This window comes from Tachysurus vachellii, chromosome 16 (assembly GCF_030014155.1).
Source record: "Tachysurus vachellii isolate PV-2020 chromosome 16, HZAU_Pvac_v1, whole genome shotgun sequence".
In the NCBI taxonomy this organism is placed as follows: Eukaryota; Metazoa; Chordata; class Actinopteri; order Siluriformes; family Bagridae; genus Tachysurus; species Tachysurus vachellii.
In genome coordinates, this window is record NC_083475.1 from 2,124,500 (window position 1) to 2,196,588 (window position 72,089).

General features: G+C 39.3%; 2 protein-coding genes, 3 long non-coding RNA genes and 2 pseudogenes across 10 annotated transcripts in view; 1 reads left to right on the plus strand and 6 right to left on the minus strand.

Annotated features, from left to right (window-relative positions):
- LOC132858888 (uncharacterized) overlaps nucleotides 1-1,104 on the minus strand; it is a 22,557-nt gene extending 21,453 nt beyond the window's left edge. Inside the window, exon 1 of one of the 4 annotated variants that reach the window (XR_009649657.1) lies at nucleotides 1-1,104. This exon is cut by the window's left edge and continues 2,451 nt beyond it. The gene's annotated coding sequence lies outside the window, so the exon portion shown is untranslated. The other 3 variants (XR_009649659.1, XR_009649658.1, XM_060889432.1) reach the window with 3 other exon arrangements.
- A 2,803-nt stretch (nucleotides 1,105-3,907) lies between these two features.
- LOC132858975 (uncharacterized) lies at nucleotides 3,908-8,824 on the minus strand. Of its 2 annotated transcripts, XR_009649686.1 has the most exons (5): nucleotides 5,102-8,824; nucleotides 4,658-5,005; nucleotides 4,442-4,529; nucleotides 4,119-4,305; nucleotides 3,908-3,941 (listed from the first exon to the last, which is right to left on the minus strand). It is a non-coding gene; the product is annotated as an uncharacterized LOC132858975 (long non-coding RNA). The 2 variants fall into 2 exon arrangements; XR_009649685.1 differs by having other exon boundaries at nucleotides 4,658-8,824.
- A 10,403-nt stretch (nucleotides 8,825-19,227) lies between these two features.
- Nucleotides 19,228-23,646, minus strand: LOC132858970 (uncharacterized). The gene is made up of 3 exons (XR_009649679.1): nucleotides 23,400-23,646; nucleotides 19,775-19,877; nucleotides 19,228-19,684 (listed from the first exon to the last, which is right to left on the minus strand). It is a non-coding gene; the product is annotated as an uncharacterized LOC132858970 (long non-coding RNA).
- LOC132858971 (uncharacterized) lies at nucleotides 22,468-31,327 on the plus strand. 2 transcript variants are annotated; one of them, XR_009649681.1, is made up of 5 exons: nucleotides 22,468-22,598; nucleotides 27,689-27,767; nucleotides 27,930-28,046; nucleotides 28,972-29,022; nucleotides 29,231-31,327. It is a non-coding gene; the product is annotated as an uncharacterized LOC132858971 (long non-coding RNA). The 2 variants fall into 2 exon arrangements; XR_009649680.1 differs by having other exon boundaries at nucleotides 27,930-29,022.
- A 4,946-nt stretch (nucleotides 31,328-36,273) lies between these two features.
- LOC132859431 (outer dynein arm-docking complex subunit 3-like) lies at nucleotides 36,274-43,956 on the minus strand (annotated as a pseudogene).
- An 8,113-nt stretch (nucleotides 43,957-52,069) lies between these two features.
- On the minus strand, nucleotides 52,070-53,213 carry LOC132859432 (uncharacterized). The gene is made up of 2 exons (XM_060890181.1): nucleotides 52,998-53,213; nucleotides 52,070-52,569 (listed from the first exon to the last, which is right to left on the minus strand). Exons 1-2 carry the CDS (start codon nucleotides 52,999-53,001, stop codon nucleotides 52,070-52,072), a joined length of 504 nt encoding a protein of 167 aa, XP_060746164.1. The 5' UTR covers nucleotides 53,002-53,213.
- Nucleotides 53,214-64,813: 11,600 nt separating this feature from the next.
- Nucleotides 64,814-67,468, minus strand: LOC132859434 (uncharacterized; annotated as a pseudogene).
- Between the last annotated feature and the right edge of the window lie 4,621 nt (nucleotides 67,469-72,089).

The window sequence follows — 72,089 nt, forward strand, 5'->3', positions numbered from 1 at the left end:
TATGTATTTATCCCCACTGAACAAGTCTGAGGTGACTCAGGCAGCAGTGGCAAGGAAAAACTCCCTTAGATGGTAAAGGAAGAAACCTTGAGAGGAACCAGACTCAAAGGGGAACCCATCCTCATATGGGTGACACTGGATGGTGTGATTATAAATATACAGTCTGACAAATGTTGTATTGATGCAAAATATCACATGTAGTTCACATCTCCTCTATAGTATTGCAGAGTCCAACTGGAGCTGGTAGATCTCTATCTCTAGAATAGACGATCTCTATTCATGTTTTTTAGTTAATAAATTCCGTTTATTTTACGCTATACTACATGTGGGTCTGTTCTTATCCCCGCATAGCTGACCGTATTTAGTATAACAGCACCGATCCATTATTTAAGCAAAGGACAAAGTGATGTACTGTTTTTGATTTGTGAGTGAGTCTCCTAAGGGCTTCCTTAGATGAACTCCTCAGATGCTAATACTATTCTGTGCAAATTCCACCAATGTCTTGTTCTTGTCTATTTTTTTTTCTCTTATTCTGACTGCTTTTCCAAAAAAGCCTCAGGTTTTTATGTGACTGATGTCCCAGGAATTTTATCCAGGGATCAAAGGTCATTATAGTCTCAGTGTAGAATTGTTTGTAGTCTGATTCACTGTGCACTATGAACACACACTTCTCATGTTTGAGTTTTTTAAATGTGTTAGAACTAAATAAGTAATTTGTTTATATAACCCTGTTCTATATTCCCCACTATGGCAATGCAGGAACACCAAAGTTTTCATTATACACACAGATATTCATTTGAGCCTGAACATAAGAGAAAAACGTGTGAATGAATCACCACAAACTTTGGTACATACAGTATACTTGCATGTATTCATCTCTGTACAAACTAATAATAGTGAGGTTGGACATTTATTATGAGGTCATTATTCATTTCAGTTTCTGTACTCTGTAATTTTCACCATCCTTAAGAGCAGAGAGCAGCTTCTTTACTGTGACTACCAGTTCATTAAAGGACAGATCCAGGTGACTGAGGTGTGAGGGGTTTGATCTCAGAACTAAACTCAGAGCAGCACAGCCTTCATCTGAGATACCACAGCACTGCAACCTGCAGAGAGACACAATGACACACTTCACTATTTGTAGACAGGGTGTTTCTAGAGTTTAATGATTACTGGATCACAGCTCCCTCAAGAATTTTAGAAAAGTTCCTAATTTATTTATTCGCTTGCTCGTTTGCTTGTTTTTTTAATCATATAATGTAACAAACATTAATGTAAGGATGATATTTTTTACCCACCACTTTTACAGACAGAAAAAAACATCGACAGGCTGCAAAGATGGTGGCATTTAAGCCCCACCCCAGGGGACAACAACGTGAAATCCTGACCTGCTTTGGTAAATCACCTGACAAATGCTTATGGAGAGTTTGATTGCTGGACTGAATGTCTTTGCCAACCAGAGAGACTGTCAGAGCCCGAGGTTGTCAATTGGACCGCTTCCTTAGGGTCCTGCCACCACAAGACCTGTTGGGCTAAGAGGAACAACCAACCCCTATGGGATGCTAGAAGCCCTGAAACACATCCTTGCAACGTTGGAGATCAGAAGGGGTGTGAGAAAGGTGGCCTATTCAGGGCTACTGAACCAGGTACCGGGAAGGGCCCTCCACTGTATGTAGTCCTGAGCCTGTCCCTCCCAGAACCAGAACTTGTCGGAGTTAGTGGACAAGAATGCAGACATTCTTTCAACCCAAGACTAACACACCTTGTCTAGCGCAAGATCAGAACCCCTCTGTGTGGGGTGGTCAAGCAGTGACTCTACCAGGTCCCAGAGGCCCCATAGAAAGCTACTGAGGAGAAAGTGGTCAAAATGCTCTGTGACAGCATCATTGAGGAATCCATCAGCCTCTGGACCTGTCTATCTGTCTGTCTAACTATCTACATTTGGGCAAAAAAGTATTTAGCCAGCCACCAATTGTGCAAGTTCTCCCACTTAAAAAGATGAGAGAGGCCTGTAATTTTCATCATAGGTACACTTCAACTATGAGAGACAGAATGGGGAAAGAATCCAGGATTTTTAATGAATTAATTGGTAAATTCCTCAGTAAAATAAGTATTTGGTCACCTACAAAAAAGCAAGATTTCTGGCTCTCACAGACCTGTAACAACTTCTTTAAGAGGCTCCTCTGTCCTTCACTCGTTTCCTGTATTAATGTCACTTGTTTGAACTCGTCATCAGTATAAAAGACACCTGTCCACAACCTCAAACAGCCAGACTCCAAACTCCACTATGGCCAAGACCAAAGAGCTCTCAAAGGACACCAGAAACAAAATTGTAGACCTGCACCAGGCTGGGATGGCTGAATCTGCAATAGCTAAGCAGCTTGGTGTGAAGAAATCAACTGTGGGAGCAATTATTATAAAATGGAAGACATACAAGACCAGTGAATCTCCCTCGATCCGGGGCTCCACGCAAGATTTCACCCCTTGGGGTCAAAATGATCACAAGAATGGTGAGCAAAAATCCCAGAACCACACGGGGGCACCAAGTGAATGACCTGCAGAGAGCTGGGACCAAAGTAACAAAGGCTACCATCAGTAACACACTATGCCGCCAGGGCCTCAAATCCTGCAGTGCCAGACGTGTCCCCCTGCTTAAGCCAGTACATGTCCGGGCCCATCTGAGGTTTGCTAGAGAGCATTTGGATGATCCAGAAGAGGATTGGGAGAATGTCATATGGTCAGATGAAAACAAAATAAAACTTTTTGGTAAAAGCTCAACTTGTCGTGTTTGGAGGAAAAAGAATGCTGAGTTGCATCCAAAGAACACCATACCTACTGTGAAGCATGGGGGTGGACACCTCATGCTTTGGGTCTGTTTTTTCTGAAAGGGACCAGGATGACTGATCCGTGTAAAGGAAAGAATGAATGGGGCCATGTAGCGTGAGAATTTGAGTGAAAACCTCCTTCCATCAGCAAGGGCATTGAAGATGAAACATGGCTGGGGCTCTCTGCCCTCTTTTGCCTTGACTGCACTTTAACCATCTTCCCTGCCCAATTTGTTGATGATGCCAGCTCATTGGTCAGTGCACAGGAAAGCATGGGACGGACCCTCATTTCCAGTGAGATTCCTCCAATTATGCTAAAGTGTCTCACCTGCCATACAAAATGTGTACACAAAGCAGAGAGAACATGCCAAATGTCCCAAAAATGGTTTAATAACAAAATGGTCTACATAGAAGCACTAACCATCATTTGCCTTGCTTCACTGGATTGTAAAATCTCCTCTGCTCTTCAGTATTGTGCAGATGGACTGAGACAGGCAATGGTAGCAAAGGTTGCTTTGAAGGCAAGGACTGTCTGAAGAATTCCTAACATTCCTCCCGGAGTTCCTTGACTTCTTTTACAAGTTCTGTGACAGTTCCAGTCAACCTTTGTAAAGCAACATCTTCATTCATTCATTCATTCATTTTCTACCGCTTATCCGAACTCGGGTCACGGGGAGCCTGTGCCTATCTCAGGCATCATCGGGCATCAAGGCAGGATACACCCTGGATGTAGTGTCAACCCATTGCAGAGCATACACACACTCTCATTCACTCACGCAATCACACTACGGACAATTTTCCAGAGATGCCAATCAACCTACCATGCATGTCTTTGGACCAGGGGAGGAAACTGGAGTACCCGGAGGAAACCCCAGAGGCACAGGGAAAACATGCAAACTCCACACACACAAGGCGGAGGCAAGAATCGACCCCCCAACCCTGGAGGTGTGAGGCGAACATGCTAACCACTAAGCCACTGTGCCCCCCCAAGCAACATCTTGTGGAGAATAAAAACATTATAGTTCAAAACATATTTAACATGCATACTGTATAAGGAAAGTAGAAAAACCTCTCTGCACTTGCCTTTCATTAACTGTCTTACAGAATCACTTGCATCTGCAACAAGAAAAAAGTGCTATTGAACAGACTCGCACATTAGCATACAAAAAATATTTTAAGATAAACAATATTGTAAATCGTTGTAAACTGCTTGGAATTTGGAAGCTGGAAATTACAGTCAAAGCAATTATTGGTCTGATTGCAAAACTGCCAAAGCACTTCTGGAATTTATACCCTCTTGATCCTTGGAAGATGGTTCCTGGCTGGGGTCCATGGCAAACAGGGCTGATGAGTCGCTTGACTCAGTCAAGTATAGAGAAGTGATGCACATCTGGTCAGAGGACTCCAAAGGATAGTTAGGCAGAATTTTGATAGAAGGCTGGACAGAGGACTTGACTCTGGAAGCTGATTGAACAGGAGCCTGCATTTTATTGGAAACAGATTTTACATGTATACCATTTGCAAAATTACATTTTGGGATGTCCACGTAAATGGAACAATTGAATACACTGTATCTTTGACACTCAGACTTGTTTACATAAACATCACTGTTATACCTGGAAATAGAAGTCTAGGAGCTGGGCAGAGCTTTCTTTTTTAACTTTGTCTTCTTTATCAGATGTTTTGTTGTAAACAGGATTGGGTCTAATAGAAAAAGAAAACTTCAGATACGTCTAGCAATTTTATTTTATTTTTGTGATTATTCTTTCCCCATGCCATTTATTAATTTTTCCCCCTTCTGAAAATAAACGCAAAGAAATTTCAGGTGTTACCTGGCCTGGTGTCAGGCCCCCGGATATGGAAGGAAGGAGACAGACCCGTACGCAGGATCTAAAGGTGGATTCATTCTGTCAGGCCCCCGGATACGGAGAACTAACGTAAACTAAACTAATGAATCCGCCCTGCCATCGACAACGCGGCTCACATATATATACACACACAAGTCAATCACATGATGGGGAACATTTGAGGAGACAGGGAGGAGCAGACGAAGGCGGGGCAGACACGTGACAATAACAAAAACATTAGCATGTGTCCAAAAGTCCGCGCTGATCCCTGACACCTGGTCACCTTGGCCTGTAGGTATCTTTTCAAACTCTTCTCAGCTTCTTCATATGTGGCTGCAAGTTAAATTTTGTGAGTGTAATAACTGTAAAGTACCCAATTTAATTCCACCTTATACTTAATTGATGCTTAATTTGAATTTATACACTTACCTCGACTTACAAGGTGTCTAACAGGTTCATAGGACAACTACTCCTCAGCAGGCAGCTCATATTTTTCAACTGCAGCCCGTACCTTGGCTGTGTCTTTGGGTGGATATGGTGGGCATAGAAGATTCTTTCCATTCAGCCAGCTGTGTGGCACAATTTCTGTGCCACCATTTTGAAACTGAATTATGCACCACTGCTTCATTTTTTTTTTTAACAAAATAACTTCCCTACAATACAAGAATGCAAATTTAAACTTTCCCTTGGAGAGATAGAAAAAAAAATTAAAAATTAGGAACTAATTATGTTATGTACAAGCTTCTCTTACAACAGCAAAAGCATGTTGTAATCTACAAACAATTCATTATGTTATATGAATGAGTGGCATGGCAATGAAGACATTTTTGTCAGGACAGAGGAAATATTTCAGCTTAATATCTTGGAGTCTGGCCACATCAAGATTGTCATGCACCTCCCACACTTTATAACAACCTATGCTGGTTGACTCAAACGGGTAGGAGAAGAATGATTCTTGATGAATAAACTTTTGAAATAGGACAAAAATCCCTACCCCATCTACATTAATGATATTTCTTAAAATAGCAATGTGGCCAACTATTTGCACACAATTATCTCCTTGCACTATAGAGTGTACATTTCTGTGACCACTTTTCTGAACTGTTTGCCAAGACTTAGGCTATGGAGCACTGGACCATCAAAATGTGGTTGACTTAAGTTGCACTTGTGAGGCTTTGGTGACTCTGGATTTTGCATTTCAGATAACCTTTTCACAACTTACTGTAAGGGTAAGTGAGGCTTGTGCAAATGATGTTTTATTTGTCCTAAATAACACTCAAAAGGAAATGCTGACACATTATCCAAAGGTCCAAAGAGACGATACTCTTCAGCCAGATGAGTCAGTTGGTGTATATTGTAGACTATTTCATGTCTACCATATATAGTTGTCCAAAGTGGCATACAAAAGAGACAAGAAATTCATGAGTACAATCAATCATCGCCTCTGGGGTTCCAGAGGATAAAAGCAAATGCATAGCAATAGAAACAACATAAAGTTCTCATACATCTGCATTTGAATGCAATTCTGAAGCACAACAGGTCAGTCGTTATCCAGCGGTCAATTTCTGATAACCCTCTTGGTTTCTGGCTAAACTCAACAGGCGTGTAGGGACTCTGCAGCTTTAACTTTTCAGAACTTTCAGCTACAGTTTGAGTGGACCACCTAGTGATATGTGCTTTACCTCTGATCCAAACGTTTCCTAGTGACTCCTAGACAGCATAAATGCATATAATCTAATGGAAACATGATAACCATTTTTACCAAGCCAGCTAAAGGAGAAAGTTTTTGGTTCAAGTGGTGGTCTTCATCAATCATATCATTAAAATCAGAATCAGTCCTCAACTTTGCATCACTTTCTGGGTATGTCATTTTATTTTGCCACTCAACCACTTGAACACATTTGTCACAGTCCAGGTAGCCATTGTGAGATATTTTATATTTTTAACAAAAGCTCTGGCAGGGGCATCACACACAAAAGAGCATACTTGTACTAATACGTTTTGACCATTGTAAACAATACCATGCAGAAGAACATCAGCTAAATCGTCAATAAATTGCTTTAAGAACTCAAATATGCACTTGGGCTTTTTCATACCACAGTAAAGGAAAATGAAGAAGGGATGTTTGGTATAGTCACAATTGACAATGGCAAGAATTGGCCAGAACTGAAGTGTACAGCTTTTGAAAAGTGGAAGCCAATTTAACTGTTTGCAATTGTTCAGGCAGGATCAAGTTTTTCAAACGTGACACTGTCCCCTTTGCCAAGCCAAAATGATAATACTCCCCACCTTCCATCTTTTTGGTAGATACATGAGTTTGGGTCTTAAGAACTGTCCTGGCATCTGTGAGCAATACTGGATGAAACATTCGCAGAATACTTAAAAGGGCACCGAGTGCAGCAAGTGAGACTGAGGATGTAGAGGCCCAATACCACAAACTCCTTAAAAGAAACTCACTCATTGGAGCTTCTGATTCAGTATCAGAGTCAAAATCTGATGAGTTGACTGTATCATTATTAACATCATGTATATTGGTTGGATGCAACAGAACCTCATCAGATACCCCACCAGGGAATTCTCTGTGACTGAATCATTACAATCTGAAAGAGCTGACTCTATAACCACTTTAGGGTACTCTGCATATTTTTTTCCTGCTCCAACATGGTTTTCTTGTGACAGAATTTTGTGAACTGGTTTCATTAAATTGTTGTAGTATTTCTTACTTTCTGAAATCGTTGATTTCAATTTACGCCTCTTTGACCACCGTTAAGTCATTATTGCTACCAGTGGTGCAACAGTTCAAGTTTTTAAAAACTGGCTTATTGTATGTCAGATTGTGCCTCTTTTCTTTTGGGTTCTCTGAAGAAGCAAGCACGATATTGCTTAAAAGCAAGTCAATTAAATTCTCATACATAACTGTACATACATACAGTCACATACCATTTACACACATACCATTCACACACATACCAACATAAACATAACATTTCCTTTTTACAATTTATGAAAACAGTTATTTAGAACAGGATTTTAGTATCATTGATTTTTTTTAATCTTTTAGTGCTTCAATATCTTTTATATTTTGTGCAATAAACGTTTGTAAATGGAAGCTCTATAATATGCAGGACTTCAGTATGTTGACAGCTTGTAAATTATATGGCAACTAATTTACCAAGAATTGGTAAGTAATTTACCAAGTAATTTACCAAGAAACTACAAGTCTTCTGTGTTTAGCTTATAAGAACAGCTTAATTATTTTCAATTAAAGCAATTTCATTAAAGCTGCAGATTTATCTAATGCAAACCAATTAATCTCTTTGAAGATCACATGAAAATTTATTTGATTTTGAGTTTTACCATGAAGTTACATACAGCAAATTTTACACTCTTTGAGGAATATGAATGTTTACCTGATAAAGCTGCAAGCAGGAGATAGAAGATAAAACCAAATCTTATGTCAAGCAGTTGCTGTGGACTGCAACTCAATGTATGATCAATGTCACCATCATTAATGGTGTGCTTCTCATTTCTCTAATTATCCAACCTCATCAGCCTTAACTCCTCCTACTGAAGGCCTTGGAGTAAATGCAAAGAGTAACAGAAACATAGGCTATGTAAAGTTTAATATTCATGCTCATGGGCTTCTAGAGATCAGCTAAATATTGTTGGAATTTTATTAATCAAGGCTAAAGACAAACTTGAGATGCACTTTTTAATCACCCACATCATCACCCATATTTTGGCTCTTGGTTTTCATCAAAATTTCAATGTTGGATGCACCTGTGCTTTCTTTCTAATGAAGAAGCATCAATTAAACAACTGAGAAGTGCACATGCAAAACCAAAATGGGTGTTTTCCAATCAGTGGCCAATTTCAAACTACAATAGATATTTTTTTTTTTAACCATTTTTCAACAGACTTACTAAAACCATGAAGGCCCACCCTTAAACCAAGCCCGCAGTGGATTAGAAAAGTGGGTAAAGTGGTGAAAATGCCCATTATGAACTGACACGCCCCACTGATGGGAGACACCCAGTAGTGTTCTGCACAGATATACACCATGATCTTCTGATCATCAACTACAAATCACTGTTAGTTCAATGTCACTGTCAGTTCAATGACACCCATGTGTGCTGTCCACTTTGATCACAATTTCAATGCTGAATATATATTTATTCAACTATTATAACTAATTAATTTAATCACAATTATTAAAGTAATAATAATTATATATATATATATATATATATATATATATATATATATATATATATATATATATATATATATTTTCATATATTTTTCAATTCAACTATTATTACTATGTAATTTAATCACAATTATTATATTATACCTACAATAATAATTATATAAATAATATCATTATAGAGCTTTTCACTTATAACAAAGGTTATAACAAAAAATGTTTGAATAAAACATTGCTAGAAAAAATAAAAAGTGTTTGAAGTTAAATAAATGTTCTTTGATTTAATTACAAAGAGTCTTTCCACTGTTCAATGGCCTTCCCAGATGCTGGGCAGTACCATTTACTTTTAATTTGAGTATGGCCAGTAAGTTTGTTCTTTGACTGCCAAATAATTTAAACTGGTAGTGGTAGCCTTCTTTTGACAGACACTTTTTTGGTGACTCCCTTCTTGCCACAAGCTCTGCCTTTTGCAGTCTCCATGTGTGTTGTCAGTTCTGAGACTATGGGTCTGGAGCTGTTGGCTGGGGACCTGGCAAAATGATAAAGAACCCTGAGTCAAAGGTGCTGGCACTGATGGGTGATGACCAGGCAGAAAGGCTGTATAACCCAGAGATATACATGTCTGTCACTGATGGGTGATGACCCTGCCGATTTGAAAATCCAGGCCAGTTAAACCACACAGGATCATGCTTGACACTAAGCCAGAAAGAAGATTCACATTCCACATGAGTCAGGCTGGTGCCAGGTGCAGCTACATCTGCATGTGATTTACATTTACATTTACAGAATTTGGCAGACTCCCTTATCCAGAGCGACGTACATAAGTGTTTAATGCCGGTTGACTAAGTTAGATACTTAAGATACCATGAGTTTGAAACATTGTTCAAAGTTACAATTAAAAAGTGTCAAAGTTTTTTTTTTTTTTTTTTTCTCTCTTTTAAATAAATGCAAAGGATAGGGAAAGAAGTGCTAGTTGAAGTAGGTCTTCAACCGCCGTTTGAAAATAGCCAGTGACTCAGCTGTCCATACCCCTAGGGGAAGTTCATTCCACCACCTTGGTGCCAGAACAGAGAAGAGTCTTGTAGTATACTTACCTCTTACCCTGAGAGATGGTGGGACCAGTCGAGCAGTGCTGGTAGATCGGAGGGTGTGGGGTGCAGTGCGAGGAGTGATGAGGGCTTTGAGGTAAGCGGGAGCTGGTCCGTTTTTGGCTTTGTAGGCCAGCATCAGTGTTTTGAATCTGATGCGTACAGCTACCGGAAGCCAGTGGAGGGATTGCAGCAGCGGGGTGGTATGCGAGAACTTTAGCAGGTTGAACACAAGCTGTGCAGCTGCATTTTGGATCATTTGCAGAGAAAGAATTGCGTTCAAAAAAAAAAGTCAATAAATATATGATAAACATATCTTTTAAATATATATGATTTTTTCAGTACAATACACTTGTAGTTCAGTACACACACTAATTATATATACATATATATATATATATATATATATATATATATATATATATATATATATATATATATATATATATATATATATACACACACATATAAAAATGTGTGTATCTTTTAATACACATATATTTACAATAAAGTGCCCAATACATTTATATTACATATTTATTTATTATAATTATTGAAGTGAATGTGGGGAACAGAAGCCCAATTCACCAAGAAGAGACTTTAATGCTTTTTATTGTTAATAAACCATCTTGATTTTGTCCAGCAGTTCTCTGTAGTCTTCAAACAGCTGATTGATGTGACTGTGTCATCACAACTGACATTGAGTCATAAACAGTCTGTGGATAAACAGATGCATTGTTTGTATAATGAATGATCAGTAGTTCAGTAGTTTCAATAACAGCATCAACAAAACTATTCTGAATATTAATTACACTACCCTTTCACACCAATTCACACTACCTTTTTTATTTATGTTTTCACAAACATACAATGTTTGTCAATTCTTAAATAAAAATAAGTTATATAGTTATAATAAAATTATATAAAGGTGTAATTACAGTTACAATCTGTAATAATAATATACTTACACTTATACACCGTCTCCTATGGAGCCTCCCAAAATTAAATGAAATCACAAATCCCTCTGCATTAGCATTTTTGTACAAGGACAAAACTGTCACATAAACATGTTGTTGTTGTTTTTTCATTTACAACCAATTGTTCGCGCCAGGCCAATTGACTGTTTTGTTTCAGTAAATTTCATGTTTATCCTAAAAGTAAAATGAACTTCCTTTAATTAAAGAAATCCTGTGTTTATAATATTAAATTATCCTTGTAAACACACACATACACACAAAAGACAGTGTTAACAAAGTATCTCTAGTACCTTGTTCAATAACACATGCAAGTAGATATCATTAAAGCATTATAGTAGATATATAGCATTGTCTCACATCAGAATCAGAATCAGATTTATTGGCCAAGTGTGTTGACACACTCAAGGAATTTGGTTCCAGCTGTTTGTGACTCAAAAGTACAGACATAAATAACACTATACTATACAAACTATACAAGACAATGCAGATGATGAGATATAATATAGACAGAATGAGTATTAAATATGAATATAGAATATGAACGATCAGTTGTGTACATAAAGTGTGGGAGTGCAAATAATATTATGCAATATTATGCTTTTTGTACAATATACAGCAGCAGTAGTGTGTGTAATATATACAGATGATTTGATGACTGATTATGCAATACTTATGATAAATAGCAGGGAATATAATTATGGTGAGTTGTTGATCAGGGTGATTGCCTGGGGAAAGAAACTGTTCCTGTGTCTGGCAGTTTTAGTAAGCAGAGTTCTGTAGCGCCTGCCAGAAGGGAGGAGCTGAAAGAGGTTGTGTCCAGGGTGCGAGGGGTCGGTGGTGATTTTTACTGCACGGTTTCTGGTTCTTGTGTCGTACAAGTCCTGGAGAGTGGGCAAGGAGGCACCAATTATTTTTTCTGCTGTTTTTACTGTGTGTTGCAGTCTGTTTCTTTCCTGTTTTGTAGCTGCACCAAACCAGATAATGATGGATGTGCACAGGACAGATTCAATGACTTCAGTATAGAACAGCATCAACAGCTCCTGTGGCAGACCAAACTTCCTTAGATGGCGTAGAAAGTACATCCTCTGCTGGGCCTTTTTGATGATGGCGTTTATGTTGCACATGAATCATGAAGGTCTCCACAGATGACACCGGGCTGTTGGATATTGTGAGGGGGAGTAGTCTTGAGGGATCTTTCCTAAAGTCCACTATCATCTCTACAGTTTTGAGGGTGTTTAGCTGCAGACTGTTCTGACTGCACCACAGCACCAGCCACTTCACCTCCTGCCGGTATGCAGACTCATCACCATCTTGGATGAGACTGATGAGCGTAGTATCATCTGCAAATTTCAGGGGTTTAACGGTTTTGTCACTTGACGTGCAGTTGTTAGTGTAGAGGGAGAATAGCAGTGTGGAGAGGACACATCCCTGTGGAGCGCCAGTGCTGATTGTCCGACACTGACAGATGGAAGGGGGTATAGTGAGCCTTAGGAGTTTGGAGTGGAGCATTTCCGGAATTATAGTATTAAAAGCCGAACTGAAGTCAACAAACAAAATCCGGGTGTATGTCCCTGGGCAATCCAGGTGTTGCAGAATGTAGTGCAGTCCAATGTTGACTGCGTCGTCCACTGATCTGTTTGCACGGTAGGCAACTGTAGGGGATCCAGCATCTGTTCTGTGACAGTCTTTAGGTGGGCCAATACCAGCTGTTCAAAGGTCTTCATGACAACAGATGTCAGAGTGACAGGCCTGTAGTCATTTAGTCCAGTGATGGAGGGTTTCTTGGGGACCGGGATGATTGTGGAGAGTTTAAAGCAGGAGGGGACTTCACACTTGGCAATAAAGACCTTTCTGATTCTGATTCTGATTCTGAGACTTTGCCTTACGAGGCAGCACAAAATTGGGTTTTTGGACTGTTGGTGGCGCTAGAGGGCTTTTTTTAAAAAGGGCTGTTTTTAGTGATTTTTCCGTTATAGCGCCACCAAGTGGCCAATCGCCGCGGTTTTTGAACTCTGACCTCAGTTTGACCTCTTTCACATGTGTCCCAAGTTTGGTGTTGATAGCTCATTTAGTTCTTGAGTTATTGACATTTTAGTAAAACTAAGAGAGTTACCTTTACTCGGCTTTGCAGCCGCATCTTAGCCGCGAGTCTTCAAAACAAGAGCAGCAGACAGGTAACGTGGAAAATGGACATTTATCCTACCATAATGTTGTTGTAAACTTAGCGAATGCGGTAGCACGGGACTTCTGATTAATTATAATATAAGTATTACTGGATTGCTGCCACGTTTTCAATATCAACAAAACTAAACATGAATTCAACATGATTAACTTATTGATTCTCACTGTCAATATCATCTCCTTATTTTTGCTTGATGTGTGCATTCTATGTCTATCAACAAATTTAATAGAATGCCAAGGAAAGAAAGGATCAAAAGAAAAAAACACAAGGAACTCTCTGATGCAGCTAACGGTAGCATCCCTCTCACAAGTTGGCCGAGGAGAGAGAATAAACATGACGGTACTGTTTGTTTGTTTTTATGTTTGTTTTTTAAGCTAGTAAGCTATTACTTATATTACAGTCTAAACAATACTTTAGACATTTTTGTTAAATGAATAAATCACCCAAATTGATTATTCTCTCATTTAATCATCTATATGTTTCAATTCTGTATGACTTTCTTCTGTTGAATATTTACAAGATTTGTTTTGTCCATATATTGAAAGCCAGTGGGGACCAAAATGGAGTCCCCATTAATTCCATTCATTATATGGCCATTTGTGTTTCATAGAGAGCTGCAGTTCAGATAAGGAAAGTATTGAAGAGATTCAAGGGAAAGCAGTTGAGACAAGTGAGAAAGATGAAGGAGATGTTAGAGCCAATGAGGAAGAAAGTGAGGAAATACAAGGAGACATTAGGCTCAGTGAGGAAGAGGAAGAGATGGAAAGGGAGGTACAAGAAGAGATGAGTCAAGAAAAGGATAGAGAGATAACAGAGGAAAGAGCTGCAGGAGCAGATATTGAATACCAGATTCAGGGTACAAGTGAACAAGACATTAACCAATCCTTGTTGGCCTTACAGTTTCCAACAGACCCAGCTCATGTTGATCAGCTTAAAATACAGGTTAATAGCGACTACATACAGTTCTTCTGCTCTCTTGGGCCATGTCAGCCAGTAGCTGGCTTTCCAAAAAATCCACAACGAATCCTAAAGTGCCTAAAAGACAATGAGATTGAGTCTGTTTTCCCCTCTCTTTCTGAACTCCTAAAAATTTATGCAACATTGCCTGTCTCCACTTCTACAGTTGAGAGGTCATTTTCTAAGTTAAAACTTGTGAAATCCAGTCTTCGATGTCTGTGTAATGAAGAGAGGCTTTCTGACCTACTGCTGCTCTCCATTGAGCAAGACATTCCAATTAATCGTGAAGTCATTCAAATATTTAAAAAGACAGCAGATAGACGAATACTGATTTAAATACAGGTAATTTCATAAATAAGTTAAAATCTGTACAAAAATACATTTGGTTATGTTTTTTGAAGTAATATTTTTGTCTTTTTTTTTTTTAGTGCCCTTTTTGGTCCTTCTGCCCCTGCCCCACTGCAGGTCTGTGCACGCCACTGCTACCATCTGACCAAGTTTGAGCTCTCTAGGCCTTACGGTTTGGGCAGTTTATCGTTTCTAGGGCGGAATAATAATAATAATAATAATAATAATAATAATAATAATAATCCTAACGAAAACAATAGGTTTCCAGCGCTTCGCGCTTGAACCCTAATAATAATAATAAATAAAAATCAGAACGAATGCAATAGTGTTCCAGCGCTTCGCGCTTGAACCCTAATAATAATAATAATAAAAATCCTAACGAATACAGGAGTGTCATGGTGCTACTGGCAGTAAGTACAGGTATGTAAAAGCCATGCCCCTAAATTTGCATGCGGCTAAATTAACCATTACATTCAGCTGATTTAACAACAGTTTCCAAGTCCGCAGTTGAGCGAAATAAATTCACATTATGTTTGTTCTAGATACAACTATATTCCCCAAACATCCTGAATGTTTTCCTCTTGAGAATCGAAAGAGCGACAACTGAAAGACCTGTTTTACAGGTAAGGTTGTACCTGTACCTCTAATGCCTAATGCTAATTTCCTACAGCTGAATTTCACAAGAGATTTATTTACAATATATCCACATTGTTCTTATAAATCCCTTTATGATAATGATCTCACTCACCTTTAGACAGCAATCCTTGTTTGTGACGTTAATATCACAGCTCTCACTTTAAATATATAAATAAAAAAGTGGAAATACAGACAGGAATCAAAACAATGGTGTGTCGTTGGAGAATGAGTCGACACTTCGAATCAGCTCTTTTGGTGAATGTTGAGAGATGACTCATATAACTCCTGTAATCTATCCTTTTGCAGAAAATTCCTGAGAATTATGATTTCATATTTTTTACGCATATAATCACATAATGTGCTATATCCACTAAGTAATTCATAATTTGTAATGTGCTTACATAGGAAAGAGATTGCGGTAAAGTTAGTTTTACATTCACAAATTCAAGCTTGCTGTGTTCAGTATCTTTACAGTAGAGTGGCATCAGAAAGGTTAAAACATAAATTATTGTAAGTCACAACCCAAAGGATCAGCTTAAACGTATGGGAAAGCAGGGCACAACCAAACACTTTTTGTTTCTTTTCGTTTGTGGTTCAAAGCATCTGTTTTTTTTTTACATTAATTGTATAGATTTCTGGTACGAATATTTGGAATTTGTGGTAAATCCTATATCATTATAATGCATACACATTTATGCTGCTGATCTTATCAGCCGTCACTGATGCAACGTCAGACAAACTTTTTGTATTTTATGATTTAGCTAAGGAACAACGTGGTTACACACAAACTAGCCATGATATCTAGTTGAGCTAGTTAATATCCATTGAAAGTAGGTGTACAAATTAGGAACAAGTGTTTTAAAAAGTGTTGCTAACTTTAACACATCTAATAACCAAAGATAAACTTTGTATGTTAATGAATATAACTCCAGTAACTGTAATTATTTTGAAGTAAATATAGTTTAGTGTGTAGTGTTTTTGTAAAGCAGTCAACTCAAGAAAAGCACACAGACACTCGATACAGATTTCTCATATCAACTCTCCTTTTACTCTTCTTATTTTTCTCTTTCTTATTCAACTACTGTATCTCTAAACAGAGCTGAGTGCTCAGCAGCAGGGAAACCATATTAAAGCTGTATTACAAAGCTGACAGAAATAATGAATACCTGCTGAATTGTTTGTAGATTAATTTATGCTAAACTTAAGGTATGTGGTAGCCTAGTGGTTAAAGGTGTTGAACTTATATGCAAAATTTTATATATATATATACACATATATATATATATATATATATATATATATATATATATATATATATATATATATATATATATATATATATATATATATGATACAATACCCCATGCCAGTGTAACTGGTGAGCACACTGTTCCGCCGGCGGGACACTACCGCTAGGGGACGAGGCTGCATCAACTTCATTGTAACTTTTAAGCATTAAATCTTCTAAATACACGGTTAAATTTTATATTGTTTGAAAGCTTAGACTCTCAGGATTTTATTAAGCCCACACACAAAGCATAATATGATTTATAGCCGTCATACAATTGTAATCAAGTTGATCGTCACCTGAACTAGGCGGCGCTAGTCCAGTTGTCTTCTTACCTTTAAACGCTTCCCTTTCTTCACTGGGGTAATATTTTCCAAACCAAAACATTTCTAATAAATCCCCAAGAGTCCAAGGAATCGGAATATGTAAGCCTTTTAATCCAAATCGCTTTGGTCACTTCGCAATAATTACTTTTCTGACCGAAAACCGTAAGCGGTAGTTCACTTCCGTCCATTGTTTCGGCTCTCACTTCTCATTGGAAGCTTAGAAAACTACAATTGTCAGATGACAATTCACCAATTGTTAGGTGTCAGATTTGTAGTCCAGACTCTTAGGAATCAAACAAGCCCTCACATGAGCCAATCGGTGCTCGTAGAGCAGAGATAGACAGCTTAGAAGCCAATGATGGCTCTCCATTCCGGTCCTCCATTTGTTTGGCATTTGTTCCAGCCAGTAGCAATTTCATGATCCGGGACCCTGATATCTCTTTAGCCAATAAAGAGACGATTCCAACGAGGTGCGACAAGACCCATCAGGAAGGTGGGGGCTGCCAGCCAGAGAGCTGTGAATGCAGGAATGACGCAATTCACAGGCTGAATTGCCCAATCCTGGCGCACAGACAGAGAAGGCCTGTGTTTTTTGAGCAGATTCTACTGCCTAGTGGTTCAGTTTAAAGGGGTTAAAAGGTTATAGGCCTTTCAAACTCTTGTAAACAAGTGTAAACAAGGTTTATTTGGGAGCAAAAAATGGGCAAAAAACAAAAACGCACAGACCTATCTGTAGAAAAACATTAATATAAAAGCCATTTTTGGGTCTTTTGACTTCAAATTTCTTTTGGTGAAAGCTAAGACATGTGGCTATGACCTTTAGTTGTCCATTAGCTCCTTGCCTGTGTTTACAGTAGTGTTTTTTAATAATTTTACAGTAAATTTTTCCAGGCGGAAATGAAATCCTCCATTCTAGCCTCTGTAACTTTGTGCCAGTAAGGTCTAGAATCACTCTGACACTTGTATCTGAACCCTGTGTGTCAAAGTATGTGGGAACTGTACCACTTTTTAGGTGGGTATGTCATATAGGCGAAAATCATAAAAATCAGGGCGTTCTCTAACAGGATAAATAGTGCCTTGACTGGGTTTTTGTTTTGAGTTTTCCTTTTCTCTTATTTATATATTTCTGTATTGAAGTCTTTTTTTCTTTTCTCAAATTAATTTTTTATATTAATGTTACACTTTGTATATTCAAGGTGAAGCGATGTACTTCACAAAATTTTGTTTTTATCATTTTTGTTTAAATATCTAGAAATGTGGAGGAACTTTTTTTAGTACTTCTTTGGGGAGGAAGTGTCATCAGTGGGACACATCCGGGGTTTCTCATCGTGCGATATGGTGTAGATATCTATCGTGCAATATGCATGCATATGGAGAATTTGAACATGTATTAAAAAAATACTTTCTAGAGATAGCAGGGCTATCAAGTGTCACACATTGAGAGTGACAGTCACGCATTTTGATCTTTTCTCACGCTCTCCCACCACACATTGTATTTCTCACGCAGAAAAACCTTTTGACTATTTAGCATATATTTAATATGCCGCAGCGTCCAAAATGTGTCCGCACCGCTGTCTCTATGGAACCGCGCAGGAATCAAGTGCTTCTCCCCTGGAGTTCTTAGTCGAGCCTGACACTCATCAGCCAATCAAAAAAAGAGGCTACACAATAGCCAATCAGAAAATAGCACTATTTTATCTGGGTACGATTTAACGCAACAACCAAAAAAAAAAAAAAAAAACATTCATTACAGAGGGTATTTTTGACAGTCAGTTTGAACAAAACCTCAAACGCTGGGGAGGTGGAGATGTCACGCCTGTCTTCAAAACTTGAGAGCCCTGAGATAGTAATTATTACATTAATCTAATTAGACTTGTTTAAGATGTAATATGTAGTTAGCAATTAAGAACTATTTTAAGGTTAAATTTCAAACTGTTATAATATCAGAGGTGAAACTGGAAGAACAGTATTTTATTAAACCTATTAATTTATTTTCCATGTATAGGTGCAATCCTGCAGGCATTAAAAGAAAGTGGCAGCAGATTAAAATGAAATATAAAAACATAATTCAATCAGGTAAGCCTTAAGCATATCATAGGTGTAGGGTACATGGCTTTACAAACATTTGACGTATTAAATAACTAAATAGCATTCAGTGTCTAGCAGCACAGCAGCATTTTTATCATGGGTCTAAATGTTATATTATAAAGTGTTCTTTATGGAATGCGCATCTTTACAGGATAATGGGGATGAAGAAACCGTTTCTGCTGCCACAGATAGGCCTACAGAGGTAATGTTAATATTATGTGTCTACACATCAAACAATCTACACATTCACATTTCTTCACATTTTTATGTGGAGTAGCCAATAGAATCTGTTTGTCTATAAATGGTCATTCTTACCCCACACCCGAACCCACCCAAAGGCAGATCTAGAAATCGAGATTTTGAAACAAAAGCTAAAGGTGAGTGTATAGTCACAGGTGAATTCTAGGAAGTATTGAAACTATGTTGAAATCTTTTTTTTTTTTTTTTTTTGGTAGGAAATAAAGAACACCATATAAATTGCTGTGAATTTGTGTTTATTCATTTTCCTTTTTTTTTGTGGTGGTGGTGGTAGTGGTGGTAGATATTATGATTAATCTGAGATGGCACTGTGGCATATCATATCCCGGACTACCCTTCCATCCTGGAAATGTGCAGGGTTGATGGAGTCTTCCTCAGGATCTTGTAATTGTAGGGTAGGGTGTTGCGCCCCTCTAATTATGACAATATTATGGAGAACAACACATGCCACAATAATGTTGCAGGCCCTTTCTTTGGTTACATGAGGTGAAGTAGGAACTGAAAACGTGCTTTCAACAGGCCTATGGTCATGGGCTCTCGTCCTGCAGTGTGCCACATAGAAGCGCTGCTGGGGGCCTGGTTCAGGTTTTGGGTAAGGTGTAATAAGCTTTGGTCGGCATGGGTAACTATCTCCCAGCAGAAAGCCATCAATCTCTCCTGTAAGAAAGTTCACATTGCTTTAGAGCTGTGCTTTAGAGTGTGTAATGCATACATTGAAATATGTGTATAGGACATACATTTACTTACCCCTTTCCAGTCTGTTACTCAGTCTGTTGACTCCTGATACATTCTTGAGTCATGAACAGAGCCGGGCCACTTGACCTCCACATTTGTGAGCATCACATATGATCTGGACAGTGCAAAGACATGTACAGTATTGTGATGTAGTCTTTGACCATTAGAAACAGTAGGCTGTCAGTGTACCTGCACATTAATACTGTGGATAGACCTCCTGTTGACATAATCAGCTTCATTTTCAGAAGGTGCAATGATCGGAATATGTGTGCCATCAGTGCATCCAACCACATTCGAAAATCCTAAAGGGAATTCTAATTATTAGGTTACTTCCAGGGGTCGCCACAAGATATTCTTAACTGAATGTTATTTATCATGTTAGCCTCATTTAAACCAATTTATACACCACTGACCTGCAATCCTTTAAAACTCCTCTTTGATGACTCTCACTGGTTTGTGCCCAGGAAACAACACAAAAATTCTCAGAAATTGCTTAAGAGTGAGGCACCCTTTCCTGACCGCTCTGCAAACAGTAGCCTTACTAATATGTTCCGCGTTCCCAATGTTATACACAAAACTACCATTTGCAAAGAAACGTAAAGCAACGCAAAGCATCTGCTCGGATGTAAGAGCACAGCCGTGATGTTTCTTATGTAAGAATGGATGAGATTATGAATGCATATTATTGACTGTAAAGAAAAACGGTACCGCTCAAATAAAAATACATAGGGATATGACAAAAAAATCCACTCTGGGCCTCAAAATCCTCTCCCGATGTAAATGTAAGTCCCTACGAATTAATACAGCCTCTTCATCAACAGGATCGTCCATAACAGGACATTTTATTCCCTTTGCTGCTCTCTGTGTAACTGAAATGTGGACAATGAATGAGGTGTTTAAACGTCGCTTCCGCTTTAAAAAGGGGAGGAGACGACAGAAACTCTGGGTTTACCGAAGAAAACCTGCTCCCGACCAGGTCAGGTTCACAGAGTAAGTTACTATGGAAACTGACTCTGAGTATAAGTTACCTCTCTTTCAGAAACGGGCTTAACTTAACCTGCTTTCTCGGGATTAACATACATCCCATTCTGAAACGGAAAACCCAGAGTTTCCCTCATTTCAGGGTTAACATACTCAGAGTTTTCACATAACCTGCTTTCTGAAACAGGCCCCTGATGAGTTCTCCTTATTAACAGGTACGCTATCTGTAATGTTTTGTTTTATAAAAGAAAAGAGTTGGTTGATAGTTGATGAATGTTTTATGTAAAGTGTTATAAAAGGGTAAGAATTGTATTTGATTATTTGTGCTAAGTGTGATGCACATTGTGTGGCTTGCACATGACTATGTAAAATATACTGAGCACATTAGTTAATTTTGTATGTAATGTGTACATACACTGGGTTTAAGTATGGGTTGTAATTGTTTTGTTCATTTAAAGTAGGATGCATATTTGCGTATGATGCAAGTATAAAATGTTTAGATATATGGGATGTGGTAGCTCGGTGGTTAAGGCGTTCAACTACTGATCGGTAGGTCATTGGTTCAAATCCGAGGTCCACCAAGTTGCCATTGCAGGGCCCCTGAGCAAGGCCCTTAACCCTCAATTGCTCAGGTATATAAACTGAAAAATGTAAGTCACTCTGGATAAGAGTGTCTGCTAAATGCTGTAAATGTAAATGTTTATTTCGATGCAATATACACAATTGTAGTGCATTTTGGGAGCATATTGTTTAGTATAAAAAAACGAAAACAGGAAATCTCTATGCTGTAACAAATAATTTCTTTATTCACTTGTATTTTTTTTATTGTTTGCCTGAGTTTCACTGCACAAGGCTGGTGGATGCATGTGTTCTGGGGTCCTCCCTCAAAAATAACTCTGGGTGTATCAGAGTGGGAGGAGCTGCTAACCCGTTTGATCTGATGATTCCTCCATATTAACAGATTAAAAGTGCCAGATCTCATGTGTGGTTCTTGTGGGTGAAGGTGTCCGTTCGAGACATGTTACACCAGCATAGCTGTAACTCATGTCACGTGATGTTCCGTTACGCACAAGTAATATGTAAATGTTTTTATTTTATTTCATTTGTTCTTTTAAACGATTAACTAAATTATTAATAAAAACACAGTCTTTATATTATTGCTTTAAGAAGAAAAACATTTGTGGGTGCTATGGGGGAGCTTTGTTCTTACTTGGGGATGCTGAAGCACCTGTTAACCCTTCTCTGGTGCTGACTATGATGCAGAGTGAGGAGGCAGGTTAAAAGTTTAATGAAGATTTAATGAAGCTCATTGTCAAATTACTGTAAAAAATAAACTTTCAACACTCAGTAGTGAGATTTCTCAAGCACTGGAAAGCACCAAAACACAGTCTTGATATCTGTGTTCAAACAATTAGTCAAATCACAGGTATTCTTGTTACCCGTTTGCACACCTGTAAATATAATTCAGACAAGGAACAGTTTTCTGCTACTTATTTTTCTTGTATTAGATCCACTGAAAGTTGTTCATGTTGTGGATTGGTCAGTTTACCATCAACACAAAAAGAGCATATCATAAATTATATTTAAAAATGTATTTATGGCCCTAATATTGTAGCTTTGTAACATTTTCCTAGTCTCTTTCTTAGAGAGACTTGCCAGTCAGCTCATTCACCGAAAGAGCCGGTTCAAAGAGTCGACTCATTCCCAAACGACACATCACCTGTAATGACTCCTCCTTCCTAAAGTGAAAGAGTTTCTCTATCAGCCTCAACTCGATTTTGTGGAGCCTTTGGAAAAGTCAAAAGAAAAGATATTAATGTCACAGAACAAGGATAATTGACTGTGTCAGTTAGAGGTGAGTTAACTCTTTATTATAAACGACTTTATATAAGAGAAATGCGGATATATTGTAAATGAAGCTTGTGTAAAAGATGAGTGAGGCACAACTTTACCTGTTAAACAGGTTTTGAGAAAGACACAATTTTCTCTGCGTCAGTGTTTTCAGATCTTTTTTGGCAGATGTTACTGTTATACTGAAGTATAATTACAAGCATACGTGCCAAAGGCTTTAATTGACAACTACATTAAGTTTATTCAAAGAGTCAGCATTTGCAGTGTTGACTCTTCTTTTCTAAAACCTCTGCAATTCACCCTGGCTGTCTATCAACTCCTGAGCCAAATCCTGACTGATGGCAGCACATTCTTGTATAATCCTAAATTATGCTTGTTAGATGTCTGTCTGAATTTTGGTGGTTTTGTTTGTCCACCTCCCTCTTAATGACTGTCCACAAGTTCTCAATGGAATTAAGGTCTGGGGATTTTCCTGGCCATGGACCCAAAATTTCAATGTTTTGTCCCCGGAGCAGGAATTTAAATAATGTTCGGACTGCAGTTCAGCCATTTGAGCGTTTCTGATCACTGTGCCATACACAGCACACCTCCCCTCGGAAGTGAGGCTGCATAAACTTCATTGTAACTTTTAAGCATTAAATCTTCAAAATATACGGTCATGCAGCACATCGATTGAAAGCTTAGACTCTCAGAATTCCAGGATAAGCCCACACACAATAATAATATGATTTATAGCAGTCATAAAACTGTAATCTAGTTGTTAGTCACCTGAACTGGGCAGCACCAATTCAGTTTGTTTACTTACCACAAAATGCTTCCCTTTATCCACCTTGGTGAAATTGTCCAAAACAAATTGTTTTCATAAATCCCCAAGAGTCCAAGGAAATGGAATATAATCCAAAACGATTTGTTCGCCTCACATTCTTGACGTTTCTGACCGAATAACGATATAAAAACTGTTAACAATAGTTCACTACCGGACATTCTTTCGACTCTCACTTCTCATTGGAGACTTATAAAACTACATTTGGGTGCCATGTTTGTTGAGCAAAGTCTTACGAATCAAACAAGCCCTCTCATGAGCCAATAGGTTCCCGTAGAGCAGAGATAGACAGCTAAGGAACTAATGATGGCTCTCCATTCTATTTGGAACACCCTCCATTTGTTTGACAGTTGTTCCCGCCAGTAGCAATTTCATGGTCCGGGACCCTCATTCTTCTTTAGCCAATAAGGAGACGATTTCAACGATATATGATATGTGCCATCTGGTAAGGGAGGGGTGCCTGTTAGAGCCGTGCGCAAAACCTTTATTGCGCAATAGTTGAACGTGCGCATTCTGACGCCTTAGAGTGTCAGGTTTCAGGCTTTTTTTCAGATTAGGTTTCTAGGCAAAGGGGTTCAAAAGTTATAAACCTTTGAAACTCAGCAGTCTTTTTAGTCAAAGTTATTTTGGGATCCCCAAATGGCACAAAACAAAAACGCACAGACATATCTATAGAAAAAAAATCATATAAAATCCATTTTTGAGTCTTTTGACTTCAGACCTTTTTCTGTAGTAAGCTAAGACATGTGGCTATGACCTTGAGTTTGTCTTTAGATGTGTTTACAGCAGTGTATTTTAGTCAGTTTACAGATGAATGACTTGGATGGAAATAAAAACCCTCCATTCTAGCCTCTGTAACTCTGTGTCAGTAAGGTCTAGAATCACACTGAGACTTGTATCATATAGACTTGTTTCCTTTCCAATGATACCAGGCACACCCCTGAGTGTCAAAGTTTATGGGAGCTGTACCACTTTAAATTTGGGTATGTCATTTAGATAAAAAACATGAAATTTCAGCCATTTCATAAGAGGTTTTAAGAACAGTCCAAGCTCAAAGTATGCAGCTGTACAGGTTTTGTTTGTTTCTTTTTCTTTAGTGCACACACACACACACACACATTTAATTGCATAAAAAACTAATAAAATAATAATCAAAATTAAAGCTGCAAGCAGCATTTCCCGGGTTCAAGCATTTAAGGCCTTTAGGGAGTTTAAAGCCTTAAAGGATTTTCACTTACACAAAGTGACCCGCAAGTTACAGAGGGTGGCACCCGCTCCTAACCTAGTGTCTATAATACAGAAAAGCTTAGCAACGTGTTGCACAATATGTCATGTGAAGTACTCACCTGTCCAGTTTTCCCTAAAATAAACAAAGTCATATCCATAAAGCGAAGAAACACAAGCATCCATATGCAGAACGAGTGACCCGCAAGTCACATACACAAAGTGACCCGCAAGTCACATACACAAAGTGACCCTCAAGTCACATACACAAAATAACTAAGAAATTGGGATACATGAACAGTCTGACATACTAAAACCGAATGAACAACAATAGAGCCCTCTAATTGAAGCTGAATGTACTTGGAGGAGAGCACTAATTCTAGAACACTGAGAGCACTGATTCTAGAACTGTGTTCGGACTGTGATGTCACACAGGATAATGAAGATTGACAGGAAATGTCCAATGGTAGGGATCTGAAAAGATAGATAGTGGAGCAAAGAGAGAGAGAGAGAACAAGAACAAACAATCACAGCGGTTTTTGAACTGTGACCTCAGTTTGACCTCTTTCACATGTGTCTAGGGCGTTTCTAGGGCGGAATAATAATAATAATAATAATAATAATAATAATAATAATAATAAAATAATAATAATAAAAATCTGAGCAAATACAATAGGGTTCCAGCGCTTCGCGCTTGAACCCTAATAATTAAAGCTACAAGCAGCATTTCCCGGGTTCAAGCATTTAAGGCCTTTGGATTGACATGACGATATATGTCATGTCATGCTACATATGTCATGCTACAGAGGGTGCCACAACATATGTCATGTGAAGTACTCACCCGTCCAGTTTTCCCTAAAATAAACAAAGTCATATCCATTAGAGATGGGCCGGATACTTGGCTGAAACGAGTAAATGAGATGGGCCGGATACTTGGCTGAAAATCATCATTGGCTAGCTGATTGTGTCAGCGTTCTGTGATAGGCTAGTCACAGCGCCCCTCCCCTACAGTGATAGGCTAGTCACAGCGCCCCTCCCCTACAGTGATAGGCTAGTCACAGCGCCTCTCCCCTACAGTGATAGGCTAGTCACAGCGCCCCTCAACCAGTGATAGGCTAGTCACAGCGCCCCTCCGCTGCGTCTCTGCCTGTCGGAGATTTTATTTCTTTTTTAAACCTTCAACTGTCTCTAACCAGTAACCAGACACTGTGTGTCTGACACATTTTTGCTGTATTTTATAAAAACATAAAGGTAGTAAGCTAGTGTTATAAATAAATAAATTATTATTATTACAAATTAATTATTACCGGTTAAAGCCCCGCCCATTTCAAGACAAGCCCCGCCTACTCCGAGTCAGAACCAGAATCAGAATCTTTGCCTTACAAGTCAGCACAAAATTGGGTTTTTGGACTGTTGGTGGCGCTAGAGGGCTTTTTTTTTAAAATGGCTGTTTTTAGTGATTTTTCCGTTATAGCGCCACCAAGTGGCCAATCGCCATGGTTTTTGAACTGTGACCTCAGTTTGACCTCTTTCACAAGTTTGTTTCCCAAGCTTGGTGTTGATAGCTCATTTAGTTCTTGAGTTATTGACATTTTAGTAAAACTGGCTCCTCACAGTCCAAACGTTTTGGGGCCCCTTAAGGACCCTGAATCAAAATTTCGACTTTTTTTCTAAAATTATTGTCTTTGAGACTCCAGAGAATATTACTGCACTGGATTGGTCTCGATCAGGAGAAAAACCTAGGACTAGTTAGCAAAAGTAGGTTTCGGATAAAATGCGCCATAGCGAAAAAATTTAATGGCGGAAATGAAATTGGAGATATACATTTTTTAAGTCATGAGCCAAGGATTCCAATGAGCACTTGAGATTTGGACATACGGTTTAGGGGTTATGGGGACAAACAATGCGTGACCAGTACTACCATCTGACCATCTACCATCCTAACTGTGACCAGTACTACTATCTGACCAAGTTTGAGCTCTCTAGGCCTTACGGTTTGGGCTGCACGACCATTTCTAGGGTGGAATAATAATAATAATAATAATAATAATAATAATAATAATAATAATAAAAATCTGAGCAAATACAATAGTGTTCCAGCTCTTCGCGCTTGAACCCTAATAATAATAATAATAATAATAATAAAAATCCTAACAAAAACAATAGGTTTCCAGCGCTTCGCGCTTGAACCCTAGTAATAAAAATCCTAACAAAAACAATAGGTTTCCAGCGCTTCGCGCTTGAACCCTACTAATAATAATAATAATAATAATAATAATAAAAATCCTAACAAAAACAATAGGTTTCCAGCGCTTCGCGCTTGAACCCTAAAAATCCTAACAAAAACAATAGGTTTCCAGCACTTCGCGCTTGAACCCTAAAAATCAGAACGAATACAATAGTGTTCCAGCGCTTCGCGTTTGAACCCTAATAATAAAAATCCTAACAAAAACAATAGGTTTCCAGCGCTTCGCGCTTGAACCCTAATTATAGTATGACAATAAAAGATAATAGGGCCAAGTACAAAAGCACCAAGTTCAAAAAATATTGTGCAAACAAACTGAATTTAAATAAAACTGCACTTTAAAGAACAGAAAGACTAATGTTCAAAGACAATTTCCAAATTTCTGTTACTGCACTAGTATATGCCTAGATATAGTCAATTTGAACAGGAATAAATTCTACAATTCTGCAGTAAAAAAAATGAACTGATCTTACACTAAATACAATAAAAAAATCTAAATTTCAATATCAAGTCAATATTTAAAATAAATTTAAAGTTAATAACAATATTATATTGACAAATATAGGAACATACAGTAACATTTATTTATCTTTATTTTTGATTTATACATTTGTGTTATATATTATACATTTTATTGTCTATTTAAACCTAATATTTGCCTATTTTAAAATGTTTCAAGAGTATTAGACTTTACACTCATCAATACTGTGCTTTGTTGTGTATTCTAAGAATCCTAAAAGGATAAAGATGTGAAAATGAGTGCATGAAAGATTATTTGCACATTTTTTTGTGTGTTTTTTAGGAGTGTGATCTATTCTATCAGAAGAGATGGAGACTCCTGATCCGGACACAGATAATGTTTCCCCACCATCAAAAAAACAGTAAATTACAACATCCTCCTGTTCTATTAATGAAAAAAAAATCATATCTAAATCATTTACTGAGTACATATGAAAAGAATCATTTAACCAAAGGTTTTAGTATTATTAATAATCTATCAGAATTTATGTTATGTTATTGAAAGGACTGTGTATAATGTACAGTAAACTCCAGGGAAAGAGATCAGAATCACCAACACCCAGCTGTATCTCCATGAAGAGTGATCAGTCTATGGATCCTCCTCTGATGTTTAAAGATGGAGACTCAACACTTCTACACAGGTAACATTTCCTCACTGTTAATGTCACTGCTAAAGTCGTAACACTTAAAAGCAAATTTAACTAGATAAACAGGTAAAATCAGTACAAAAACATTATAACTCTGATCTTGATGAAACCACAATTAAGTGACTAAATGTCTTATTTAAGGTCTATTTTGGGGAAATGTTTATAAATGTGATTGTGGTATTGTTAAAATAAATACCATTTGTCCAAATATTTTTTTGGACTTTTGTATGTCCATTCTGTGCAGAGTAGAGCAACACCCAGCATCATTGAACCAGTGACAGGATACCAAGCCATAAGAAACTTCTAGAGTTAGTATTCAATGAATGTAAATTTAAAAATTAATATCTTAGACAAATGAAGGGTAGTTTTTGCTCTTAAACTCTACAGAGATCAACATTGGCTGGTGATGTATCCATAAAATGTGATGTAAAGAAAAAAAAAGTATGATCTAATATATGGACCTAGTCAATTATTTTTTTACCCTTAAGTCATGTATCTGACATTATAGCATAAACTTAATAATTTACTTACAATAATTTTAAGCACTGATTAAAAATTTCAGGAGAACTGTTTTACATGTACTCTGCTTGTCTATGTAGGATTCCTTCAGGTTCTCCAGTTTCCTCCCATGTCCCAAACACATGGCAGTAGGTGGATTGGTGAACATAAATTGATATTTATAACTCTCAAATTTTATAACTGTGAACTTTTCTGACAAGATTTCTTAAAATTATATCTGTATTTGTATCTGTTTAGAACATATTACCTGTTCATTCAAAGTGATGGTGACTGTTCAGTCACAGTCCTAACAGCCATACAGAAATAAACCTAGAATAACTAGAATTAAATTAGGGCCCAATTTTTTTCTCTAGGTTCATAATGTTGCTTATTCACATGGTACTTAATACATTATTCACAGTATTCTACAGGAAGCAGGAGATGGAATAGAAACAAAGATCAAAGATACAGGGTAAGATCAAAACCAACATGACTGTGACACTGAAACTCTGGTATTATAAAACTTCATTATTAATTAGATTATAGAAAACCTACTGGAAACGAAGGCAAACACATAGTGAGAACATCATAAAGAACTATCTGTGGAAACCAGTCAGAAAAAAGTATAAAGAATAGTAACCGAAATCCATGTCTCACATCATCTTCCTGCTTCACCACAGGCACGACTCAGAATCTGCTGCTGTAAATGAATTCCAGAAACAGTTCAAGTTAAATCTGATGAAAAAGTTTCAGTGACTGAATGAAGTGATAATAAACCTGGGAACCCGAACCCTCCTGAATGAGATCTACACAGAGCTCTACATCACAGAGGGAGACAGTGGAGAAGTCAATAATGAACATGAGGTGAGACAGATCGAGGCAGCATCCAGGAGAACAACAACAGAGGAAACACCAATCAAATGCAATGACATCTTTAAGCCTTTATCTGAACAAGACAAACCCATCAGAACTGTGCTGACAAAGGGAGTCGCTGGCATCAGATATAGATATAATTCAGACAAAGAACAGTTTTTTGATAGTTATTTTTCTTGTATTAGATCCACTGAAAGTTGTTCATGTTGTGGATTGGTCAGTTTACCATCAACACAAAAAGAGCATATCATAAATAACATTCAAAAATGTGTTTATGGCCCTAATATTTTAGCTTTGTTTGTTTGTTTGTTTGTTTTTTGTTTGTTTGCAGAGATTGAATGTGCTGTGTACAAGCTAGGGCCAGTTCCAGCCAAATAAATTAGGCTGGGATAGTAATAACAAAAAATAACAATCTTAAATAACATTTAATGTCTGTCAAATTTTGAGCATTATTTAACTGATGCACAGCAATCACAAAATGAGAAAATTAGGTAAACTTTAAAAAAATACTGTATATCTTAAAATGAATTAAAAGTCAATAACTTATAACGTATTATAACTTAGAACGTACTATTTAGATTTTAAACAGCATCAGTTTCTAGAAAGATTCTCATGAAGCTGATTGTTTTGTAATCTTTTTGAGCCTACTGTAATAAATATATTAAAGAGAGATATCCGAATATGTGAATATGAAACATTTTCCTAGTCTCTTTCTTAGAGAGACTTGCCACTCAGCTTGTTCACCGAAAGAGCCGGTTCAAAGAGTCAACTCATTCCCAAATGACACATCACCTGTAATGACTCCTCCTTCCTAAAGTGAAAGAATTCTCCATCATCCTAAACTGGATTTTGCTGAGCGTTTGGAAAAGTCAAAAGAAAAGATATTAATGTCACACAAGAAGGATCATTCATTGAGTTAGTTAAAGGTGACTTTTTATTAGAAACAACTTTATATAAGAAAAATGTGAATATATTGTAAATGGAGCTCATGTAAATTATGCTGTGTAAAGTCATGTGAAGCTCAACTTTACCTGTTAATATAAAAGGGTTACTCTTTCCCCTACCGCTCTGCTACATAATTGTAAAGTGTAAATGTAAAGACTTACACTGAATTATGTACGTCGCTCTGGATAAGGGCGTCTGCCAAATGCTGTAAATAAATAAATAAAATACGTTTCAGAAGGAGGATTCATTACGAGTCATGTGTCATTCCTGAATGAGTCGATTCCATGCTGGCTCTTTTCTTAGCATTCACACACAATTTAAACAATGTGTTGGAAGCAACATACTGAGATGAATTCAACAAATGTGTTAAAAAAATGTAACACAGTAGGTTGTTTTAGTAAACACGTCATCTCAAAACATAATTACAGTGGCCGAGAAGTGCAAAACAAAATAACAAACCCGAAAACAAAATAACAAATCCGAAAACACAACGACAAGTCAGACAACCCAGAAAAGGTAGGTATCGTTTGTGAATGGAAACTTACCGATCATCGGACAAGACACCTTTCATTCACCTGTATATCCTCACAAGCTGCATCTCAGTGTGGTGCAGCAGCTGCACAGCTTCAGACCGTAAAGCTCTTCAGAGGGTGGTGAAAACCGCCCAACAAATCATCGGAATTGAACTACCCACCTTGGAGAACATTTTCAAAAAACGCTGTTTGCAAAGGGCAAGGGGCATCATCAAAGATCCCTCTCACCCCAACCACGGACTGTTTACACTTCTCCCATAGGGCAGACGCTACCGTTGTCTCAGAGCCAGAACAAATAGACTGAAAAGTAGCTTCTTTCGCATGGCTGTTTCTGCACTGAACAGCTGATATGGTGTTAGCAATCACCACTGCACTGTCACTTTTCTTCTGTGTTTTGCACTATTTTGCACCACTTTAAATCATGCATCCTTGCACCACCCAAAAACTATCATTACACTTCTGTATGTCCATCCATATTTATTCTGTGTGTGTATATATATATATATATATATATATATATATATATATATATTCATAAGGACATTCCTTTTGTACAGCTATATCTGTCATACCAATTACCATACTAATTACACTGCCACTTGTAAATAAGCTATCTATGCACTTCTGGTTAGATGCTAACTGCATTTCATTGGCTCTGTACTGTACATGTACCTTGCACAATGACAATAAAGTTGACTCTAATCTAATCTAATCTATATCTTGAATGACAGGTGTCATCCAATGATCGGTAAGTTTCCAATCACAAACTATACCTGCCTTTTCCGGGTTGTCTGAATCGTTACACGAAACACATAACAAATCCAAAAACACAACGACATTTCAGACAACCCAGAAGAGGTAGGTATAGTTTGATTGGATCACTTACCGATCATTGGACAAGACACCTGCCACTCAAGATATACAGGAAGTACAACAGTCTGCCGCAGGGAAAAGTTGGAATTGGGAAAAGTTGGAAGTGTGTAAAAGTGCACAAAATGTATTGTCCTTTCTGTGGATCCAAATTCGGTGTTTTACCAAATTTCTGTAGTTCCTGTGGAAAAAATCTTCAGGTTTTACAAGAGACACAGCAGAAATCCATTCAGCCGAAGCCAACGGCTGTCACAGGTATTAGGTTCGCTCGAGATAGCAGGGCTAGAACTTATTTTTTATTTCCAGTAGCTGTGTGTATAATGAATATAAAGAGTTAGTTTGTGATCAGTGATGACTTTTAATCTTGCACATAGGTAAAGGCATGGACTCAACACCTGTGTCAACTTTAAGTCAGTTTTTGGAATATAGAAAACTGAAAGTTGGGGAAAGAACCAAGTTTCACATTTGTTGTAGTGATGTTGTTGGTACTTTTTTCTTAACAGGTTAATATCGGTATAATGTCACTACAGAATGGCTGCATAAAACTGCAACGAGGGAGAATGCTCCCATTATTCACGAATCCACTTGTAAATGCAAGTGAAACCCTCATTATGGCTGAAAAAAATGTAAAGACCTTAATAAAGACATGGAGGAAGGACCCTATGTACTTCTGTACCCAGATGGCTCATAGGTCATTAATGTTCCTGGGACCATGATGCCCTTTACACTGAAGAACTATAAAACAGAAATTGGAAAACCTTATTCAAGGACAAATTTGTTCCTTTGCAAAAGGAAGTACTTTGAAGGTTAGTTTGCCATATTTAAAGTATTGTTTATGTTTAGGGTAATAACATGGTTTCTTCTGTGTCTAGAACAGGAAGTCAGTTCAGAATCAGACACAAAATCCTGAGAGATCTTACCTGGCTGACACACTGGTAATATCAATAAATCCAATTGATTTTCAATTGTTGAAAAATGTCTGTATAAACTGATTATATATTTTTTCTTTTAGCCAATAATACCTTTGCATACAAGCACACCTGAAAAAAGTATGGATAATAAAATATAAGATGTTTTTAATCTTGTCATGGTTCATGCTCACTATAAAAGCAGAATAAATAAATACTTTCAAATCTTAAATGTCTGATTACATCTGCTTCTGTTTTTTGTCTGTAGTGATTGCGCTCGAGGAAGTGAAGTGCAGGTTGTTTTCACTTAATTTTCTGGAACAGCACAGCATGCAGAATAAATATATTTGTCATTGAGTGATAATGTTTTTCTCTATGCATTCCAAAATCTATACATGGACTTAATAATGATGCACAAAAAATAAAGAAAAAAAGAAAAATGTTCTACAAAACCTGACTCATTACTTAGTCAGCAATACCTTGGCAGCTTGAGTACACTTAATATCTATATTTCTAAAAAAAGTGTCGCAGTGGTGAGGTGACAGGGGACCTGGAACGACCCATTTGGAGGCCTGGCCCACCCATATAAGCATTATTAAATTCATTATTCATAAACCCCAGTTCTCACTTGCTAGGAGATGCATTGAGTGATGTTACTCAGTAACATTGCTGTGTGGTGTGTAGTTGTGTAATAGACTAGTTCCATAAAGAGTTTATCTTCTCTGAAAAGCAGACACACTGTGTCTTTTGAGATGAAATGTGTTTCAGTTTGTGTTAACACTGGAGAATGTTGTCAGTGGGGATTGGTCTTAACAAATCTGAGGTTTCTGGGTGAAATGTATGACTGAGATGTGGAAAAATATGTTACAATCCAAATAATATAATTACATACAGCATATACTCTATGTACAGTTACTGGGATATAAAACTACAAAGCCATAACTATACTGTCACTCTGTTAATGATTTTTACTGCAATAACTCTTACTCATTGTTTCAGTTACAGGTTATACACATTTTAGCCCTGTGCTACACAAACAGACCTGTACTTACATATTCACTTAATTCTACATTGAACTTTACACATATTTCATGTTTTTTACAGTATATAGAAGGTGTACACAATACAAAAGCAGGGTTTTGTATAAAGAAGCAGAATAGATAGACTCAAGGTGGTGATTGGTCTCATCTGAGAGCTGAAGATCAGAATTGCAGTTTAACAGTGCATGAGGCAACACCAACACAAAGTCATTTTAACTTGAATTAAATTGTTGGAGGGGGGCACGGTGACGCCTGAGATAGGCACAGGCTCCCCGTTACCCGAAGTAGTTCGGATAAGCGGTAGAAGATGAATGAATGAATGAATAAATTGTTGGACATAATGATGGCTGTGTCTGTACATGTGATCTTTAATCACAGGAATTAGAGTAGGCCTGCTTTCCTTTTTTCAATGAAAATGCTTTCACTCCAGTTTAATGCGTATATGGATTTATTTAATAAATATATGAGGGGCAGTGGTCCATTCTGACCATGAGCTGGAGACAAGTTGGCTCATAAATAACTCTAGGCAGACCTTGGTAAGGGTAAGGTTATCCTGATCAGGAGGTAATCAGGTGTTGTTTATCTAGCCAATGGTAGATAATGTTTTCCTTTCTTCAGATTCTGTGTTTGAATCATGTTTATAAAAACTCAGTGTAACATATTATCAGGACTTATTTTCTCTCATGCTACACGAGGAGCGTTGGATCCTGTTGTGCAGCAACACACAATAAATTGTGGACCGTTTTACTCTTGCCCGTGCCTACAAGTGTGCTATTTTCTTAAAACCTCCACAACAGGCTGGCATTGTCGGAAGGATTCTGCGCCTGAGGATCAGCTCTGGGAACTCCCGATGAGGGGTACTGCAGGTGCCTTGGAGGCTGTTAACTTAACCTCAACCACACGATTGGCTCAGAGAATGAGAAGATTCAGAGGTTCACAGTGAGCCACCTCAATCCCGGAATCGGAACCATTGGATGCGTGGAAGGAGAACGTTATTCGAATTAAGTTATTTTTTTAAAGAAATTGCAAAATAATTGTAAGGTTGTAAGTGTTTTCAGAAAACCATAGTTAAATTTAGAGTTGAATATGAAAATTATATAGTATGTTGTTTATATGTGCTTGAATTGTTTGTCGCGAGTTTTGTGCCGGTTGCATGTGTTTGCTTGGCTAAGTATTTTAATTCAGTTTTGAATTATCTTTGAGTTTATACTTTAACTCCTTAATTTTTACAAAGGGTGAACACACCAGCAATAGGAATAGCATCTTAAGAGTAAAATACTCGCTCAAAATACCTTTTGATATTGCTAACATTTTATTTGTTTTCCTGAGCATCCCTTCTGGCTGGTTAGCCCGCTAGCATCACTAGCCTGCTAGCCCGGTTACTGCTAGTTCTCTACACCTTCTCACACCAATTATCTCTGTTGTACTTGCCCTATAACACCATGCCTCTTGTGTGTCTGCCTTTGAGTGCAGGTGAAGACACGTTCGAGCTGCACTTGGTGGAACTGGAGCTGGAGGCTGTAGAGAAGCAGATCCATGACCTACAGGTGAAGCAGGCCCAGCTGCGGGAGCGGAAAGCCACGCTGGAAGCTTCCCGGTCGGTTACTCACCTGTCTCAGGTAAATGAAATTTGTACTCCCTCCACCTCTACTCCATGTATTTCTCTGTCCAGGCCCAGCGCAATCAGAAAGCAGCCTGCCCAGGTGTTGTTCACCCCGGCAGCAGGGAACCACGGAACCTGGGTGCGGCAGCAGCGGAAAATGCAAGCCGGGCCCCGGGACCTCTCCCCCTCCACCGCCACCGGTTTTCGAGATCCCCACCCGGAACCACTTCGCCACCCTTCGTGAGACAGAACGCAACGCTGTGATCATCGGAGACTCCATCGTCCGCCACGTTCGTGTTACTGTGGCTAAAGGTAAGGCTCACTGCACAGGTACCTGGGATCATAAGCAGGAACACCGGAGCTGTGGTTCTTCATGCCGTCATTGATGGACTTAAAAATAAATACTCCAGCAGACAGAAAGTGTGTTTGTTAAATTAAATGATAGGAACAGCATAGTTAGCAATTTGGAAAACACAGAAAAATAAAGGTCTCCAGCTCACCGCCACAGATTCTGCGGGGATGTTTAAGGCTAAGTGGCAAAAAGGTTGAAGATTGAGTTGGTGTTTAATTTTTAAATGTTTTTTTTTTTTTTGTGTGGTGGTGTGCTTTGTTTATCTACTGTATGTATTTTAATTAATTAATTCATTCATTCATTTCCCTATGTATTCTTTATTCTTGAATTATATTTTATTATGTTTATTTGTTTATTATGGTAACACCATAAATCTATGGAAGGTTGCTCTGCATCTTGTCATCGAGTCAATGATGAGCTGCGACTGCTGTTTAAGGGACATCAAAGTGAAGATCTTCACAATCATCATCCTCATTGTCATCCTCTTCTACATAGAATGAGAGAAATCATCTGTGTGTGTGTATGTGTGTGTGTTTGTGTGTGTGAGTGAGTGTGAGTGAGTGAGTGAATGAGAGTGAGTGAGTGAGTGTGTGAGTCTCTTACTGGGTCAGTTTGGTGTCTCCTGAGTATTTCAGGTCCTGGTACTGAGTGTATAATGCGTCTCTCTCATCTGTCAGCTGCTGAATCTCATGCTCTTTCTGGTCCTTCATCTTCTCCATGTGTGTGTGTGAGAGTCACACTGAGATATAAACCTGTTTACCACCGCCTATACACACACACACACACACACACATGTATATACAAGCACACATTCTCCAGTTCAGTTTAGTGTCTGATACATGGTCATGTGACTGTAAAGATGCAGTAGAAATTAAAATCATGAACCATATCGTCCCTGTCAGGCGGAATCCTCGTAAACCGTTATTTTTCAGGAAATTAAAAAATGCCGTACCTTATCTGCAGTGCACAGGGTTTAGTCCGCATTGCAGTGGATTGTCTTGTGCTAAATTCCTGTCCTCAGACGAGCACAAAAACTAGCGGGGGCCAAGATTTTTTTTTCTTTGAGCCCAGTGTTTTGAAGACATTTACCTCAGAAGACGTGTTAATTCGTTGCGACTCTTCTTGAGGAGAAATATGCCGCGAAGCTCTCCCGCGGAGTGAGGAAGAGGTGGACAGTTGAAGTGTCCAATGGAGTTATGAGATTTGCGCTCAAGCTATTTTCAAGACTTTAGATTGGTTAATAACTTGTAAAAATAACAGACCCACGTGGGGACTGACCAATAGCATTGATATGTGAAAAAATATGAAATTGACCAAATTTGGACATACAAGGTTTCCGCCCGACAGCGATGATATGCAGGGCACTTCTGTGTGTGTGTGTGTGTGTGTGTGTGTAACCTGTGTGTTAATGTCTCCTGTAGCCTCAGTGATGCGTTTGAAAGCCTCCTTGAAGCTGGAAATGGTTCTGTTGTGCTCTCCTCATCCTGTTCCACAGCACTGGGCTTCACTGCTCAACTCACCTGTGTGCAGCGCAACCCTTTGGGCCTGACACACACACACACACACACACACACACACACAATAAATTATGACCAGGAGGAGGAGCTGTTTAAATTACATATCATACACCATCATTTCTAAAACGAGCAGTGTGTGTGTGTGTGTGTGTGTGTACATACCTTGGCTGAACTTTTTGCCTGATATGTCCTGGTGTACATTAGCTGAAGATCTCCGAGCTGCTGTTTCTTTTGAACAATCTCACCCTCCAACTCATCTAACTGAGACTGGAATGTCAGACTCTCCTCCTAATTCACACACACAGCTTACTGTAAGTCTGTATTCATATATGTGTGTGTGTGTGTGTGTGTGTCTTTGTGTGTTTGTGTGTGTGTGTGTGTGTGTGTGTGTGTGTCTGTTACCTGCAGGTGCTCCTTTATTGCTTGGAAGCTGTTTACGACGTGTTCAGCCTCCTGACATTTCAGCTCTGCTTTCTCTAACTGGTTCTCCAACACATGCAGGTTCTGTACACACACATACACACACACACACACCAAATATACACATCAACAAAGAAATTGACAAGATAAAGATAATCAGTAAGTAGAGGGAGGGGACTAGTAGGTGTGATGATTGATAGGGGGCAGGGCAAAAGTAGTGGCCTTTTTTTAGGGCTGCACATAAGCCAAGTCTACTTCATTCTTTGGATAAGGAACATTGTTACTGAACACATTACCGTTATATGTGTGTATGAGTATGATGTGTGTACTTTAATGGGTTTCCGTTACCGTGGCAACCCCATCAGACGGCAGGCCGGGTCTGGTGGTTCTCAGAGTGTTCAGTTCCTCCAGATGGTGGTGCTGTATGTTTGTCATGTGTTTCAGTACGTTCAGCTTTTTCATTTTCTCACTGACGTTCTGATCCAGAGCCTGCACTGCAGCCTACACACACACACACACACACACACACACACACATTTATCATAGAGAACTGGTGTCTGTATACTTACATGTGTGTATATACTTGATAACACTGTAACACACTGATTAAAATATTAGACTGTATGTAGGTGAGACTCGTTATATTATGGTGTGTGTTCTAACCTTCCCAAACATGTTCCTGTAGGCAGCCAACTCTGAGTTATGGGATTGAAAAGCGTCCCTGATGACCTGCTCATCTGCCTGCCTGCACACACAAACACACACACACTCAATACAGGGCCAGAAACTAATCACACAGTTGTGTCATGGATCATTTATTCCCATCATTCTAATCCTAGTAAAGTGGGCGTGTCCTTACAGTGAGCGCCTCGGCCAGTTTCCGGTGTTGGAGGAGAACGTCATGCCTCAACTGCATGATCTTCTCTTTGTTCTTCTGTATTAAACACTCTGAACTCTGACACTGCACCCTCTTCTCTCCCTTAATGCTCTCAAAATCACCAGAATTTAATTCTTTCTGGGGGCATGAGCCCAGACCCTCTACAAAGATCGGTCCCTGTGTACAATCAGTGAAGAGTGTGTCATTGTGTCTGTCTACAGGTTGTATAAGTGTGGTGTCTCAGATAGAAGGCTGTGCTGTTCTGACTTCAGCTCTAAGATCAAACCTGAGACAACTGAATGTGTCCTTTAATAAACTTGGAGTCTGCTTGCACTCTGCTCTTACATTTACATTATTTAGCAGACTCCCTTATCCAAAGTGACTCACGTTTTATTTCAGTTTATACAAGTGAGCATTAAGGGCCTTGCTCAGGGAGCCAGCAGTGGCAGCTTGGTGGACCTGGTATTTGAACTCATGATCTCCTGATCAGTAGTCCAACACCATAACCACTAGGCTACCACATCCCCCCACATGCTAAACATTACATGATGAACATTATCATAAAGTTAATCTAATTAATTAACTAATTATCATTAGTTCCAAAAATATTAGATTACCAGATTAGGAAATAAAACCAGTTTTAGAAAATGTCACTTTATTCTGTTTAATCAGAATTTTTCTAACAATTTTCTTTAATGCTGTTTTGTGCTCAGTAAAGTGTGTTGATGTAAAATTCATGTGAAGGCAGAAAACAGGGATTCAGACAGTCTACAAAAAGTCACAAATGAGTTCATGAGAGTGATTGTTAATGAACATTGTGTCTTCTCATTCCTGTAAAATTCACCTGAGTTTGTTCTTAAAGTCTGCACTTAAATATAAATGTAGAACAAGATCTAAATGACACAGTAGTGTCTGTTATTTAAAGCTCCTGTGATTGGATAAGAGCAGTGATGTGATGGGTAAAGATCTGCTCATTATCCTGTTAGAACTTGTGGAAGTTCTCATTTGTTCTAGTTAAATGTTAGAACACAGATGTTAGCAAGAATGAAGAAATGATTTATATTATATTATATTATATTATATTATATTATATTATATTATATTATATTATATTATATTATATTATATTATAACATATTATATCCCCTCCTTGAACCGCCACCTTATTGTGGTGGAGACGTTTGCGTGCCTGAATGATCCTAGGAGCTATGTTGTCTGGGGCTTTCTGCCCCTGGTAGGGTCTCCCAAGACAAACAGGTCCTGGGTGACGGGCCAGACAAAGAGCGGTTCAATACCCCTTATGAAGAAAGATACAGCAAGGTCCGTGAGCCAGGCCCGGGGTTGGGGCTCGCAAGTGAGCGCCTGGTGGCCGGGTCTTACCCCACGGGGCCCGGCCGGGCTCAGCCCGAAGGAGTGACGTGGGGCCGATCTCCTGTGGGCCCACTACCTGCAGGAGAAACCGTAAGGGGCTGGTGCAATGTGGATTGGGTGGCAGTCGAAGGCGGGAACCTAGGCGACCCAATCGCTGGACACGGAATCTGGCTCTAGGGACATGGAATGTCACCTCGCTGGGGGGGAAGGAGCCTGAGCTGGTGCGGGAGGTTGAGAGATACCGACTAGATATAGTTGGGCTTGCCTCCACGCACAGCTTGGGCTTTGGAACCCAACTCCTCAAGAGAGGCTGGGCTCTCTACTACTCTGGAGTTGCCTGCGGTGAGAGGCGGCGGGCTGGTGTGGGCTTGCTCATAGCCCCCCAGCTCAGCAGCCATATGTTGGAGTTTACCCCGGTGAACAAGAGGGTCGTTTTCCTGCGCCTTCGTGTCGGGGAGAGGTCTCTCACTGTTATTTGTGCTTACGGGCCAAATGGCAGTGTAGAGTACCCGACCTTCTTGGCGTCTCTGGGAGGGGTGCTGGAAAGTGCTCCGACTGGGGACTCAGTCGTTCTACTGGGGGACTTTAACGCCCACGTGGGCAGCGACAGTGACACCTGGAGGGGCGTGATTGGGAGGAACGGCCCCCCCGACCTGAACCCGAGTGGTGTTCTGTTATTGGACTTCTGTGCTAGTCACAGTTTGTCCATAACGAACACCATGTTCAAGCATAAGGGTGTCCATCAGTACACATGGCATCAGGACACCCTAGGTCGGAAGTCGATGATCGACTTTGTGGTTGTTTCATCTGACATCCGGCCGTATGTCTTGGACACTCGGGTAAAGAGAGGGGCGGAGCTGTCAACTGATCACCACCTGGTGTTGAGTTGGATCCGATGGCCGGGGAGGAAGTTGGACAGACTTGGCGGACCCAAACGTACTGTGAGGGTCTGCTGGGAATGTTTGGCAGAGTCTCCAGTCAGAGAGATCTTCAACTCCCAACTCCGACAAAGCTTCAAACAGATCCCGAGGGAGGTTGGAGACATTGAGTCTGAGTGGACCATGTTCTCCACCTCTATTGTCGACGCGGACGCGCGGAGCTGTGGCTGTAAGGTCTCCGGTGCCTGTCGTGGCGGCAATCCCCGAACCAGGTGGTGGACCCCGGAAGTAAGGGATGCCATCAAGCTGAAAAAGGAGTCCTATCGAGCCTGGTTGGCTCGGGGGACTCCGGAGGCAGCTGATAGGTACCAGAGGGCCAAGCGAGCTTCAGCCCGGGTGGTTGCAGAGGCAAAAACTCGGGTCTGGGAGGAGTTCGGTGAGGCCATGGAGAAGGACTATCGGTTGGCCTCAAACAAATTCTGGCAAACCGTCCGGCGCCTCAGGAGGGGGAAGCAGTGCCCTGTGCACACTGTTTACAGTGGGAGTGGGAATCTGCTGACTTCGACTGGGGACATCCTCGGATGGTGGAAGGAGTACTTTCGAGGTTCTCCTCAACCCCACCAACATGTCTTCCATTGAGGAAGCAGAGGCCGAGGGCTCAGTTGTGGACTCGTCGATCCCCCAAGCTGAGGTCACTGAGGTAGTTGAGAAGCTCCTCAGTGGCAAGGCACCGGGGGTGGATGAGATCCACCCTGAGTACCTCAAGTCTCTGGATGTTGTGAGGCTCTCTTGGTTGACACGCCTCTGCAATGTCGCGTGGCGGCTGGGGACAGTGCCTCTGGACTGGCAGACGGGGGTGGTGTTCCCTCTGTTTAAGAAGGGGGACCAGAGGGTATGTTCTAACTACAGGGGATCACACTTCTTAGCCTCCCCGGAAAAGTCTATGCCAGGGTACTGGAGAGGAGAATTCGGCCGATAGTCAAACCTCGGATTCAGGAGGAACAATGCGGGTTTCGTCCCGGTCGTGGAACACTGGACCATCTCTATACCCTCACCAGGTTGCTGGAGGGTTCATGGGAGTTTGCCCAACCAGTCCACATGTGCTTTGTGGATCTGGAGAAGGCATTCGACTGTGTCCCTCGTGGTGATCTGTGGGGGGTGCTCTGGGAGCATGGGGTCCGGGGCCCTCTGCTAAGGGCTGTCCGGTCCCTATATGACCGGAGCAGGAGTTTGGTTCGCATTGCCGGCAGTAAGTCAGACTTGTTCCTGGTGCATGTTGGACTCCGGCAAGGCTGCCCTTTGTCACCGGTCCTGTTCATTATTTATATGGACAGGATTTCTAGGCGCAGTCAGGGGCCGGAGGGAGTCCGGTTTGGGGACCACGGGATTTCGTCTCTGCTTTTTGCAGATGATGTTGTCCTGTTGGCTTCTTCAAATCAGGACCTTCAGCGTGCACTGGGACGGTTTGCAGTCGAGTGTGAAGCGGCGGGGATGAGAATCAGCACCTCCAAGTCCGAGGCCATGGTTCTCAGCCGGAAAAGGGTGGCTTGCCCCCTTCAGGTTGGTGGAAAGCTCCTGCCTCAAGTGGAGGAGTTTAAGTATCTTGGGGTCTTGTTCACGAGTGAGGGAAGGATGGAGCGGGAGATCGACAGGCAGATAGGTGTATCTTCTGCAGTGATGCGGTCGATATACCGGTCTGTTGTGGTAAAGGAAGAGCTTTGGGTCATGATTGAAAGGACAAGATTCCGGATACAGGCGGCCGAAATGAGTTTCCTCCGCAGGGTGGCTGAGTGCTCCCTTAGAGGTGAGGAGCTCGGTCACTCGGGAGGAGCTCAGAGTAGAGCCGCTGCTCCTCCACATCGAGAGGAGTCAGCTGAGGTGGCTTGGGCATCTGTTCCGGATGCCTCCTGGACGCCTGGGAACGCCTCGGTATTCCACCGGAGGAGCTGGAGGAAGTGTCTGGGGAGAGGGAAGTCTGGGTGTCCCTGCTCAGACTGCTGCCCCCCGCGACCCGGCCCTGGATAAGCGGTAGAAGATGGATGGAGGGATGGATTATATTATATTATATTATATTATATTATATTATATTATATTATATTATATTATATTATAATATTATAAACGGGAGAACGTTTAAACGTATAAACGTTTCTGTTGGAGCAGACCAGCATGTTGTTGATCATGAAGAACCACAGTCCACTTTATGGTAATTAATTCACATTTTTTTTTGTATTACGATTTAGACTTTGCACATTTATACTTATACTGTAGCTATTTTACAGTTTCTTATTGCTTTACTGGCATGATGGTTAGGATGCAATATTTCCAAAGCAAAAAAGATGAAATAAATCAGTGAGAAATAATAAGGTGTCAGTGTAGCGCAAACGTACAAGTGAGGGTTATGTGAGGATTATTTACATACTTAAAACATAAAAGAAGATAAATAACTTACAACAGAACAGGTTTGAAATAAAATATATAAAATGTATGTTACTTGTGTGCAGCTGTCCAGTGAAATATGGTCAGAGCTTTAAATGTAAAAATTTTCTGTATTTTTACTAACGTGTGTGATTGTGTTTATTCTAATATTAGTCTATTCTCTCATTAAGATGGCTGATAAAGGGGCTGGTTTAAGGACTTAGTTCTTGCGTTTTTCTGGCTTCGATTTGAAATACGTACACTCACATGTTCTCCCTCTCTCTCTCTCCTTCTCCCTCTCTCTCTCTGTCTCTCTCTGTCTGTCTCCCCCCTTCCCCTCCCCCCTTCCTCTCTCTCTCTCTCTCTCTCTCTCTCTCTCTCTCTCTCTCTCCTCCCTTCCTCTCTCTCTCTCTCTCTCTCTCTCACGTTTTGAAGACAGGCAAGAGTGACATTTCCACCCCCCCAGCAAACCCCCACCACCCAACAAAAAACCTTTTTCACCAGGATCACTGACCACATTTTAACCAAAAAGAAAGTATTTATTTAATTTCCATTTATTAATGTGCGTGTGTGTATGTAGTGTGTGTGTCTCTCCTCCCTCTCTCCCTCTCTCCCCCATCTCTCTGCGCATGCGTGAACGATGGGGCGGAGCATTGAGCATATAGTCGTCTTTCTTCTCCCGGTTATAAGGTTAGTGTGAGTGTTGTTTTGTGAGCATTAGCTCCGGGTTAAACAGCTTTGCACCGAGAAGCTATGGCTGGCCCAGATACTGAGAGCCTGGCGTTTCTCACCCCACGCCATGCTGTTAGAATAGACTCGAGTGTCAGTGTAGAGGAGTGTTGTTTATCTGTAGGGAAGCTAGTGGGCTGTAACAACATCCTAAATGAGCTATCAACACCAAACCCGTGACAGGTGTGAAAGAGGTCAAACTGAGGTCACAGTTCAAAAACCGCAGCGATTGGCCACTTGGTGGTGCTATAACGGAAAAATCACTAAAAACAGCCATTTTTTAAAAAAAAGCCCTCTAGCGCCACCAACAGTCCAAAAACCCAATTTTGTTCTGACTCGTAAGGCAAAGATTCTGATTCTGATTCTGACTCGGAGTGGGTGGGGCTTGTCTTTAAATGGGCGGGGCTTTAACAGGTAATAATTAATTTGTAATATTTATAACACTAGCTTACTACCTTTATGTTTTTATGAAATACAGCAAAAACGTGTCAGACACACAGTGTCTGGTTACTGGTTAGAGACAGCTGAAGGTTTAAAAAAGAAAAAAAATCTCCGACAGGCAGAGACGCAATGCGAGTCGCATTCTACCAAGCAAGCACCACGTCTGAACGAACCCAAGTTTACCAGAACTCTACTGGTTAGTAAGTACGTATTATTAACGTTACAACCCAAAGTAAAAAGCTGAAGAAACCCTAAACGTTAACGGAAAAGACCCGCGAACCCGAGTGACTGAGGGAGAGACAGAGAGCTGTTCTGTGTGTGACTGTGAGTGAGCAGAGCAAGACACAGCAGCACAATACATCTGTATGTGTGTAGGGGAGGGGCGCTGTGACTAGCCTATCACTGTATGGGAGGGGCGCTGTGACTAGCCTATAACTGTAGGGGAGGGGCGCTGTGACTAGCCTATCACTGTAGGGGAGGGGCGCTGTGACTAGCCTATCACTGTAGGGGAGGGGCGCTGTGATTAGCCTATCACTGAACGCTGACACAATCAGCTAGCCAATGATGATTTTCATACAATCCGAGCACACATATTGACTCGTATTACTCGTATAATACTCGTACTCGGCAGAAGTGCTTTATCCGTACCGGATACTCGTTTCAGCCAAGTATCCGGCTCATCTCTAATGGATATGACTTTGTTTATTTTAGGGAAAACTGGACGGGTGAGTACTTCACATGACATATGTTGTGGCACCCTCTGTAGCATGACATATGTAGCATGACATGACATATATTGTCATGTCAATCCAAAGGCCTTAAACGCTTGAACCCGGGAAATGCTGCTTGCAGCTTTAATTATTATTATTATTATTAGGGTTCAAGCACGAAGCGCTGTAAACCTATTGTTTTTGTTAGGATTTTTATTATTATTATTATTATTATTATTATTATTATTATTATTATTATTATTATCATTATTAGGGTTCAAGCGCGAAGCGCTGGAAACCTATTGTTTTTGTTAGGATTTTTATTATTATTATTAGGGTTCAAGCACGAAGCGCTGGAAACCTATTGTTTTTGTTAGGATTTTTATTATTATTATTATTATTATTATTATTATTATTATTATTATTATTATTATTATTATTATTCCGCCCTAGAAAAGGTCGTGCAGCCCAAACCGTAAGGCCTAGAGAGCTCAAACTTGGTCAGATGGTAGTACTGGTCACAGTTACTCAGGGCCAAAATCTTAGCGGAATCGGACAATTTAGGGCACTTCAGCGCCCCAAAACGTGTTTGTCCCCATAACCCCTAAACCCCTAAAACCCCTATGTCCAAATCTCAAGTGCTTTATATCATTGGAATCCTTGGCTCATGACTTAAAAAACGTATATCTCCGATTTCATCTCCGCCATTAAATTTTTTCGCTATAGTGCATTTTTTTTTTTGGTCGAGACCAATCCAGAGCAGTAATATTCTCTGGAGTCTCAATGTCAATAATCTTCGAAAAAAAGTTGAAATTTTGATTCAGGGTCTTTAAGGGGCCCCAAAATGTTTGGACTGTGAGGAGCCAGTTTTACTAAAATGTCAATAACTCAAGAACTAAATGAGCTATCAACACCAAACCTGGGATACATGTGAAAGAGGTCAAACTGAGGTCACAGTTCAAAAACCGCAGCGATTGTTTGTTCTTGTTTTCTCTCTCTCTCTCTCTCTTTGCTCCACTATCTATCTTTTCAGATCCCTACCATTGGACATCTCCTGTCAATCTTCATTATCCTGTGTGACATCACAGTCCGAACACAGTTCTAGAATCAGAGATTCTTCTGATTCTAGAATCTCTGAGCCCTGAGTTAGTGCTCTCCTCCAAGCACATTCAGCTTCAATTAGAGGGCTCTATTGTTGTTCATTCGGTTTTAGTATGTCAGACTGTTCATGTATCCCAATTTCTTAGTTATTTTGTGTATGTGACTTGCGGGTCACTTTGTGTACGTGACTTGCGGGTCACTTTGTGTATGTGACTTGCCGGTCATTTTGTGTATGTGACTTGAGGGTCACTTTGTGTATGTGACTTGAGGGTCACTTTGTGTATGTGACTTGCGGGTCACTCGTTCTGCATCTGGATGCTTGTGTTTCTTGGCTTTATGGATATGACTTTGTTTATTTTATGGAAAACTGGACATGTGAGTACTTCACATGACATATATTGTGCAACACGTTGGTAAGCTTTTCTGTATTAGAGACACTAGGTTAGGAGCGGGTGCCACCCTCTGTAACTTGCGGGTCACTTTGTGTATGTGAAAATCCTTTAAGGCCTTAAACTCCATAAAGGCCTTAAACGCTTGAACCCGGGAAATGCTGCTTGCAGCTTTTATTATTGATTATTATTATTATTATTATTATTATTATTATTATTATTATTATTATTATTATTATTTATTTTAATGTATGCCTCAGTTTTGATACTTTAAAAAAGTAATTTGAAAATAATTTATTTTTTTGTTTTTGCCTCTCAGAAAAGGGTTCATTTAAAGCCCAGAATGTTTGGCACTTAAATGTACTTAATTCTTCTCAGTCAACTTTGTCATTGTTCACAAGTATGAGTACAGACAGAGAAACAATGGGTAATATCTAAATGTTTATTTTTGATAGAAAATATTGTTGTATGCATTACATACTATGCATTTAAAAAATAAAAGTTCATTTCATTCAGGACCATTTTGTCAAATGAGGATTTATTAGATGATATGCATACAGTTAGTGTTGGTTCTGTTCTGGGCAAAAATCCATGCACCCGTCCGTGCGCATGCATGAACAGAGCGGGGAGAGCAGCAACTAGAAAATAGAATAGACCCCCCAGTATAACAGCAGAATCATTAATCATGCATAGTATTAAATATGCTCACTTACATGTTTTCAAAAATAAATAAATGAATAGAGAGAGAGGGATAGAGAAGAAAAAAAACGAATACATGATGAAGATTTATAACATAAACTGGTACACGAACAACGGGTTGCGGCTCGGTGGAGTCGAGGTTGGAGGAGGGAGTTTAAATCGCGGCAGCAGCGATGCGCGAGAAAGCAGCTCATTCATTCATTCATTCATTCATTCATTTTCTACCGCTTATCCGAACTACCTCGGGTCACGGGGAGCCTGTGCCTATCTCAGGCGTCATCGGGCATCAAGGCAGGATACACCCTGGACGGAGTGCCAACCCATCGCGGGGCACACACACACTCATTCACTCACACAATCACACACTACGGACAATTTTCCAGAGATGCCAATCAACCTACCATGCATGTCTTTGGACCGGGGAGGAAAGAAAGCAGCTCAATGAATTGGAATTTTAAGCGTCGGATAATATGGATGTCGTAACCGGATTGGTGCGCGTCATGAACAGCTGATTATCAGCTGATGCATGCTTGATGACGTGGCCTGCCTGAACTAACGCGAGGCTTGATTTTTCTCAAAAAGGAAACCAATTGTTCATTTTAAGAGAAGCGTCTTATTTTCTCTTGTATATTTAATATTGCTCTTTAATTAAGCAAAAATACATTTTATCCGATTAATCAATGAAATTTTCGGTAGAATACTCGATTACAAAAATATTCGATAGCTACAGCCCTAGTTCATTGCTATAATAACATGCTTTCTTTGGCAAGGCTGGACAGATTTTATGGTTTAAATCATCAACACTCTTCGATACTGCACAGTTACTCTAGTAGGCATCTCAGATCATGGTATGGTACAGTGTGGGAGAACCTTAAGCTCTGTAAAACCAAAAAGGACCTTCTGGTGTTTTAATATGAATCCATTATGTGATAAAACATTTTATAGAGGACGTCAAGCATTTTGGGATTGATTTTAAAATCTCATTTCAATCCTGCAGCACTGGTGGGACTTTTGGTAAAGGCAGAGATTAGACAACGGTGTAGACAATAAATAAAACTTTAAGAACTTGCTGAAATGACACATGATCAAGAGCAAATGGAAATGCTCAAAGGTAAAAAGCACGCTATAGCTGAGCTGTTAAATTTTCGAGTTTTCAAAAGTCCATGAGAGATCTTACACATCTTGTGTTGGTGTGATGTCAAATCTGTGCATGTTGAGGTGATTGGTGAAGATTTGGTGTTTGCACATTCTTTATTATGTCAGTCTAAACAACATTTTTATATCACTGAGTGCTGTTTAAGCCAAGATTGGATTTATTGAATGTAGCCTATCTAGCTTCATTAAATAATGAATAAATTATTAAGTGATATGATGATAAAGTGTGACCTTATCTGAGGAGATCTCACAGATATTAAACGTTTAAAGTCACTGACTGTCGTGTTAATCAGTGATCACACCAGAATCCTGAACGCTGGTTAGATTATTGACTGATTTGTGTTTTAAATGAATTGTCGTATGTCTGATCTTCCCTCAGCTCTACCATGATGTGAGACGTCCAGAGGCTGCTCCAGAAACTCCTGAGTTCATCAGAATGTTTGCTGAAGATGAAATAGCGTCACTGTCTGATGCCCAGACCAGCAGATCAGACAAACGAGCTATTTATTCAGAGACTGATCTTCCTGCACTAGTGTGACTCTTTTTCCCCGTCAGATGCACCAAGGATCCATCTGATTTCTGCCAGATTAGAGAAGGACTCTTCTTTATCTGTCTCTTCTGGTACAGATTTGTTGATCTTTTTTCTTATTTGTATTTATTAACCACTCTATATTTAGGAATCTAAAAGACAGCGTAATATTTACCATCAATTATTATCAGATCTGTATGGATAGAAAACAATTTAAAAAAGAAAAGCTAAAAAAGAACAGACCACATGCTCCTCAGCTCAGCAGCACAATTTGTTGCTTTCTCATGTGCTTCAATGGTGAAATCATTACAGAAGCCTTAACAGATTAGGTGAAATGCCATTTTTAGTTTTTCACTTCTTTCTGAGCCGCTCTGAAGAACTCTTTGTGAATAAATGGTTGATCTTGTAAATTTACATAAATAAAAGTGTTTATGAATCAGTAGTGTTAATTACATTAAGATGTATTAGTTTATTTTGTATTGCTTCAGTTGAGGATATTTCACAGTATATGGTTCACTATATGAACAGTATATTTACATTGTATTTTTGCAGGTTATTAACGTTCAGTGTTTGTGTTTAGATTTACTGTTAGAATACGTTTGTCTAAGATGGTTTTAATCTGTTTATACTTCAGTGAAGGTGCTTGATTGTAAATCAGGAAAACCAGTAGCTGTAAAATGTCCATTTATTATAATAATAATAAAGAATGGACGCTTTTTGAACAGTGTTCAAGTAAATCCATAAATCTTTGTAATGACAGTTAAAATGAGTGCTTTAAGGCTGGTTTACTCATTTAAAGCAGTTCCTGTGATACTGTAAGATTCTATGAACAAGCTAATATACATGTAGATTAGTCTGAGCTTGTTATTATGAAGTGTGATGAGTGATTAGAGTGATTGAGATATTTGTCTGTTAGTGTAAAACCTTTGGACTGGAAGTGTAAGTATATATTTTAATGATATTCATATGGCCTTAATGTCTTTTCACTGCTTCCCAGAGAGATCTCATAAATCTGTGATTAGCCCCAGGTAGTGTGTTCTCCTAAACCATTTTAACAGTACAGTGTTTTACACAGTGTCTGATTGTTGAACACTGAAATATATTCTAGATAAATCATTTAAATACCCTATGTGTATTCTTCTTTTATTAATGAAAAACATTGTTAGCGTTTGTCTTAGGTTTTGTTTCCACATAAATCTAAAGAACATTATTTCACTTCTCTGTAATCAGTTATTTTAAGTTTTATTAGAATCTGTTTTCTTTTGTTAGGGAAATAAAATTGCAGTTATTAATTGCACCACTATTTTTAATTCATTATTATGAATCATTTTACATGAATTCAGTGTTTGCTTTTAGGTTTCTTGTTATCTGGAACAGACTGAAATATTTTGTTTAGAGGTAATTAATGCATATATGAGGAAACAAGTCAGATCTATAGTATATTAATTACAGCACTGATGGTTTTATATATGATGACACTAGAAGTGATTTGTTTAGATCCATATTAATGTGTTAGTGTAGTTATATTAGAAGCAGTGGTCAGTAGGAGAGGAACATAATAAATGTCTGCTGGATATTTCAGCTCTTTGTAGCTCTACAGTCTGCTGGATGAAGCTTCTAGAGTTCTGTGCTTGTGACGTAACAGAACAAACTGCTGTAATAAAGTGATGACGTAAAGACGTTCTAGTGTTTATTTAAACTTTCTAAACGACGGGCTGTTTAACGCGAGTTCAGCGATACAATGAGACATTTAATGACTTTCATTCGCTCTCAGACTGCAGATCTTGTACTGCGCCCTCTGCTGTTTGCGGCCGGAGCTGCAGCTGCAGTCACGGCCGCAGGAGTTTATTATAATATTAATTTAGACGGCGATGGAGAGAGAAAGGCGGAGCGCGCAGACTCACCTGTTACCGGAGGTACACCTCTCTCTCTCTCTCTCTCTCTCTCTCTCTCTCTCTCTCTCTCTTTTTCTCTCTCTCTCTCTCTGGGTGTGTCTCTCTTTCTCTCTCTCTCTCTCTCTCTCTCTCTCTCTCTCTCTCTCTCTCTCTGGGTGTGTCTCTCTTTCTCTGTCTTCTCTGTCTCTCTCTCTCTCTGTGTGTGTGTGTGTGTCTCTCTCTGTCTCTGTCTCTCTCTCTCTGTCTGTCTCTGGGTGTGTGTCTCTCTGTCTGTCTCCGGGTGTGTGTCCCGGATAACATTTAAAGAGTTAACAAGAGTAAGTTCATTTAGAAATAATAGATCATAAGGTCATGATGAGTTACTCCACAGGTTATATGTATTTTAATAAAATAAACAAACGTTTAGTTTAAGATGCTAGTGTTTATTGTGAATAGAGTTAACACATTGTAAATGTGAACATTTATCTGTTCTTTTTGTCCATGGCTGTGTTCTAGGAATGTGATGGAGCAAAACAGCATCTGAGGATCCTGCAGTCTGAGTGCAGTGAGATGAAGGACATTTTACTGAAGGTAAGATGGGTGTATTATGAAACCAATAAGCCAGTCTGAGTTCTACTTAACAACGAGCAAATCCTCCATTTTCTAACTCTATATCTGGGCTATGTTAAAAATAGAGGCTCAGGCACTGGTTTGTTAATAGAGCTCATTTAAATGCTGGATATTTTGTTTAAGGCCTAAATCCATGTCTTTTTTTAAATTCAAAGTAGTTACTGTTGTGAAAAATCCTTGAGCCTTAAGAGAATATATTATACTTAGATTATATTATATTATAATATAATTAATATTAGTATATTAATACCAAGGTAATATATAACTAGAGGTTATATTAACCAGAAGTCGGAGGGTGGATAAGAGAGGGACTGTTTATTATAGTAGCTCAGTAGACAGGAGAAGAAAGAATGTAAACAGGAGATAAGGAGCCTGTTGTGAAAAATCCTTGAACCTTAGGAGAATACACATTACATTATAATATTATTATAATTATTATTATTACATATATATATATATAATTATTATTATTATTAAGACGTGGTCTAATGATTAATTGAAGATAATATATATATATATATATATATGAGATATATATATATATATATATATATATATATATATATATATATTTATATATATATATATATATATAAATAAGAACCACATTGGAGTCAGAGGGAATGGTTATAGGTTTATTGGTTATTATAAACATTCTCAGTAATCGGAGGTCGAAGTAGGGGAATAGTCTGGGGATCCAGGGCCATAATCAGAGGGAGAAGAAGGAATGTAATCTGGGGTTCCAGGGCCGGAATCAGAGGGAGGAGATGCCAAGGCAGGACTGAGAGGACGGATATAGGCATGAGGCACTGGAGGAGGAGGAGAAGCGGGAGTCCCGAGCTCAGGGTTGCAAAGCTCAACATGAGGACAGCCATCAGTTTGGGTTCTCTGATCCACGAGGTTAGGCAGAGGGGTTTGAGTCGAGGACGTGCTAGTAAGAGGCCCTCTCACAATATGGAACAGCAGATGAGGATGCTCGGGGAGGTCAGGAGAACAGAGCTGTTCCAGACACGTAACGAGCTCATGGGTGATATGAAGTAGCTGGAAGCGGCGATAGCTTTCCATGACATCAGCGGCCATTGGCCTTGGGTAGGGAGACGGACGAGGATGGGGAGGTGTGGACCTGATAGGGCGACTAGCTGGCTGACGCGAGGGATCTGAAGGGAGATAAGAGGAGTTAGAGGAGATAGAGGAACGGGAGCTTGAGATAAGTGTAAACAAGCCCAGCCTGAGCAAGGACAGGCTGAGATCATAGCATGAGATCATAGTATGAGATCATATCAAAATTCAAGCAGTTAACAGATTAGAGGAGTCAGCAAAGAACTCCATTGTTTTTGTACACAAGTAACATTATAGTAGCAATAGCTTAATAATAATGACAACAGTATAGCAGTAAGAGTTTAGCAGGAGTTTAGCAATAGTGACAATATAAGATGACAAATAGATAAGAGCTTTCTTGTATAAGAAATAATTTAGATAAGAGCTTTCTTTTAACATAATAACTTTTGACATAAATCAGACTCATAGAGTGACTTATAATTATTAAAAATCATGTGTAGTAGAAAATAGCAAAGGAGAAACTTACCCATTGTAGTTGAATGAAGGATTAAATCTTCAGGACGTCTGGCACGGAAAAAAACTGAGAGGCAAATGTAACTTTGACCAGGGAGTGAAGCTCTTTTTTGAGCACACTTTTTAATAACAAAAATTGTTGTTTAGGCATAATTGTTATGGCGAATGAAGAAGACCCAGGGTCACAGGCCTGGGCTCCCGGGCCTGGGTCCCGGGGAACTAAGGGGAGGAAAATCCATAAATGGGCATATGGGCAAAAGGTGAAGGAAAAACAAGGGGACTGCAAGGAACAGGACTTACAAAAACATATGAGATGATTCCGGTAAATAAGATGACATAATGAAAAGGTGATATGAAAACCGGTCTGTGAGGGGGGGCCGATAAGGAGGCGCGTGGAAACGTATATATAGAGGAGAATTTTTGGGGCCAAATGTGTATGCGTAAAAAAATCCTGTAACTCTGCAGGTCCGTCCGGAGGGTTTTTGTTTTTTGCATGCCGATGCTCTTCATGAAGATGCTTTTTCTTTTGGGTTTTTGGGATTTCTTTTGTTACTTTCAAATTGGCAATTTCTCTTAGAGAATTGTTAGCTGATTGACCACAATAAAGAAGTTTGCTCATTCTCATCCAGGTCTGAGGAGTTTTCCCATTGTTTTAATTCGTATTAATGTTAGTGCTATCAGTAAATTAAGTTTTAGTAACAATTATATAGTATAAAAGTATTATAAAGTATATCAGTATAATTCACCCTGATATGTGCCGACTTGGAGACGGGCTCTAAGTTCCGACAAGCCCGAATCAGAGGAGAAAGAATGTAAACAGGGGATTCAGGGCCAGAATCGGAGGAAGAAGAGGCGAGAGAGAGAGATATGCCTTAAGGGAATTATGATTGGAGTCATAAGACACATGGGAATAAACCCCAGATGTTGTAATAATTTTAAGGTAATATATAACTAGAGAATAAAATAACCACACTTGAGTCAGAGGGTGGATAAAAGAGGAAATGTTTATATGTTTATTATAAATAAACTTAGTAAACGGGCGAAGTAGGAGTGTAATCTGGAGATCCAGGTAGACGTCAACAGGCACTAGCCTTGGGTAGGTGGAATAATGAGGATGGTGAGGCAAGGACCAGATGGTGAGACCAGGATGAATTGGCTGACCCCGAGGCGAAGGACCTAAGGGGAGATAAGGGGAGTAACTTAGTAGAGATAGAGGAACTGAAGCTTGTGATATGCGTAAGCAAGCCCAGCCTGGGCAAAGACAGGCTGAGATCATGCTTTAACTCTCTTCATTTGAATATATTGTCTTCTGGTAAAGTAGGTTCCTGACTTTTGTATACTATCTGCTTAACTCACTTTGTTCTAGAGTAGTGTGATTTGAATTGTTATATTCTATACCATTGTTGATTTTTATAGTGTTGGTCCTTGTTGTTCTCTCAGCTGATTAATCAGGAGTAGTTTCAGTCTACCTTAAGGTGTGAATTGGGGGCAGGGCTTACCTATTTAAATTGAAGGTGAACCAGCCTTCTCTTCAGTGTGCTTTAACTCTCTTCATTTGAATATATTGTCTTCTGGTAAAGTAGGTTCCTGACTTTTGTATACTATCTGCTTAACTCACTTTGTTCTAGAGTAGTGTGATTTGAATTGTTATATTCAATTATATTGTTATATAGTTTGTAACTATCTCTCTCTCTCTCTCTCTCTCTCTCTCTCTCATTGTAAACTTTGTGTCTAATACTGTTTTGCTATATTCTACCATACCTTAATTCTCACTCTTGACTGCAAATATGTGCCTTAAACCCATCTCTGTACTCAATTCCTACACTCGCAGACACTCTCGTCCACAGAGCAGAGGTCACAATCCCAGTAACCTCATCTACCCTCCTCTGTTGTGTAATTCTCAAACAGTGGTGGTAGGTGGGCTCTGGAATTGCCAGTCTGCTGTGAAAAAAGCTGATTTCATCTCTGCTTTAACTTCCCATTACTCCTTTGATTTTCTTGCGCTAACAGAGACCTGGATATCCCCACAGAACACTGCTACACCAGCTGCTTTATCCTCTGCCTATGCTTTCTCCCACTTTCGTCCCACAAGGCTCAGTACTTGGTCCTCTTCTTTTCTCCCTGTATACTCACTCTCTTGGTGAAGTTATTTCCTCACATGGGTTCTCTTACCACTGCTATGCTGATGATACACAACTTATCTTCTCTTTCCCACCCGCAGATGCCACAGCTTCTGACCGGATCTCTGCATGTCTGGCAGAAATTTCATCATGGATGACTGCTCATCAGTTAAAGCTCAATCCTAGCAAAACTGAGCTGCTCTTCATCCCAGGTGATTCATCCCCATGTCATGATCTTGCTATATCCTTGCACAACGATCTGATCTCCCCTTCAGCCACAGCTCGCAACCTTGGGGTAACCATGGACAATCAACCGTCCTTTTCCTCTCATGTTGCTAATGTGACTCGCTCATGTCGGTTTCTTCTCTACAACATTAGAAGGATTCGACCATTTCTGTCCACACAGGCTGCTCAGGTACTTGTTCAGTCTCTTGTCATTTCTAGACTGGATTACTGCAATGCACTGCTGGCAGGTCTACCTATGAACGCAATCCGTCCTCTGCAAATGATCCAAAATGCAGCTGCCCGGCTTGTTTTCAACCTGCCAAAGTTCTCGCATACCACCCCGCTGCTGCGATCCCTCCACTGGCTTCCGGTAGCTGCACGCATCAGATTCAAAACACTGATGCTGGCCTACAAAGCCAAAAATGGACCAGCTCCCTCTTACCTCAAAGCCCTCATCACTCCTCGCACTGCACCCCGCACCCTCCGATCTACCAGCACTGCTCGACTGGTTCCACCATCTCTCAGGGTAAGAGGCAAGTATACTACAAGACTCTTCTCTGTACTGGCACCAAGGTGGTGGAACGAACTTCCCTAGAGGTCCGGACAGCTGAGTCACTGGCTATTTTCAAGAGGCGGTTGAAGACCTACTTATTCAGGAAACACTTCAACTAGCACTTCTTTCATTATCTTTTGCATTTTTAAAAAAAAAAAAAAAAAACACACACCTTTTGACACTTACATTGTAACTTTGAACAAATGTTTTAAACTCATGGTATCTTAAGTATGTAACTTAGTGAGCCAGCATTAATGTATTCAATGTTAGAGATTTAAGCACTTATGTACGTCGCTCTGGATAAGGGCGTCTGCCAAATGGTGTAAATGTAAGATCATAATAAATTCAGACGTTTAGCAGGCTTAAGGAGTCATCAAAGAACTCCATTTGTACACAAGCAACATTATATTACTATTGCTTAGCAATAGTAACAATGTAAGATGATGAATAAATAAGAGCTTTTAACATAATTTTTGACATAAACCAGACTCATAGAGTGACTTATAATCAGTAAAAATCATGTATAGAAGAAAATAGCAAAGGAGAAACTTACTCATTGTACTGTAGTTGAATGAAGGATTAATCCTCGGGACGTCTGTCATGAAACAACTAGGAGGCAGATGTAACATTGACCAGGAAGTAAAGCTCTTTTGAGCACATTTTTAATAACAATAACAAAATTGTTATTTAGAATGAAGAAGACCATGGTTCCCAGACCTTAGCTCATACATTGTTATGTAGAATGAAGAAGACCTGGGTTCCCAGACCATGGCTCAAAATTGTTATGTAGAATGAAGAAGACCCAGGTTCCCAGACCTGGGCCCTGGGAACCAAGGGGAGGAAAAATCCGTAAATGGATTTTCTGAGGCTCCGGGGCTCCTTGGGGGGCCGTAAAAACTTTACTTTGCAAGAATGTCTTGAGAGTTTTGTTTTTGATTGCATGCAGATGCTCTTCATGAAGATGCTCTTTTTGGGTTTTTCATTTGTTACTTTGTTACTTTCAACTTAGCAATTTCTCTTAGAGAATTGTTGGCTGATGGACCACAATAAAGAAGTTTGCTCAATCTCATCCAGGTCTGAGGAGCTGTCTCATTGTTTGATTTGTATTAATGTTAGTGCTATCAGTAAATTAAGTTTAATTAAAAACTATAAAGTATAAAAGTATTATAAAGTATATAAGTACAAATCACCCTGCGATGTGTCGACTTGGAGACGGGCTCTAAGTTCCGACATTACTCTGAAGTTACTTCTTTTCAGGTGAAGTGGTCGGTTTAGCACTAAAGTGTAAATGTCTTCTGCTCTATGACTGTGTTTTAGGACTGTGAGAGAGTGCCAGAGGTTCACCGTATGCTTATGTCACAAAATCAGGTGTTAAAGAAGTTGTTAAAGCAGAATGAGGAGTTAATGCAGGTAAGATCTGTCATGAGGCCATGACTGCTTTTGTGACCTTTACAATGAAAAATAAATGTGACCCAGAAGAGTTCAGTTGAGGTAAACCTTAAATTATATATACTAATCTTTTACATAAATACCTGAAGCTCAAATCCAAAACACGAGACTTTCCAGACATACAGTAATGGTAGAGAGATGTGAGAGAGTCAGAATTAAACACAGGCCTAGTTCTGTATGAAATCAGCTATGACTCCTCATAAAGCTGTCACTCAAACTATGAATCATGTTACAATTCAAAGGACTTCTAATATAGTATATTAGAAATAATATGAGGACACTTGATATTCATACTGCATGATAAGTTGCACCATCAGCTACATCATGTAGTTAAACAAAATGTCTAAAATGATTTCTGGTTTCCAGTCTAGTTTGCTGAAAGTGACCCATTGTAGATAAGAATCATGTAATCTGTATTTTAGGAGTGTGAGCAAGAGCGGGAGGCTCACGTTAAAGAGAAGTTATGTTGTGCAGACTTTAGGAAAGCTTTAAGTGAGTGCAGTCAGTTAATAAAGGTAAGTCATGTGTGTCAGTTGTAGGTCAGAGATGTAAATACAGTAACTCTTAAACATGGACATTTAGGAACAAATATTTCATCGCTGTCGGGTGGAATCCTCGTATCTCCAAAACCGTTACTTTTAAGAAATTAAAAAAACGCCGTACCTTATCTGCAGTGCACAGGGTTTAGTTCGCGTTGCAGTGGATTGTCTTGTGCTAAATTCCTGTCCTCAGACGAGCACCAGAACTAGCGGGGGTCAAGATTTTTTTTCTTTGAGCCCAGTGTTTTGAAGACATTTACCTCAGAAGACGTGTTGATTTGTTGCAACTCTTCTTGAGGAGCTCTCCCGCGGAGTGAGGAAGAGGTGGACAGAGGTGTCCAATGGAGTTATGAGATTTGCGCTCAAGCTATTTTCAAGACTTTAGATTGGTTAATAACTTTAAAAATAACAGACCCACGTGGGGACTGACCAATAGCATCGATATGTGAAAAAATATGAAACTGACCAAATTTGGACATACAAGGTTTCTGCCCGACAGCGATGATTTACACTTTAAAACATACGTGACCGTGTGTGTGTGTGAGAGGACTCTTCATGTTCCTGCTGCTTGATAAGTTACTATATGTTACTACAGTCCAGATGACTGTTGTGTTTTTCTTGCACACTGGAAATCATTCCCCTTAAGCAAGTTTTTTACCTCTATATCCTGATCAACTTATTAGCTGACATTCTGCTTCATGACTATGTTTTAGGAGAATGAGCAAGAGCTCGGAGCTTACAATATCCTGATATCACAGTATGATCAGATGACTTTAACACACAATGAGAAGTTACTAAAGGTAGGTTTTTCTTCTCAGGTTACCAAGCCTGATGTTGTAAACTGTATGTGTGTGTGTGTGTGTTCTTGTTTACTTACCGTTGAGATTTCTCATGTCTAAATCTGTGTGTATAGAAACAAATGGCTGAAGCTGAGAAGAGATACGAGCAGGAAAAGGAGACCAATGCTCATCTGGTGAAAGAGAAGTTAGATCTGATGTCCCAGGTGGAGAATCTGAAAGGCAAAGTGGAGGGTTTGGGTGAACTGCTGGCTGAAAAACACTGGCAGTGTGCTGAGGCCTTGTTGGTAAGTCAGAAAACCCTTCTGTTAAGCAGTTCCTTTAGAAATAACCCGAGGGCTTGTTATGTTCCTGTTACATAATGTTACAATGCAGGTTGTGTATTCTCTCTTCCAAAAGTATTGTAACAGCAAGACCAGATCTTTGTTTTGAAGTTTTAAGGTAAATCTGACAATAGATCAGACAGAATTATTGTGTTCATTTCCTGATACTGCTGATACAGTTAATTTAAGCAACATTCATGAGGTCAAATATAAAGTTTCATTTACTTTAATCACCTTAAAAACAGTCTATTTAATCACCTTAAAAACAACCTATACTTTTGCTCAGCTCCAAATCGTCTGGTCTGACACAATTTTTTTGTAACCCATCTAGATGTAAAGATCAGGAAATGAAAGATGTAAATCTGATCTATTACCTTTTTAATACTTTCAGAGTACACTAAATACTTGGACAAAAGACAAATTCATGATACTCTGTTTCCTGTTTATGATACTGTAGATGTGAACTTTAAGTAGTAAAGATTTGAACCTCTTTTGCTTTCTGGATGTGTTTTAGGAGTATTCCATAGCAAAGAGCATTCAAACTATGACCAAATCCAAGGAGGAGACTTTAGAGCAGGAAAAAGAATCAATTAGGGTTTGTTTTTCTTCTCTCACAACCACAGCTGTTATTGTGAAGTGTGTGTGTCTGTCTGAATGTGTGTAGAGTAAATAACTGTTAAACGTCCAGGTCTCTCTGTGTGAATCTGAGATGAAGTACAGTGAGGTGATGAAGACCAATACTAAGCTGGAGAATGAGAACAGTACCCTGCATTTCACTGTGGTCAGACTGCAAGACTTGGTGCATACCTTAAAGAAAGAGCTCTCTGCGACCAAGAGAACATGTAATGCAGCACTGAGAGTAAGTTAGAAAATCCTTGCGTTAAAATCCTTTCATTGCGTTCCTTTTTATTAGAAGTAACATTATGAAATGATCTCACACATTGTTGTAACAAAAATGCAAAAAAAAACAGGAAACCTATATTTATTGGCACCCCTGCTTAATGATAAAATTCTAGTGTGATCATTTAAAAAAATATTTCAGACTTAAATATTTCAGATCACAGCATATGAGGTTTATTGTCGATATAAACATTAAGTGGTCAATGTTGTGTTTTAGGAGTGTGAGCAAGAGCGGGAGGCTTACAGCATCATGCAGTCTCAGTGTGATCAGATGAAGGAAACTCTATCTGACCAAGAGAAATCTTATATGGTATTATTTCACACATTATAGAAGTGTGTGTGTGTGTGTGTGTCTTTAGTCCACAAGTGGCGGACTACAAGGTGGCCAAGAAGTGAAAAACAAAATGACAATTCAGAAAACACAACAACATTTCAGACAAACCGGAAAAGGTAGGAATACTTTGTGAATGGAAGAATTACTGCTGATTGGACGATACATCTGTCACTTAAACTATACAGGCAGTAGGAAATTGTGTATAACTTTATTTCAAGTGCATGTGTGGAGTTCTGCGTTCATGTTAAATCTAAGAAAATAACAATCCCATTGTCAAGCAAGAAAAGGAAGAACATTCATATGCCGTGATACTTAATATGCTGATATCATCTCATGGCATAAAGATTAGTTTGTTATCTCTAAAAACACATCTGAGAATACAGGTATGTTTTAGAGACAAAACTATCCCAGATTAAATGATGTAAGGAATGCTATAAGAGCAGAGCTGATCGGACCAGGAGAGTTGTTCTGTTACCAGACAATGTGGTTAGAACTTCAGCAGAAACAAGTTGTATGTTAAACTTGTTGACATTATGCTGTTTTGCTGCAAGAACTTAATCCATAAGGAACAGCGCAGAGACACGTCATAGATTTGTTCAACATTATAACTCCATGGGACCAAACTGTCTGTGGCATGTGGATACACTAAAGCCATTTTGTTTCGTTATATCAAGCATTGAAGGTTTATCGAGACATCCTGTGGCTTATTTGTAGATTGACTAACAATAATCCTGCAGTTATTACAGACCTACAATAAGAAAAAGGTTCAAATGATGCAATGCATTTAACACTGGACTCGTTACGCAGAACAAAGCAGGCTGAACTAGTATATTCTGAGTTGATGCCAAGTGAGATCCAACATCTCTAAGCTGGGAGACATTTTACTGGAGTAACATTAGTTTTTATTGTGAGCATATTTAACAAAGGATTAATATGCGTTGACTGCATTGTCTATGAATTTAATAAACAATTACTTCACAATTCCACAGTAAAATTGAATGATCTTTACCGTGAGCATTGAGTAGGTGACTATGAAATGATCTGAGATGGTTTGATTAACATTTTGAAATTTTTCCCATAATTTTTTTTATTATTTTCTCCTGGCACAACTTTATTGCCAGATATGGTGACTTTGAAGAGAAATATCATAATTCTACAGTAACATGAATTTATCTTTTTTTCTGGATGTTTAATTTTATATCTCAAAAACTTATTTTCCACATTATTAAAATGAGAAGGGTTATAAAATAGTTTAGCCTTTATATTGTGTGAATCCTTTTTGTTAGTTATTACTTGTATACAATCTTTTTTGTATTCCTTTAGCTGTGGTGAAGGAGATCACGGATGCTCATACAATATAAGTGTGGCTAGTTTAACCGTTCCTTCAGAAATCTCCAGATGTTTTTCCACGTGGACTGCAGAAATTTGACATATTATAATAATCCACAGTAAGGACAATACATTTTTACACATTTCACCTTTCTACTGCTGCAGCCTGCTGTACTTCCTGTATATCTTGAGTGACAGATGTATCATCCAATCAGCAGTAAGACTTCCATTGGCAAACTATACCTACATTTTCCGGTTTGTCTGAAATGTTGTGGTTTCTGGTTTGTTATTTTGTTTCCAGATTTTTTATTTTGTTTTGCACTTCTTGGCCTCCATACAAAACATTCCAGGCTGTTCTGATGAGTGTTAATTCAAATCCATTTGTGTGTGTTGAAGAAAATAAAGCCAAAAACTTCATTTGTTGAACTTCCAGGTCTCTCTGGCGAAAACTGTGGGGAAATACAACCAGGCGAGGAAGTCCAACGTTCAGCTGGAGAACGAGAGGTTGGACCTGATGTACCAGCTGCACAAACTGGAAGGCACAGTGCAGCAGCTGGAGGAGAAGCTCTCTGATTCAGCCATGATGTGTGGTGCCATAAAGCAGGTAAGTGAGACAATACTGGTGTTAAACAGTTTTGTTAGAAATGGTTTGAGGACCCGTGATGAGCGTGATGAGTCACTTATAGTAAGTTTTTCCTCTCATAAATGGTTTACTACTACCGTTATTGAAAAAAAAATCACTACAGTGTTACAATATAGCAATCAGTATATGTATATGGGTGTGTTTTAGAAGTACGAGCAAGAGCGGAATGGCTTACAGCATCCTGAAGTCACAGTACAATCAAATGAAGGAAACTCTACAACATAACGATGAGCCACCGAGTGTAAGTTTTTCTACTCATATAATCATCACCACTGATGTGAACTCTTGTGTCTGACAGTGTGCCAACATGCTTTGGGTGTTAAAATTTCAGGCATCTTTGGCTGAAACTGAGGAGAAACACGAGCCGGCAATGGAGTCCAGTGCACAGCTGGATGACGAAAAGTCTGAGCTGATGTCCCAGGTGAACTCACTACGATGTTTAGTGCAGCAGCTGAAGGAAGAGCTTTCTGAGCCACGCAGGAATTGTGAAGAGATAACAGAGGTGGATGTAATAATAAGAGTATGAAGTAATGTGTCATTAATTTTCACTCAGATATGAACAGCACAATGACTGTGTTTCAGTAAAGAGATAGAGAGCTTGAGGCTCCTAATACCCTGGAGATGCAGAACGAGATGAATGGACTCTAATCTATGATGAGTTACTAAAGTAAGTTTGTCTTCTCACTATGTCACGACCGCTATAGTACACCGTGTTTTAATAGTCAAAATTTAAGCTTCTCCCTGATCATCTTACTACATTAAATCTGTTTTTTCACAGAACTATTGCATAGGACCATCCTGTGATCTGATTAACACCGGAGAAACCTCCAGGGTCAGTGTTTAACACCTGGGTATGCAAAGTCATATGATGACAGTGTCCTGGTTCTTACTAGAACACAACACATATGTCACAATGGTCTGGAACCTGCTTATCGAATCCGAACTAGTAATAATAATAATAATAATACATTTTATTTAAAGGCGCCTTTCTGAACACTCAAGGTCACCGTACAAAAAACAACAAAGACAATCAAAATCGAATAGCTACATTGCGATACAAATTAGACCAGCAGTACAAATTATGGTGTAGAATAAGCTAAACTGAACAGATGAGTTTTAAGCTGAGATTTGAATAATGAAAGAGAAACAATATTACAGAGTTCAGATGGAAGTGAGTTCCAGAGCTGAGGTGCAGAGTAACTGAAAGCTCTATTCCCCATAGTTACAAGACGGACAGAGGGAACAATGAAATGAGTGGAAGAAGAAGATCTAAGAGTACGAGTTTGTTTTGGAGTATGAAGAAGATCAAGAAGATATGAAGGTGCAAGATTGTGGATAGCTTTAAATGTTAGAAGAAGAATTTTATACTTAATACGAAAAATAATGGGAAGCCAATGAAGCTGTTCCAGAACAGGTGTAATATGATGGATAGAGGAAGTACGAGTGATAATGCGGGCAGAAGAATTTTGAACAAGTTGCAGCTTATGAAGGGTTTTGTGAGGAAGCCCAATAAGAAGGGAATTACAGTAGTCAAGCCGGGAGGTTACTAGACTGTGAACAAGAGTGGTGGTTGATTGGATCGTGAGAAAGGAGCGAAGCCTATTGATATTTCGAAGGTGAAAGTATGCAGCCCGAGTAACATTATTTACATGAGAGGTGAAAGAAAGGGTACTATCAAAGATGACACCAAGACTCTTAACCTGAGATGAGGGAGCTATGAGAGATTCATCAATGGAAATAAGAAAATCTGAGAATTTGTTAAGCACAGATTTTGTGCCTATAATGAGAAATTCTGTTTTATTACTATTTAGTTTAAGAAAATTTGCTGAAAACCATGATTTTATGTCAATGAGACAATCAGTAAGAGCAGATAGAGGGAGTTTGGAATGTGGTTTTGTGGAAAGGTAGAGCTGGGTGTCATCGGCATAGCAATGAAACTTGACCTGATGCTTATGAAAAATATGTCCAAGGGGTAAAAGGTAAGTAATAAATAGCAAAGGGCCCAGGACAGAGCCCTGGGGTACACCAGAGGTAACGGAAACTGTCGAAGAGGTGAATGATTTTAGTTGAACGAACTGTGTGCGATCAGAGAGATATGAATGAAACCATTTCAGAGGTGTGTTGGTGATGCCAATAGTGGAAAGCCTGTCTAAAAGAATATTGTGGGAAATTGTATCAAAAGCTGCACTCAGATCAAGGAGTAGGAGGATGGATAGTAAGCCAGAATCAGCTGCTATAAGCAAATCATTTGTAATTTTCAATAGAGCTGTTTCAGTGCTATGAAATGGGCGAAAACCAGATTGAAATTGTTCATATAGATTGTTGCCAGACAAATGAATATGAAGTTGAGCAGCAACAACTTTTTCCAAAATTTTAGAAATAAAAGGAAGATTAGAAATAGGACGAAAATTATTAAGGTTGTTGGTATCCAATCCTGGTTTCTTTAGAATTGGAGTTACAGCAGTTGTTTTGAAAATAGAAGGAACAACTCCAGTGGTAAGGGAAGAATAAATAATACCCATGATAAAAGGGGACAGAGAGGAAGCAGTAGCCTTAACAAGGACAGTTGGTATAGGATCAAGAACACAAGTTGAAGATTTAGATTGATGAATAAGTTTTAAGATGTCATCAATTGAGGGTAGAATAAACTCAGAGAACAGTTGTGTAGGAACAGGTAAAACTGAGACACATGGAGTAGAAACAGGAGTGGCCATAAGTTGATGATGAATGTCTTCAATTTTTGAAGTAAAGAATGAAGCTAAAGTATTGCAAAAATCAGATGAATACAAATGAGAGGGAAGTGAATCGGGGGGTGTTGTAAAATTTTTCAATAAAGAAAAAAGAACCCTTGAATTCCCTTCATTAGAACCAATTAAGCCAGAATAGTATGTAGATTTAGCTTTGGCAATAGTTTCTTTATAGTAAGACATATGTTCTGAATACATTTCCTTGTGCACAGTAAGGCCAGTTCTTCTAAAAAGTCTCTCAAGCCGTCGTCCTTTTGCTTTTAATTGCCTGAGAAAAGGAGTGAACCAGGGTGCAGTAACAGCAAATGAAACAGTCCTAGTCTTAAGTGGGGCAAAAATATTAAGCAAATTATGGAGACTATCATTATAATGAGAGACCAAGTTATCTGGAGTGGAACAGCTGTCAGCCTTAGGAAGACTTGCAGTGCTTAAAGACAAGCTGTCCAAATTAATGTCCTTGATTTTTCGAAATGATATCATGCGTACAGATTTCGATTTGAAAAGTGGAAGATTAACATTAAAAGACAGTAACAGATGATCAGTACATGGAAAAAAGTCTGCATTAAGGTTGTCTGGAGAGACACCTGAACAACAGATTAAATCCAAAGTATGTCCTTTAGAATGCGTGGGAAAATTCACATGCTGCTGCAGTCCGAAGCTATCCAGACAAGATGTAAATTCTTTAGTAAGATTGTTGTGAACATCATCCATGTGAATATTGAAATCCCCCACAAGAATTATATTTGGTGAGAGTGTAGTTATTTGATTCAAAAAAGCAGCAAAGTCAGGGATAAAATCCTTGTTGAACTTTGGTGGTCGATATACAGTACTGATAATAGTTGGAGTAGATCCAGAGAGCTGTCAAACAGCAGCCTCAAATGAGTGGGAGGCAGAAACATTCAAAGACATCAGTCTCCACTTCTCACGGTAGATTATCGCCAGACCGCCTCCTCGACCAGAGTCACGTGGTTGAGAGATGTAAACAAACCCTGGCGGAATGGCGTCATTGAGTGCAATAAAGTCATTTTGTTGCTGCCATGTTTCGGTTAAAAAGAGAAAATCAATCTTGCGATTTGCAAGGAGATCCTGCACAAGATGCCCCTTACTCGTAAGTGAGCGGATGTTAAGAAGACCGAAACTCAGTGTTGTTGTTGCTTGGTCTGCAGTTAGCCGAGTTAGCCGGGTTTGCCAGCACACGCTGACCGGCGCGGCGACCGGCGTTCCTTCGTGGGCGTCGAACAGCTGACCATAGCGACTTTATTTCACTGGATTTATTATACCAGAAGTTCCGCCGAGAGCCACGATGAATGTGATGAGCAAGCAGTGCAGGAGGTGTTGAATGATACAAACACGGACGGAAACTCAAAAGTTCAGCAGCAGAGTATTGAAACAGTACTGTGGACTGTACAAGAGGTAGTACAGTCCAGGCAAGTACAAGCCATAGACAATAGATCCTCATTGTAGTCTACGCAGTGTATATGATGTTAATAATTATTGTTATCCGGGAGAGCAGCGGCAGCCAAGACGCGCCAGCGTTCACTCTAACCCTACACAGACAGGACACTCTCTAGTGTTCTCTTGCTCTTCACTGCTGGGCCCTGAGAGGTTTATCCAATGTGAGTGGAGTGGAGAATTGGTGCCATTAATGGCCCAACCCACGGGACAGATCATAGAAGCTTGGGTTACGGTTGTGGCCCTGAGAGCTCAGTTCTAAGCACCAGTAGGGTAACATTCAAACAGCCATTGGCTCAAGTTTCATAGCAATTTAAGTTATTACACAATTCCAAATTGACTGTATATGATTGTAGAAAAAACATTACTCATAATCTCACACTCCAATGTTTATGGTAATTCAGACTCTCTGGTGTTTATAATAATTTATAATCACACAAGTGTTGGAAAATTAGGATGGGTTTCCTTTTGAGTCTGGTTCCTCTCCATCATACCAGATAAAGTAGATTACAGTAAGTACTATGTCAAAAGGTTTCAGCTTTCACACAAAAGAGATTACCCAGGTGTTATTCACTGTCCCTGGTGGTTAGTAGCGTGAAACAGAATGACTGTTAACATGGAGGTTCTCAAGATGAAGTGGATTAAATAAAGATTCCTGCAAAAAAGTGTAATATTTGATTTGTACAGTTTAAATCAACTTCTATGTGAATTTATGAAATTTATTGAATTTAGTGCATTAATTTTAATCAAATAGATCATTCAGAGGGAAGTAAAATAACACAATTTTGTTATTTAAACAGGGTATGTTATTACAATAGATGATAATACAATAGTTACAATAGTTGTCTTGGCTGAAGCACCTGCCTCGTTCCCCAACCGCCACCAGAGGGAACATTCGCCTGAGTACTAGGCGTTTCCGGACTGCATCTCCCATAATCCTCGCACCGGGGCTAATTACACCGCCACCTTACCCGTTTCCTATAAAACTTGAACTTGACTCCAGTGCGAAGTCTCGATTTGCCTCTGCTATCGGTCTGAGCGTTTATTTCCTGTGTCTTCCTGGTTTCTGACATTGTTCTGTTTTGCTCTGATTTACATTTGTTTGCCGCCTGCCCTGACCTTCTGCCTGTGTTACTGATTCTGATTTCTGCCTCACCTACGTTGTTGTGTTTGCCGACTCTGACCTAAGCCTGTTGTACCACTAGTTTCTTATTAAAACGTGCAAATGGATCCTCCGTCTCACGACGCATCATTACACTAGTATAGAATTATTTACAAAACTGGCTTGTAAGTGAATTTTATCACAATATACAGTGCCTTGCAAAAGTATTCAGACCCCTGAGCAATTATCTCATATTACTGAATTAAAAATGGTGCACTGAAATTTCATACTGTCCATTATGAACACTGGAACTCAAAATCAATCATTCTTAAGTGATTTTTATTTGTTGGCAAATATTTTCATTTAATATATATATATATATATATATATATATATATATATATATATATATATATATATATATATATATATATATATATATAATATACAGTGCTCAGCATAAATGAGTACATTTGAAAATTGAAAATTGAATCATAGAATATGAGAGCAATTTGCTGTATTTTTCAAAAAACAGTTTTATTATACATTTCAATTTTATTAACATAAGGGTGTGCACACCTAACATCTTTAAAATAACAAAACTAATACATTTAATTCAAATGAGGTGTTGTAAAAATGATTACATTCTACAACAGACTGAACTAAATCTAATATTTTGTATGGGCTCCTTGATTTTTAAGAACAGCATGAATTCTTGTAGACATCGAATGAACAAGTTGAGGACATACAGCATTCTATCTTTTTTATTCTTGTATGAACACTAGCAGATCATGGATTCTGGATGGACTATGATGTTCATCTTGTCTTTTTAGAATGCCCCACAAGTGTTCTACTGGGTTGAGGTCTGGTGACATGCTTGACCACTGAATCACTTTTACCCTGTTCTTTCTGAGAAATAAACCAGTGGTCTTAGATGTATGTTTTGGGTCATCATGTTGAAAGGGTGCCCAGTGAAATAGGGCACTACCGTCTCTTTCAGTATTTCACGGTATGTCTGTAAATTCATGATGCCATCTATGAAATGCAATGTCCTGACACCTGCAGCACTCATGCAACCCCACACAAGAACACTGCCACCCCCTTGCTTTACTGTTGATACCATGCATTTTTCACTGTACTCCTCACGCTTGTAACACCATACAGTTTGGCACCCAACAGAGCCAAAAGCATTAATCTTTGTCTCATCACTACAAAGTATAGAGTCCTCATATTCTTTGCCTTTGACAACATAAGCCCTGGCAAATTCTAGACAGGCTTTTTTGTGCATGGGCTTCAGCAGTGGCTTCCTTCGTGGACGACAGCCATGCATGCCACTCCTCTGCAGTGTACATCGTATGGTGTCATGGGAAACACTCACCCCAGTTTAGCTTTCAAATGATTTAACCAACTGTGCAGAACTTGTCAACACGGCGAGTTTATTTAACTTTTCTCATCACAGAACGCTTTTGATGAGCTGTTAACTTGGAGGGACAGCCTGGACATCTCAGGGAGTTTCCTGCATGCCCAATTTTGCGACAGTATTCAAGCTTATAAGTAATGCTTTAATAATTTTTTTATAGCCTTGACCTTTTTTGTGCAAAAAAATTATTTTCTTTCTCAGGTCTTATATTTCTTTTCCATGTGCTGCCATTTTGTCAGCATTATATCGGAGTTGATTTTCGCTCTTAAATACCACTCTTAGTTGTCGATTACTCTGTGTCCACATGCGTGTTGATGGATTAGATGCATCTTCTGGTGAATTCCTGTTAATTACAAATAAATTGTATGCTTTTAAGAATACAATCATTGGGGTGTTCTCATTTTTGAATCATGATCTTAAATTATTTTGTTAGAATAGTTCCAATTTTCCTTTTGGTACTGACTAATCTCATTTAAAACAAATTTGCACAAATATTGTATTGTATAGAATCCAATAGCAAGTTTTAATTTTAAAGCAAGATGGAGGTTTTTCTGAAAACTATTGTCAGGGTGTACTCATTTATGCGGAGCACTTTAAGTATTCAACCCTTGTGGTGTGGAATCTGGCAGGTTACAATGATGAAAGAACTTTACCATTGCCATCTAACTGTGTATCTTGTTTAGAGACTAACCATTGGTGCTAGAGCTCTGTTATGTCACAGAACACCGATTGGGGTTTGGAATGTTTACTTTCAAAAGAGTTTCAGTTGTGAAGATCACAAGATCTGGATTATACTCTTAGATTTTTTATTGAATGTCATTGGGTAGTGATGTTGTGAAGAATCGATGGTGTGCAAACACTATAGAAGTGCCCCAAAGGAGTAGGGATCATACTTTAAGAGTATTATGATTGGTATCATAAGATACATGGGAATAGATCTCAGATGTCATAATAAGAGTAAAGTAATATATAACTAATACATAAATAAACCACACAGGACTCAGAAGGTATAGAGAGGAAAGAAGGAGTTTATTACAAATAAACTTAATAATAATAGTGAGACCCAGAGCTATCAGGCCTGGGAGAAGTAGGAGTGTAGTCTGGAGACCCAGGCCTAGGAGAGGGGGAAGAAGGAACATAGCCTGGGGAGCCAGGCTCAGAATTGGAGGGAGAAGAAGCCAAAGGGGGAGAGAGAGGGTGAATATAGGCGAAGGGAGGAGATGAGGAACGAGGAGGGGAGGCAGGAGTTGTCAGCCCAGGGCAGCAGGGATCAGCGTGAGGACAACCATCAGTTTGTGTCCTTTGGTCCACCAGAACAGGAGGCAGAAGTGTCTGAGTAGAGAATGACCGGGTCATAGGCGGTTGCACAATGTGAAAAGGCGAGAGAGGCTGCTCAGGAAGTGTAGGGGAACACAGTCGTTCCAGGAAGGAGCAGAGCTCATGATTCAGGTGATAGCGACGGAAAGTAGCTAACACCTCAGCAGGAACTGGCCTCCTATAGGGAGTAGGCCGAGAAATCCAAATGGTGTGACCAGGATGAATTGGCTGACCCTGAGGTTGAGAACCTAAGGGGAAAAAAAAGAGTAGCCTTCAACAGAAATAGAGGAACTATAGAAAATAGAGGAACTAAAGCTTAAAGTACGCAAGAAGCAAGCCCAGTCTGAAGGTCAGACTGAGATCATAATAAAGTTCAAAAAGCTAGCAAAGCTTAAGGGAGTCAGAACTCTAATATAACACACAAAGTAACATTACAGCAATAAAGCTTAGCAACAGTAACAATATAATATAACCAAGTAGAAGTAAGACAAAGTTAATCTCATATAACTAAACATATAATCAGTAACGTATAATCAAGTAAAATAAAAATAATTGAGAAAGAAATGAGAAAACTTACTCATTGTAGCTGAAACAGAGGAGTAATCCACGAAGCGTCCGTCATGAAAGGCTGAGCAACAAATGTGATACCAACTAGGAAGTAGAGCTCTCTTGAGCGTATTTTTAATAACAGTGGCGAATAAGGCCGAAAATAATAGGAAATTAAGAAAAGAGGAAAACCCATATATGGGCATATGAGCAAACATCAGTTGATGATTCTGGGAAATAAGGGGATTTCAGTAAGGCAGGTTATTAGGTCACTGAGGAGGTGTATGAGGTAATTTCGGGGAAATAAGGGGATTTCAGAAGAAAAGATTAAGAATTAAGATTTCAGATTAAGAAAGGAGGCGCCTAGAGGCGCCAGGGTATATATTGAGGAGAAATTTCACTGAAAGGACAGTTCCTTTTTCGTGGGGAGAGCAGTTCGTTTGGACGGCGAAGACATCTTTTGAAAGCTGCAGCTCTTTTATTCTTTTGATACTTTGTTTTGCAAAGGAGATATTCTGGGTTACCTGTGAATACTCTTTTGGGTTTTTTCATGTGTTCTTTTTGACATTGATTTTTGTTTGCCTTAATTTCAATGGGATGGATGATTGACTGACTGCAATAAAGAAGGTTTTGCTCATTCTCATCCAGGTCTGAGGAGTTTTCTCACTATTCATTCATTCATTCATCTTCTACCGCTTATCCGAACTACCTCGGGTCACGGGAAGCCTGTGCCTATCTCAGGCCTCATCGGGCATCAAGGCAGGATACACCCTGGACGGAGTGCCAACCCATCGCAGGGCACACACACACACACACTCTCATTCACTCACGCAATCACACACTAGGGACAATTTTCCAGAGATGCCAATCAACCTACCATGCATGTCTTTGGACCGGGGGAGGAAACCGGAGTACCCGGAGGAAACCCCTGAGGCACGGGGAGAACATGCAAACTCCACACACACAAGGTGGAGGCGGGAATCGAACCCCAACCCTGGAGGTGTGAGGCGAACGTGCTAACCACTAAGCCACCGTGCCCCCCAAGTTTTCTCACTATTTTATTAATATTAGATATAGTATAATTAGGAGGATTTGGCTAAAGTAGATGACAAAACAGTTATAGTTATAAGTATATATCACCCTTCTGATATGTCAGCTTGGAGGCGGGCTCGCCAACGTACTAGAATGCTTCTAATACGTAAAAGAAAAGTAAGCTGGACCAAGTTCAGGGGAAAAGTGTTTATTGAAGATGTTCGTGAAGCATAGCAGTCAGAGCCAGCAGGTTCAAGGACAGCTTTTTTCCATTCAC